The sequence below is a fragment of the Lasioglossum baleicum genome, chromosome 18 (assembly GCF_051020765.1).
Source record: "Lasioglossum baleicum chromosome 18, iyLasBale1, whole genome shotgun sequence".
NCBI classification, from domain to species: domain Eukaryota; kingdom Metazoa; phylum Arthropoda; class Insecta; order Hymenoptera; family Halictidae; genus Lasioglossum; species Lasioglossum baleicum.
Window position 1 is genome coordinate 2,022,033 of NC_134946.1, and position 72,089 is coordinate 2,094,121.

The following is a 72,089-nucleotide window of genomic DNA, read 5'->3' on the forward strand; positions in this document are numbered from 1 at the left end:
AGTCTACTGCAAATGGTGTACAGCATGTCAAAAAAATTTTTTCCGCGCGTGGTATTGGATAAACCACACCTTTCTTGAAATTGTGCAAGTTTAACGAATTTTCTCAACATTAAAAAACGTTCGTACCGCAATCTCTCTATTTTTCCCATATTCTACAAAGTTTCAGCTTTAATTTCACAAAAATTTCATGGCTCTATCTCATTTCTATCGGAAGTTCTTTGATTTCGTCTCCGATTTCGACCAAATTGCCCGCTCGGAGTGTTTGCGTGACAGAACCGCAAGCTATTTAATATTATATAAACATACTTATTCTAAGTTTAGGGAAAGGGGTAACACCTACAAAAAAATTAACAGTGTGTCAAAGGAACGTACGTATAATTTTATTGTAAACCGATCTGTAACAATTTTACACAACAAAAAAAAATTTTAATTAACTGACATTAAATTATATGAAATTAAAAACTATAGTGTGTGTATGTACCAATAAAAATATACTATGTGTGTATGTGTGCGTGTTAACTTTATAGTATAATAAAAAAATAACAAAAAAATTCATGTGGCTGTATCCAGATGCTCGTCCGATGAGGGGCTGGAGTCGCCTCGTAACTGGCGACACTGCACATCTGACAAAAGCGAAAAAATTTCTTTCTTCACGATCGTCATAGTGACGGGATTTAATTTTCTTAATTTCGCACCAATACATCGGCAGAATAACTCCACTTCGTCGGTTTCCTTGTCTTTTTCATCGGAGAGGAGGTAGTCCATAACCGTCGCGGCAACGGACTTCGGCTCCTCCACCCTCCTCTTCTTCGTTGCTACGGGCAGACGTTGTGGCGAAGCGGGACGCGGCGAAGCGGGTTCGTAGGGTTCGTAGTGCGAGGAGTTTGACGTCCCCTGTGATGCTACATCCGCGCCAAGTTCGCTGCTGTCCCGTTCTAAAATGCCATCGGTAGAACCGGTAGCCCCTCCGCCAATTTTGAGGGATGATAGCGTATGCCGATCATCGTAATATCGACTGAGGAAGGCCATCTCTTCTTCGTACTTCCATCTACGTATGTTAACCGCTGCCTGGCCGCTTGTGCTCTTCCTCCTCTTTAAAGCTCGCCTATATCCGTCACGTAGGCTGGTCCACGTCTTTTTGCAAGTGGCCGCTAATAAACAATAAGAATGATTAATCAAATGTTTTGTGTCATCTCATGGAGTAGTTGACTGGAAAAATAATATAAGGGTGAACCACCTAACGTTGCCACCACAAATATCTTTGTTGTTTTTAAAGATACGTCAAATGTCTGAAGGACAAAGTTGAATGGTAAAATAGAGCTCATACGGTATAAAAAAATTTTTGTTTTTACGTCATTTTTTTTAGATATGAAGGTCAACTTCATTTTTTAAAATGGAGTGTCCCTTTTTTTATACCATAGATCGACAGAGTATCAAATTCTGAGTATAAAAGTGTTGACCTTCATATGTCCTAAACCTAATAGTTAACGAGATAATATCCAAAGAAGAAAGAAAATTGTGTGGATAATATCTCAAGCTATTAGATTTAGGACATATGGAGGTCAGTACATTTTTACACAGAATTCGATAGTCTATCGATTTATGATACAGTAAGTAGGGGTTGCTATTAAAAAAAATCATGACAACCTTGAAATCTCCTGTATATCTCCACCCATGCAGAAAATGTTTATGTCACAATATGCCCCCCTGTATACCGTGCAAATTTTGTTGATAACATTTTTCCATATTGTTACAAATAACGGAGATATTCAAGGTGTACCCTGTTTACAAAACTTACACGGAAAAGAGGGGGGCATATTGTGACATAAACATTTTCTGCATGGGTGGAGACATACAGGAGATTTCAAGGTTGTCATGATTTTTTTTAATAGCAACCCCTACTTTCTGTATCATAAATCGATAGACTATCGAATTCTGAGTAAAAATGTACTGACCTCCATATGTCCTAAATCTAATAGCTCGAGATATTATCCAAACAATTTTCTTTCTTCTTTGGATATTATCTCGTTAACTATTAGGTTTAGGACATATGATGGTCAACACTTTTATACTCAGAATTTGATACTCTATCGATCTATGGTATAAAAAGGGACATTCCATTTTAAAAAATGAAGTTGACCTTCATATCTAAAAAAAATGACGTAAAAACAAACATTTTTTTGTACCGTATGAGCTCTATTTTACCATTCAACTTTGTCCTTCAGACATTTGACGTATCTTTAAAAACAACAAAGATATTTGTGGTGGCAACGTTAGGTGGTTCACCCTGTATATTTCAAATCTCTTCCAATTGAAATATATCATAGTTGTTCATAGTTACCTGACATCTCCAACCTTTCAGTTTTCCTCAAATTCAGACTTCTATGCACCCAGAATCTACGTCTGCTTCTTCTTTTCTCCGCTTCCTCCTCGTCCAACAGCAACGCGATGGCAATGATCCGAGATTTGCTCAATTTCGGCATGACTGAGCGACGTTAATATTTCCAACTCCGAAAGATATTCGGCACGAGGACTACGAGCACTGAGCAGATTAACTTTCTGCTCCTCTTATATATTCCAGAGCAATTGAATAGAAAAGCGAGGAGAGAGGGAAAGCAGAAATTTGTGTGAAAAGAGCTGCATCTGTCTTTGCAAGGTATACTAAAATACTTAAATAGCCTAATAAATGCTGGTTGTAGAAAAATATTCGAGCCCGAAAAGTAGCCTTTAAAAACGAACGGGTCCGGAGCGCTTAGACCGAATATCAGGGACCTAACGGTAAAATTTAACTACCGGACTTCCCCGATTTTCGCAGTGCAAAGAAGGCCCCAGATAAAGAGGAGCCAAGGGACACAAGTCGCCTAAATTAGTTTAGTGCACCCTAGGGTGGACCTTATTTTTCGACCATGAAATTTATTTGGCCCCGTATCCCGTATGCGCAGCAAATTCGAAAATTTTGAATTTTTAAATCTTGACATCGATACAAGATCGATCTCGGTCATTATCTGCCTCAGAAGTCCTATTTTTACGTTCACGAGGCGTAATATGCATTATTGCATTATGAAAATATCTACATGCGCAGTCGTATGCTTCCGAATCATGCAAATTACGCCCCTTAATATCTCTGTCAGTTATGTACAATATGAAAAAACTGGATTCGGTCCGCGACCGTTGACGGTGTCGGACGTGTTTGTTTTGCTCCGTGCCTATGTAAACAGTTCTGTCTACGAGTGCCGAGCCGTACAAGAAATCTATTTTGTGATACGTGGTGCAGTGTGGTTTAGTGAAGTATTGAAAAATACTAGTTGCACTTGGTGCAACGAGCAAACAGAATGACCTCTGACTACAGGAGTCATTCACAACGTGTCGTAACTCAAGAAACAAATAATTCAAGTACCCACAGAGCTAGTTATGCCGCAACTACCCAAAACAATTTGTTCCCCACAAAGGAACAAGCCATTATTATGGAAGCCCGGGAGGGCATAGTACTAAAAGAATACGTTCATGCTATCGGAAACCTAACCAATCCAGCAAACGTACGATTTGCCTCTAGGATATCAAATGGCAGAATTTGCATATTTTTGGCCACCAAAGAAATTGCTAATGACTTAACTGACAAGTACACTGCTGTTACTGTTGCAAACTCCATGGTACAAATTCGCCCCTTGCTGGTGAAACATAAACGTATTATCTTTTCAAATGTTTACCCAACGATTCCGCATACACGACTGGAAGAAATAATTGATAAATTGGAAATTCGAAGGGAATCATCAGTTTCGTTCTTAAGGGCCGGTTTTCAGGATCAAGGATATGCGCATGTACTCAGTTTTAGGAGACAGGTGTATATTCATCCTGACGACGTACACAAAATCCCTGAAACCATTCAAATAAATCACGATGATACCAATTACTGGATTTATTCCTCGTCTGACAGCTTAAAATGTTTTATCTGTAAAAAAGTTGGACACGTGGCCAAAAATTGCACAATGGACGTCGACAAGAAAACTTCAAGTTCTGGTACTGTTGATTATTCGGCTGTAGAGCAAGAAGACAATGAAGTGGAAAGTGTGGAAAAAATCTGTACGTCGTCGGCAGTGAATCAAGAAATACACCAAATGAGTTTACCCATAACCTCTCATCAGCAAGATATCACCAACATAGGCATTAAACGACCTAGATCCGAAACCAGCACAGTGAAGTCACAGACACCGACTGATGATAACCTTGAAATTTTAAACAAAAGAGCTAATGTTAAAGAGGTAATCAAACAAGTCAAAAAACAAAAGAAAAACAGTAGCATTGCAGCCGAAGAGAAAACCACAAGTGAAATGCTGGCTCCTCTTTGCAATGCACTCAACGAACCAAATTCCCACCTAAATTTTTTACAATTTACAAGATTCTTGACAAAGACATATGGATCGGCTGATGCAAGAGAAATGGCGCAGGAATTCACAACGAATATCCCCGAATTAATAGCTCAAATGGAAAAACTGTATCCTTTCCTAACTGACAGACGTATGAAAAGTAGATTCACGAGAATTATGAAGAGGTTAAAGAAACCGGAATCAACTGTTCTCTCATCCCCATACCCGACATCATCCGAAGAAGATGAAAACTATTTGTCACGGCATTAAATAATGAACAATACAAATCACTGCAAGAATATATCCTCGCTCAAGATCATTTACTGGAACTCAAGAAGTATTATCCAGCATAGAGAAGAACTCCAACAAATTCTACAAAGTGTGGACATTTTTATTTGCGTAGAATCTTGGCTTAAACCGGACATACGATTAGCTTTCAAAGGCTTTAATATTATCCGTAGAGACAGAATTAATAAGAAGGGTGGTGGTGTCGCTATTTTCATTAAAAGGGATATCAATTACTACGTCTTACCAGACATTCGGTCTTATAATGGCCGGATTGAGTCGTGTGTGATTAAATTAACTAACACTACACCTGCAATAAATATAGTAGCAATCTATAAACCGCAAGGTCCCTCCTTGAGTCAGAATAATTGGGATGCAATTTTGAATAAAATCTCGAATCTTTCCCCATGTCTCTTGGTGGGTGATTTTAACGCCCATAACAGGGCATGGAATTGCTTAAATAACGATACGAACGGTGAAAGACTTTTCAATAGTATACTAAATCATGATATCTTTTTACATAACTCCGACACCATCACACACTTTGATTTTTACAGAAACGGTAAATCTAATATCGATTTAGTTCTCACGACCCCGAATTTAGTCGACCAGACATCGGTTCATGTCCTAGATGATACTAGGGGATCTGATCACTGTCTAATTAATATCGACATTGCCATTCAAAAATCTAAATATGTTTTTAATAAAATCACGAATAAGTTATCTACACTAGGAACTGACTGGGATAAGTACCAAGAAATGTTGTCTCAAAAGTTTCCTCTTTTTTTATCATTTGATTTTAACAGCTTGAATTGTGTAGAGCAGTATGAATTTTTTGTTCGCCAAATTAAGGAATGTATTGTTAATTGTACACCCCAAAAAAGAACTGTCAGTACTAACAAATGGCGCAATCCAGTTCCATGGTGGGATGAAGAATGTAACAAGGTTAAGAGGCTGAGAAAAGCCGCTTATAAAAAGTGGAGACATACTTACGATTTAGTTGACATGATAAACTTCAAAAAGTGTGTAGCTATCGCTAAGAAAACTTTAAAATTAAAAAAAAAGGAATATTTTCTCAAGTTTGTTACGGAACTCGATCCTAACAGAGACAGCACCCATTTCTGGAATGTTTGTAAGAAACTAAAAAATAAATGGACCAACACACATAGTAAATCTTTTAGTAATGAAGAAAGACAACAAAAAATACAAGAGTGTCTGGGTAAAATCGCGCCTCCCTGGGTGGCTTCTGATCCTATATGGCTTCCAAGTTGTGCATCTAACCGATTTTTCGATGATCCATTTGATTTTGTAGAGTTTAACTTTGCTCTAGATAAGAAAAAGGACAAATCTGCACCAGGGAAAGATGGAATAGACTACCTTGCACTCAAACTCCTTCCAGTTAATATTAAACTTATTCTTGTTGAAATATGATTTTGTAAACGGTACTTTAGTTGTCATCTTGACCAAGGATGTATGTAGGGTTAGGGAAGGCAACTTGACTAGTGCATTGCGTAATCGTTTGAGAGAGTTTCCGATATATATCCACGTTATTGTATAAGAGAAATAAAGTTTATTATTTGTGAACATATATAAAATATAAAAGCGTTTTTCCTGATTATTCTATCATGGTAGCAGAGCGTGGTTTGTATTTTAAATAAATAAAACGTTAAATAAAACGAAAAGAAAAGGAAAACGCTATCTACGAACGCAATCTAACCTAAAATTGAACACGATGCAAGACAAGAGAGAAGATTGCATATTACAAACTTTCGATGGCACACATTACGATAAATGGAGATTCAAGTTAAAATTGTTACTCGAAATGAAAGACTGTGTAGAGGCGATCCAATACAACGGCAGACCTCAAGATATCACCGAAGCCATATGGAACAAAAAGGAGGTAAAAGCAAAGAACTATATAGTACATAGTGTCACAAATACACAATTGGAATTGATTATATCAGAAGTAACTGCTAAAAAAATGATTGAAAAATTTGATGAAATTTACTTAGTCAAGAGTAGTGCAATAAAACTTCTATGCAAGAGAAGACTGTTAGAATTAAGAATGAAGGAAAATGAAAATCCAATTGAATTCTTTAATGAATTTGAGAAACATGTGAACGAACTGAAAAACGCTGGAGAAGCAGTAAGTAAAAGCGACAAATTAAACTACTGCCTTCTAACACTTCCCGAAAGCATGGCGCACATAGTAGATATCATAGATGCCCTACCAGAAAAGGAAAAAACAGTCGAATTTGTAAAATCAAAACTACTGGTAGACTATCAAAAACGACAAAGCACAAACACCAGTATTAAAGATATGATGCAAACGTTCAATTCACATACACAAAGATATAACAGAGGTCACTTCCAAAACAAAACATTTCAAAGAAGATTTCCAAATACAGGTAACAGTCATACAAATACATACGAAAATCACGAAAAGTATTTCAGATCTCAAAATCCAGTCAAAAGATGCCTCAAATGTAATAAAATTGGACACGTAGAACGATACTGTCGAAGCAATACATATCAAACAAATAGATACCCAGGAGGCTACAACAGAAATTATTCCACAAGGATGGCAGGAAGCTCAACAATAGAAGACAATATAAATAGAAATACATTCAACGTTGAGGTAATGTCTTCAAACACTGTAACGTCAAGCGAAAGATTTAAGGGAGAAAACATTAAGTGGCTGCTAGACAGTGGATGCTCAGACCACATAGTAAACACCGACAAATACTTCACCGAAACCGTAAGTTTGAAAAATCCAATAAACATTAAAGTTGGTGATGGTTTCTCACTGGAGTCAGATAAAATTAAAAATGTTTACTATGTTCCAAGCATGAAACAAAACTTAATCAGTGTATCGAGCATTGCAAAGCACAATAACTATGTCATATTCGACAATGATACAGCAAAAATATACAACTGTAATGACAATCTAATCGCAATGGCAATTAAAGTTAATAAACTGTACAAATTAGAAGGAAGAACAACACCCTATGGAAACAAAGAAGCTAGTTCATACATAGGATCCGTGGAAATGACAAACAAGGAAAGATGGCATCGAATACTAGGTCACACAAACTTCCAAGATCTAAAATATTTATGCGAAATGCAACTGCTTGAAGGACTACCTAAAAGGATTGGAGACGAGTATATGAAATGTGAAATATGCCTTAAAAATAAAATGACAAATCTAAAGTTTAGAAACAATCGAAGCAAAGCAAAGGACATTTTGGAGATTGTCCATACGGATGTAAATGGCCCAATAAATCAAATCGGATACAAAGGTGAAAGATACTTTGTAACATTCATTGACGACTATAGTAAACTTGCTGTCGTATACTGCATAAAAAGGAAAAGCGAGGTATACGATCGATTTGTCCAGTACATAAAGTTAATGCAGAACCATACAGGAAAGAAAATCAAACAGATTTATTGCGACAATGGACGAGAATACATAAACAGTAACTTCATCGAACTAGCCAAACAAGAAGGCATATACTTAAGGCCAGGCCCTCCACATACTCATGAACTAAATGGTGTAGCGGAAAGGTACAACCGTACCATCATGGATCGTGCCAGATGTTTATTGTCGGAAGCAAAGGTCGACAAAAATTATTGGCCAGAATGTGTATATACAGCCGCATACATAGGTAACCGATTATTAGCTAACACAATAATAAAGAAAACGCCGTATGAAATATTCTTTGGAAAAAGACCAAACATATCAAACCTACATCTATACGGAAGCATATCATATGTAAGGATTCCAGAAGGGTATAGAATCTCAAAACTAGACTCAAAAGCGGAGAAAGGTATCCTAATTGGTTATACAGACACAGGGTATAAAATATTAATTAACAGAAAGGTAATCATAAGTCGCCACGTTCAATTTATTGAAAATAATACAAAGTACATCAGACTCGAAGACTCAAGATACTCAGAAGACGAAGAAGAAAATGAAATTACAAACAAAGATGAAAAAAATGAAGAAGATAAGACCGAGGAGGTAATAAATCTAGAAAATCCAGAAGAAAATAGAAGAGAAAATCCAGAAGAGGATAGAAGAGAAAATCCAGAACAAGATACGAGAGGAAATCAAGAACAAGAAAGAAGAGAAAATCCCAAACGAGATAGAAAAATGCCAAGGAAATATGACGAGCATGTTGTCTATGTAAATTATTGCAATCCTAATGTACCAGATAACTACGAAGAAGCACTAAGATGTCCAGACAATAAACAATGGAAAAATGCCATGAAAGAAGAGATGGAAAGTCTGGAAAACAATGATACTTGGACTGTAGTCGACACACCAAGAAATAAAGATATTATAGAAGTTAAATGGCTTTATCGAATTAAATCCGACGGAAAATACAAAGCTCGGGTTGTAGCTAAAGGATTTCAACAGATATATCAAGAGAACGAAGAGATTTATTCCCCAGTAGCAAGGATGAACACTTTAAAAACATTGCTGTCAGTCGCATGCGTAAAGAAACTAAAAATTGAACAAATGGATGTACAAACCGCCTTTCTTAATGGAAAAATCAAGTCGGAAGTATACATTTATCCCCCAGAAGGATATAAGACGGAAAGAAATAAAGTATGCTTATTGAAAAAGTCACTATACGGATTAAGAGAAAGTCCGAGAGACTGGTACGAATGTTTTCACGAATTTATGAGTTCTATTAGTTTTCAAAGATCAAACTACGACAACTGTTTGTACACTGGAAATATAAACGGAAAACGATTATACATAATCTTATATGTAGACGATCTATTAATCTGCAGTTGTAATCCAAACTGTATACAAAAACTCAAGACAACACTAAGCAAAAGATTTCGAATGAATGATTTGGGACCAATTAAACAATACTTGGGAATTGAAATAGAACATAATCAAACAAAAGGAAGAATGTTCTTGAGCCAACAAAAATACATAGAGAGTCTCGCAACAAAATATGAAGTCAAAGATTCAAAAAACTTTAATACACCCATGGAAATGAATCTGAAGTTGGAACCTGCTGAGATAACACAAGAAGATGTAAAATACAGAAATCTAATAGGAGAGTTATTATACATTGCAAACGGAACCAGACCAGATGTATCCTTTCCAGTAAATTATTTGAGTCGCTATCAAACATGCTATAGTAATACTCACTTTAAATATGCATTACGAGTTCTAAAATATCTGTACAACACCCGTTTTATCAAATTGATTTACAGCTCAGAATATACTAATATCCTGGATGCGTTTGTTGATGCTGATTGGGCATCAGATACAGTGGACAGGAAATCCACATCCGGAATACTAATACGTGTTTTTGGAAACGTAATTTTATGGAAGTCGCAAAAACAGAAGATTGTATCCAGAGCTTCTACTCACGCAGAATACTATGCACTTGCTGACTGCGTAAGCGAAATTATACCTATCAAAGGAGTATTAAAAGACTTGGATATAATTATAGCAGATGCAGTAAAGGTCTACGAGGACAACACAGGTGCAATTGCTTTATCCAAGAATGGGAAATTTTCGAAGAATTCCAAGCATATCGACATAAGCTATCATTTTGTTCACGACTATGAGAAAAAGGGATTAATTAATACTCAGAAAGTAGCTAGTGAGGAACAAATTGCAGACATACTCACTAAATCGTTAGGAAAGACTAAATTCGAAAAATTTCGCACATTATTAGGGCTAGAAACATTGTCATTGTAACCCTAGAGAATTCAAAATGTTCAGAATGTTCTAAATGTACAAAATCAAGGAGGTATGTTGAAATATGATTTTGTAAACGGTACTTTAGTTGTCATCTTGACCAAGGATGTATGTAGGGTTAGGGAAGGCAACTTGACTAGTGCATTGCGTAATCGTTTGAGAGAGTTTCCGATATATATCCACGTTATTGTATAAGAGAAATAAAGTTTATTATTTGTGAACATATATAAAATATAAAAGCGTTTTTCCTGATTATTCTATCAATTCTATTAGATATTTTCAATGAAATGTATTCTAAAGGTCAATACCCTGAAGGATGGTACAATGTGCAAATGTTTTTTATGGATAAACCTAACAGATCAGGAGTTAGACCTATTTCCTTGTCATTCTGCATCTGTAAACTTTTTGAAACCTTGATTAAAAATAGACTAGAATGGTGGCTGGAAGAACACAATGCCTTACCAATATCTCAATCGGGTTTTCGTAAAGGGAGATCATGCTCGGATAACCTTGTCACATTACTGGGTAATATAGAAGTGGCAGCGAATCTAGGTATGGACACTCTGAGCGCATTTTTGGATGTACAGGCCGCGTTTGATAATGTTGATTGCAAGCTGCTACTTCAGAAATTAGCAGATGCAGGATGTTCCCTTAACGTTATAAAGTTTATTAAACACCTGTCTTACCAAAGAGTTATCACTGCAATCACGGGTTCCTTGGAAAGTGTTGTGGGGTCAACATGGAAGGGTTTACCGCAGGGTGGGGTACTTAGTCCATTACTGTATGATTTGTATGTAGCTAGTATTATAGAAAATATTCCAGAAAATGTGCAAGTCTCGCAATTTGCCGATGATACTGCCATCTATTGTGGTTCTCACTCTGTTGCTGAGAGTAAAAGATTGCTGGAAGAGTCGATTATAATTATTCAGAATAATCTTAAAAGTATTGGTCTCGAATTAGCCCCCCATAAAACAGTATTTGTTCGTTTTAACAACAGACACATTCTACCAGGAAAAACTGAAATTGTGATTGATAGCCTAACTATCAAGTCCAGCAGCTCTGTCAAATTTTTAGGGATTAACTTCGATTTCGACATGAGTTTTAAGACTCACGTTGATGCTATAAGAAAAAAATGTTTTAAACTATTAAACATTATGAAATTTCTTTCTGGCGTTTCTTGGGGGGCATCACCGGAAACCCTAATGACGATCTTTGGTAGTCTTATCAAGCCGGTCATGGAGTATAACTGTTTTGTATATTTTCCGAGAAACAAAAATTTGCAACTCAAATTAGATCGTATTCAATTTTCTGCGATTAGAATCGCATTAGGTTATAGAATAAGTACGCCCACCAATATTTTATTAGGTGAGGCTAAGACCACCAATTTTCTGGACAGAAGTAGTTTTCTTGCAAAAAAATACCTTCTTAAGTGCTTTTCCCTTAAAGATCTAGTATCAAATAAAATTCTTTTTGGTAGCAATACTAATCTCATAATGTTATTTTCTGATAGTAGAGTAAAGCACTCGCTTTTATTCGAAAGTCTCATTAATATCTCTGAACTTCTCGAAGGTATCTCGACAAATGAAAGGCATCCTATATACTCCAGCAATTACAGATCTTTAGTTGACATCCCACTCTGTGACCTTGAATTGGGTAAATCTATAAAGAACTCAGTCTACCCTAATGCTGTCTTAAAGGACTTTATTGAGTCGGCCCCTCCGCAAACGATTGAGATTTACAGGGATGGCAGTAAAACAGAAAATGCACAGTCAGTGGGGGCAGCTTATTACTCCCCACAATTAAATATGAGCCAAAAAATTAGCCTACATAGACAAGCGTCGATATTTACAGCAGAATGTTTCGCAATTAATCGAGCTTTAGATGTGGTTAGCTCCCACACTGATTCAAATTTTCTCATTTTTTCAGATTCTCAAAGTGTAATCAAAGCCTTACAAAAACCTTTGTTGAATTCGCGATGTAACAAACTGCTCTTAGAAATTAAGAACAAATATTGTAATTTTATATCCTGCACTAGTAATACTAAATTTGTAAAATTTATCTGGATCCCTGCGCACATTGGCTTAGTAGGCAATGAAAAGGCTGATTCGTTAACCAAAAAAGCTACAGAATCGGGAACCGTATCGAATGTCAAAATACCGTTTACCGATTTCGTTAGCGATTTTAAATATCAAATGAGAATGTCATCGAATGATAGAATTAAGACTGAAGGCTTACATAAAGGTGTATATTTTTTTCAACATTTTTTTAGCGACTCCAGAATACCTTGGTTTTCTAGTCTGAATTTACCGAGAGATTTTGTTACATTTGTTAACAGGAGCCGCTCAAATCATTATAATTTAAATGCCTCCCTGGCGAGAGTACACTTCATTTCGGATGGTTCTTGCGAATGCGGAGCGGAGGCTCAGGATCTCAATCATATCATCTGGCAATGTCCAGAATATGATTCAGAACGAGAACACCTGTTTGAACTGCTCCTTAATCGTAAACACTATCCTCCCTACACTATTAATTTTTTCCTAAGCGTACTAGATATTACAGCGTTAATGTTTATTTTTAACTTTATTAAAAAATGTAAGATTAGGATTTAGCGCCTAACGTTTATACTATATGTTTAATTCCACTTTATACATACTATGTGTTATATACTTCTCTTTCTTTTTGTATCATGTCATAATAATGTATGCTATATAAACCAAACTAGGTTTACGGCATCAATAAATAAATAAATAATAATAATAATAATATGAAAAAACTCTGCAAACAAAAGTTGTAGTATGTGAGGAGGTGAATATAGAATCGGAGAAAAAAATTTTTCAAGGTCGTTTTATAAAGTTTTTAAGGTCACGGATGTTTTTATCGATCAACAACTGTTTATGCTATATGTAGATTCTACAAGAAAAAAAAAATTCAACGATATGTCAATGTTCAAGAGATTCAAAATTTTCAAATTTGCTGCGCATCCTTTTCCCATGATCCAATCGGCCCTAAATTTTTTCCAGATTATTTCCTCAACATCTGTCACAATTCTGGGATACGGGGCCAAACAAATTTCGCAAAATAATTTTCGTCAAGTATAGCGAAGGTTCGCCCTAGTGCACACAGTACACAAGGACAAACGCGAATCCGAATTCAAGGTAAAGTACACAGCGACGACGCATCTACATGGACGTCAATTAACCAAAAATTGTATTAACATCAATTATTAACAAAACACTGTTTCGTAGAGAATTGCTCCGCATGGAATATATGCGTGTGTATCTTTTCCTTTCTGTTGCATAAAATAGTTCTATCAGACGTAAACTCATGGTGGCGAAGCCGCGAGGCGCCGCGCCGCCGCGCCGCGAGGGCTGGTGAGCGAACCGAACGGGTGGCGTAGGCCCTCAGTATGTATATGTAATTCTTGTTGTGTTTTAGTTTTGCAGGTAGTATCATAAGGTTATAGTATTACATAGTATTTCATTTAAAAGATGAAAAATCAATAACAATCGCGAGAAACTTCAACATCTGTCTCATGAATTTTTTCAGATTTCTTAAAAAACGAAAAGATGGACGGGAAGCCACAATAGGATACAAAAACAAAGAGAATCGTTTTTCATGAGCATTGAAATATGATTATGGCAAAGCAAATTTTGGAATGTTTGTCCATTTATTTTGGTCATGTTCAACAGAAAAGCCAGACAATTGGCGTTCGAATGTGCCAGAATATTTTACTTCCACAACATTCTACTTTTTTGGCGGCTAAAGAATTCAAGGCAGTATATGCCATAAGCAATTTTATCCCAAAGATAGTGGTTGAGCTGTTACGTTGTTTTGATGTTCTGCTACACATATGTATGTAGCATATTTTCATTAACCCTAACATAAATAAATTTTGTTGTTTGCATGACAGTGTTGTATTTCATTAATGTTTTTATTATTGGAAAATTTTATATAGTTTTTGGTAACAACTGCCTGAACAAATGAAAAAATATTGAAAAACGATTGCAAGATCTTAATTTCAGGGTTAGAATTTTTAAATATTATAAATTTAACAATAACATTTACTCGTTGAAGATGAAAATATCTCTACTATTTCTACGGCATTTTCATATGCTTCTCCAAAATCGGAACTTGCATGTAGCCCCGGTCTCCTCTTGTTGCTTTATGACGGGGTGACCTTGCGGACCTTTTCGCAGTTTTATAGCGCTGGTGGGTGCATTGTAAAGATACGCCACAATGAAGTGGTTATTGCGAGTTATTTGCGGATTTGGGCGTGATTAGTTTCAGGCTGCGAGCATTGGTTTCGCCTACAATCGCCTGTTAGTTTACCGTAACGACTATGACTTTATTACAGGGGCTTTATTACAAGTCAATTTTCAATGGTTGCGAGTCGTTTCGAGAGGCGAGCTCTACAATCGCTTATTATTTCATTGTGAAGACTATGACTTTATTGGGGGGACGGCAAAAGAATTTTCGAAGCTCGCGAGTCATTTTTTATAATTATACAGGGTGTTTCATTTATCCAATTTTAGTTTACAAAAATTGTTCAGTATGGAGGGAACAATCATATTGTGTAAGTATTTTTCAAGACTCGAATGGTGGGGGGAGGAATTTCACGAAACAAATTAATTTTCTTAAATGGATCCTTTTTTTTGTCATAACAAGATAGCATTTTCCAAGACGAATTCAGCGACATATCACATTCTGTTATATTTACTGTCGCGAAACAAAATCTGTTTTCTGTCGATAAAAAAATCATTTATAAAAAGTTCATATTTTATCACAAGGAATGCAGTAATCGTTAGATTTCACAAAAGTTATTCGGGAAATCTAGTTAATTGAAAATATTAAATTTGCATATCTTCTATTTACAAACAATCATTATCGATGATAGACATTATCATTGACTGATAAATATCCATTATAACGGACAACAATTCATTTTGGTCATATGGAACCGCTATCGATGATGGAAATAATTTTTGTCTATTACCAGAGATGGGCAGTATTTAAATACAAAATTATTCAAATATTTTTTGAATAAAAGATAAATAACTATTATTCTTTATTCAAAGGCTCGAATACAAAAGTATCTTTTATTCAAAAATTATTTGAATAATTTTGTATTCGCCGAGAATTTTTATTCGAGCTTTGAATAAAATTTTTATTCTTTATTTTTATTCTATTTTCTCGAAAATGAATAAATCCATGAATACTTTCGGCCAGCTCGAGGCTACAATGAACACGACCGACGCCTGAGGGTCGAGCCCTGAGGCCTGAGCCCAGAACACAATAGTAGTGCAATAAACACGGCCGGCCAGCCAGGTAGCTCGGCATGAAACCGCCAAGGAGCGAATGCTGAACTTATTAATTTTCCGTGCTGCCCTTACGAAAGTCACACGAGCCAATTCGTGGCGTTCTGCCGATTAAGAAAAGCCGAAACTCGACGGAATTAGGACCGTTTCTAGTGGTTTTATTCATTAAAGTATGCTCGAAATTGTTATTCAAATAATTTTCTGCCCAAAAAAAAGGATCCATTTAAGAAAATTAATTTGTTTCGTGAAATTCCTCCCCCCACCATTCGAATCCTGAAAAAAACTTACACCTTATTATTGTTCCCTCCATACTGAACAATTTTTGTAAACTAATTTTTTCGTAACTTTAGCGTGTCGCGAGATATTTCCGGCGTTGGATAAACAAAATACCCTATATATAATTTCTTATAACATACATACATACATTCTATATATGGATATAGAATATAGCCATAAATATATGATTTTGACTTGGACCTAACTTGACTCTCGCATGATCAGTAGCCCAAATAAATTTCTGTCCTCGACAATGATTCCTAATAGTAATAGACAAAAATTATTTCCATCATCGATAGCGGTTCCATATGACCAAAAAGAATTGTTGTCCGTTATAATGGATATTTATCAGTCAATGATAATGTCTATCATCGATAAATGCAAATTTAATATTTTCAATTAACTAGATTTCCCGAATAACTTTTGTGAAATACAACGATTACTGCATTCCTTGTGATAAAATATGAACTTTTTATAAATGATTTTTTTATCAAATTAAAAAGAGACTATTGTTTATGGCGTCTAGATAACAATCATCGCAAAATTGGCAGTATTTTTATGTTATGCGAGTAAAATTTCTTTTATAAATATTTAAAACTTTAAATAACTAACTACAGTATAACTAAAATTGTCATGAATTGACAAATATACGAAATCAACGAACCAATCCTATTGTTTGCGATCTTCATTTTATTCGCTTAGTCGTTTTCCGTTCGAACACCACATCGAGCGGCCGGCAAAACATTCTCGCCGAGAATGTCCCTTTTGCCAAGACGTTGCGCGTCGTGTCGATGCTGAACGGTGCCAGTCTAGTGCGCGCACCTCCATGGAAACTATACATATAGAAGAAAGTGAAATGTCGTCGCTGGCCGATATCGTGTGCGCACTTTTTCCCGTCCCGATACGTTGCCGCTCTATCCCGTCTACCTGCTGCGCCGATACGGCCTATTGTCCGCATCCCCATTGAACTACAGAGGAGAGATCCAAAACGGCCTAGCGGTCCGTTGCCGTTACCTGCCGTGACGGTATAGTCTGCAAAGACCTTAAAGGTGAGCGCATACTAGAGGGCTCGGAAAGGCCGCGGATCGTCTCGGGAAGGCCAAAGCCACCGATGGACGACCATGCGGCAAGAAATCTCTAGCGGGGCGACGACGGCTCCACAGCAGGGAGCAGGGCTCCCTGAAAGAAAGGTCCCTTTCCCTAAAAGAGGTGGGGAGCCCACGGAGACCTTTTTTTCTGCCACGCACAGCAGGTAGCCCTGCTCCCTTGCCGCATGGTCGTCCATCGGTGGCTTTGGCCTTCCCGAGACGAACCGCGGCCTCCCCGAGACCCTCTAGTATGCGCTCACCTTTATTGCACCACTTGGCCTAGGCGCCCGAGGCCCCGATGATGGGCAAAAATATTTAATTGGATACTTATTCCAAGATATCTTCACGAATAAAAGCAGTAAGTACTGGCCGAATTCTATCGAGTTTAGACTTTTCTTAATCGGAAGAACGCCACGAACTGTCTCGTGGCACTTTCGTGAGGGCATCACGGAAAAATAAACAAGTTCAGGATTTACTTGTCACGGGATTTCATGCCGAGCTACCTGGCTTCACGAGTCGTGAAGATATCTTGGAAAAAGTATCTAATTCAATATTTTTGCCCATCATCGGTGCCTCGGTCGCCTAGGCCGCGTAGTGCAATAAATACGGCCGGGCGATCCCCCGGCCAGCCAGGTAGCTCGGCATGAAACCCCTGACAAGTGAATCCTGAACTTGTTTATTTTTCCGTGATGCCCTCGCGAAAGTGCCACGAGCCAGTTCGTAGCGTTCTTCCGATTAAGAAAAGTCTAAACTCGATAGAATTCGGTCACTGCTTACTGCTTTCACTCGTGAAGATATCCTGGAAAAAGTATCTCATTCAATATTTTTGCCCATCATATCGGTGCCTCGGGCGCGGGCGCCTTGGCCGAGTGGTGCAATAAACACTGCCGGGCAATCCCCCGGCCGTATTTATTGTACTGCTATTGTGTTCTGGGCTCAGGTCTAGGGGGCCCGACCTTCGGGCCTCGGAACGTGTTCATTCAAGCCTCGAGCTGGTCAAAAGGATCTTGAAGGATCCGAAAGGATCTTTGAATTAGATACAGACCATCGTCGCCAATTTTTCCACGCTTCTCCGAGCTCGTGTTTCGGTGGACCGAGTAGCTGAAACACGAGTCGGGAGAAACTGAGTCAACGATGGAAATGATCAAGATCCGCTAATGTAAGTTTAATTAATCATTTACAATTCAATCAAATATGTTTTTTATTTAAATGTATTAGATAATCAAATATTTCATAAATTCAATTTTTCTAACTATACAATCTATTTAAGCAAGTACAGTTTTTAAATATGTTTTTTGCAACAATCGTTTTGAAACAAATCAAGTTTGAAACAAATATTTTTTTATTAGTTAACATCTTTTTTTAACAGAATCTTGCAAGGAAAATTGTCTAAACAAAGTATATTTTTGCACAGATAAAAGTTTTCGTATAAACATCCTTTTATAAACAGAATTTTCTAGGTAAATTAAATTGTTTCAACAACTATAATCTTTCGTGTGAACATGTAAATAATCTGTATTATTTTTAAAATAGGTTTAAGTAGATTATAATACATATTTAAATAGAGTAAAAAAAAAACTTCAGATTTGAATAATAAAATGCATTTTCCTATTTGCAGAATCATCGCTGTCATCGCTGCCTGCCAAACTCCATCGGCTTTCACCTAGTTAATTCTTATTGCATCCCTATTAATAGTTGTTATGTGTATTATAATAATTATTTATTTGTTTTATATTATTTGGATTATTATATTTGTCTATGTATTATAATATTTGTTTTTTGAGTGTGTGTGTGTGTGTAATAAATGATATTAATTTGTGATAAAAAATGATTTTTTGATTGTTTTGTTTCGCCTTTCTTTTATTTTCCAGTCCATAGTGAAATTCCGACTTTCAAACTAAATATAATTTCTAAAAGTCCTAAGTAAATAGTACCTTGTACATACATTTTCTAGTTTGTTGGAAGTAGAGCTTAAATGTTGTTCAATCTTTTTTGTTTAAATAAAAAATAAAATTAGTTATTCCGTACAACGTGTCTACTTCTGCAATCCTGTCTTTTATTTGACCTTATTAAATAATTATATTTTGCAGTTATTTTAATACAGGATATTTCCCTCATTTCGTGAAAGAAATGAATCTTAGTTACATATTTTATATAAAACAATATAAACTGTTTATTGTCCGGACTGAGTGTGGAGACAGGTTCTTGTCCGGACTGAGTGTGGAGACGGGTTCATGTCCGGACTGAGTGTGGAGACGGGTTCTTGTCCGGACTGAGTGTGGAGACGGGTTCTTGTCCGGACTAAAAGAGATGATGGCAGCCAAAAGCGGCACGGCCAAAACCCGAGCGTGAGCACTCTCATATACTCTCTGCTAGTAGCATGACAATCTGGTTCCGAAATTTGACGGCTGGACGTTACAAATGTTCCAATAGAATATGGCTGATAATGCAGGTCGTACGTTATACCGTTATACCGTTATTAGAATAATTTATAATATTCGGCAGATATTGCCTGTCCAACACCACTGGTATTGGCCTATCACGAGGTAACCGAAGTAAGCAAGACGTCAGAAGTAGGGCTGCAGGCGAGCCGAGCTAAGCTCGAGCTCGACTGGTCGAGTCGAGCCGAGACTCGATTGGTCGAGCCGAGTCGAGTACTCGCACGATGCGAGTAGCATGCTACCCGCATCGAAGCGAGCTACTCGCGTCGACGTCATCGGCTCGCATCGGTGCGAGTTACTTGCATCGGAGCGAGTTACTTGCATCGATGCGAGTCCAGTCGAGCTTACCGCGGCTCGCAGCGAGCGTGTGATTCGTACGAAATGAACGGCTTGCATGAAGGAATCGACTCGAAATAAATTCAAACGTAATACGACATTGAAGTTCTCGCAGTGCCACGTTTAAATTATTATGTTGGATGTGTCTTATCATGATTATTAATGTATATTTTTCCAGATTTTACAGACTTTGCGAACAGGTTTTAAAAAATTGGAAATTACCAAAAATTCGGAAAAATGCATATTTCCTATTGAAGTTTGGGAAATATCAGGTATATAAAAATTCAATAATGAGATATTGTTAAAACAACCGTTTTTAATTTTTTCCAGAATTTTTTATGTAGTGCATCGTACTTAAAAAAAATAAAAATAATCTTTTCCGATATTTCTTTACCTTTTGTAGGTGTATTATGTAATAGTGAACATTCTTGTATTCAGAAAAATAAAGTACAAACTTTAAAAAATGCAATGCTCTTAAAAAAATAATTTTAAAAATATTTTATTTGCCTATATTTCAATTAATATGAACAATACTTCCAGCAGATACAATTAGTGCAGACGGCAAGGTCTCCCGCTGCGAATCGAATCCCGCTTTTTTTCTTTTTTGTTAACCATATAATTGTTGTAGAGATATATTAAATATATTTTTCAAAGCACCGATCTCACCGATGCGAGAAGATAGCTTACTCGCACCGAAGCGAACGCTTACACGAAACGAACAATGTATAATGTATACAATGTATCTGATGTGTAGCCGTGAAATGAGTTTTATTTTAAAGTTTCCAGAGTACATAACTCGTTTATTTATATTAATATGTTAGTTGTGTCCCATCGTGATTATTAATGCATATGCTTTTCAGATTTTCGAATTATGCGAACGTCTTTAAAAAATTGCATATTTTAAAACATTCGAAAAAAATGCATATTTCCTATTGAAGTATGGGAGATAACAGTTTTATAAAAATTCAGTAATGGGATATTGTCGAAATCATTTTTCTTAATGTTTTTCAGAATTTTATATATACCATATATATATAGTGCAATGTACTTAAAAAAAATAAAAATCAACTTTTTCGATATTTCTTTACCTTTTGTATGTGTATTATGTAATATTGAACATTTTTAACAAACGTAAAAATGCAATATAAATATTGCTTTGACAATATATTTGAGAAATATCACTACAACAATTATATGGTTAAGAAAGAAGAAAAAAAAGTGTTTAACGAAAAAGAAAATCATTCGGTGTGGGATTCTAATCGTATCTGCTGGAAGTATTGTTCATATATTGAAATATAGACAAATAAAATATTTTTAAAATTATTTTTTTAAGAGTATTGCGTTTTTTAAAGTTTGTACAATATAATAATTTAAACGTGGCACGGCGAGAACTTCAATGTCGTATTACGCTTGAATTTATTTCGGATCAATTCCTTCATGCATGCCGTTCGTTTCGTACGAATCGCACGCTCGCCACAGTGCGCCGAGCCATTGACAAAAATCGAAAAAGTCACTGCTTCATATCGATTTAAAACAATGTTCATACTATGTCAAAATAAATCAGTTTTTGAGAAAAAGATTTTAAAAATTCAGTAGGAAATTAGTTACAAGCGAATCTGTACGCGAATTTTAGCAAGATCAAATAGTAGACGTTTGTTGTTCAATTAACACAGATCTACAAAGCGTATTTGTTAAGTTTTCAATATAGGTCCACATGAAGAAGTTGTATAATGCAACTTTTAGTATTTCATCCACAATTCCGATCAGTTGCTATTTATGAAAAAAATTTAATTTAAAACGAAGTTTCAGTTTCGGAAGAACTGAACTGCGAATTCATATATCTACTGAAAACCGCCAATAAAACAAAATTTTGTTTATAAATATCGTTTTTTAATGTTTAAATAAATACTATATTTATAATAATATCATATTGTGATTGCTCTCAATATAAATAAAAAACCACTTTGTTTCATGTCTCTATCATAAACAGAACAAAAGTTATTGAATTTTGTCCAAGAAACAGGCATTCCGGCGCACTGTGGATCGGTGCGAGCTGAGCTAAGCTCGACTGGATTGATCGAGCCGGTCGAGTACTCGCATCGATGCAAGTAACTCGCACCGATGCGAGCCGATGACATCGGCGCGAGTAGCTCGCTTCGATGCGGGTAGCTTGCATCGATGCGAGCTACTCGCATCGTGCGAGCCGCTCGCTTCGTGCGAGTACTGAGTACTCGACTCGACTCGACCAATCGAGTCGAGCTTAGCTCGGCTCGCATTTTGCGAGTACTCGAACTGACTCGAACAGCCCTAGTCAGAAGATAGCCGCTTCGCGTACCAGTGTTTTTGTTCAATAAATTTAGTGTTTGCATAGACGATGGACACTGTATTATCTATGGACAATATAATATCGACCTGCATTATCAACCGTATTCTATTGGAACATTTGTAACGTCCAGCCGTCAAATTTCGGAACCAGATTGTCATGCTACTAGTGCAAAATTTCGGAACCTCGAGGTGCTGTATTGTCGTTTGTGACAGGCCGAATTGTTATTTGTGTCTCCGGGGAATATTACAAATTATTCCTCTATAACGTAAAAATATGCATTTTGGGCACCGTACCGACCTGTATCTGACTTTTAGGAATCATAATTGACCAATTCTGAACTACTCCTTGCAATGCTGAAGCGTAATTTCGAAAAGTCGTAAACCTTGTAATTGCATATACGTATATGCGAATTTAGCGATGTGTGCGTGTGCCCACAAACTCTTGCACGGCCGCGCCGGCCCCCTTAAGGGTGTGGGTCCGGCTTGAGCGAGAGTGTGGTGGCACCCTCACACACCGCTAGACACTATATACGTACACGAGGATTGCAAGGGGTCCGGTTCTAGTAAAAGTATGTCTCGCTAATGCACATTTGGAGCCCCTACGTAGTCACAATCGCTAGATAAAAGATTAATCTATTGCGCTTGCTGTCTAAGATGGCCTACTTTTGCGTTCTCGAAGCGTAATTTTAATTATTCGGCAGCATGTAGCGGAATTCGACTAATATTGGACGGCGCGACAGTGCTGCCACAGTCAAGACACATACACATTTTCTTAAATATCGAGATATTTAGGGATTTGCATGTGCATTTATAGTTCGAACATTTGTTAGAAAAAAGATATAATTTAAGTCCTGAGACAAAAAATAATTATCACGCATAATAATATTGATATTTTAAAATAAATTGGCAATCAAACTTAACGTAAATAATAATTATTAATCCAAATATTAGATGTCCAAGATTAGGATTGTTTTCAAATATGTATAAGTACTCCATACTGGGACGCGATGACAGTAGCTGTCCCACTCTAAGCTTATACGCAATGTGCTTACGCCTGAAGCCGGAAAAACGGTTGTGAATAAAATCAACGCATTGTTTGCAAATTATTTAACTAAATGTACATATAAGTAGTCTTCTATTAGCTTGTATAATGAATGTAGAAAATGTGTTCCGGCTGTGACGTTAATAATACTTAATTTTTATGTCATAAATCTATCAGTATTAATACCTAACCTCTAAAATTAATTATTCATGTCGATATAGTTCTTAAAAAATGTTTTTTTCAGATTGTGAACTTGCTTTAAAAATTAAATTTGATAATGGCCATCACTAGAAACAAAACTTTTGATTCCAGTCGAAAAAAGTAATTAATAAATATCACAAAAAAACAGATCAAAGTAAGAGAAAGCCAAAAGTGTACATAAAACCTACGGATATTATTAAAAATGACAGATTGAAGGAAAATGGAAGATTGAATAAAAATAAAAAATTGAAGAGAAATCAAGAATCTCATTCTGTTGAATCCATCGTACAAGTACAAGCTCTCAATACAGTAGGCCAGTTTAAGATTCCAAAAAGCACGCATTTTCTAGAATGAAAATTTTAAGTTCGGTGGATGCTAACAAAGGACCACCAACTGTACTGTCGAAGACAGAAGAAAGATCTTGAAAAAAGGAGCAAGAAAAAAAATGATAGAAGAAGGACATTTTTCAAAAAAGCAGGAATAACCGATTTCAAGTCTCTAGCTCATCAGGAAGTTAGTTTAAAATCAATTGCAAAATTTTCCACACTGAGAAAAAAAAGTAGTTACTTCAATAACACGCGTGTTATTGTAATTTTTTTACTTCGATGAATATCAATATATTCTTTCCAATAGTATGAAATTCAGAAGCAAATCGTGATGTATTTGAATTGTCTATCATGAAATGATTGAAAATATTATTTGATTCAATACCGTATATTATTATTCGTAATATTTCTTTGTTTCCTTCAATCAGATATGTTGTTAAAAAATTTGAGAAATGTATTGATTTTTTGTAATTGATAGAAATAGTTAAGTTGTTGGGTGAATAACAGGGACGGTTCAAAAGAAGCAGACAATGCTCAATTCTAAATTTTCTTGACTCAATGATACGAAAATTTCAAAATAATTTTAAACAAATATTGAAGCAAGCATTAATGTGTTTCTATAGAAAGTATCTGACGGTATCTTTTCAATAGAATACATCACTTATCTCAATAATTTTGCTGCATTTAAATCGATCATATATTATTTATAAAATAAGGAAAACTGCATTGGTTTTTTAGTATTGGCAGAAACATTTTCATTGTTAGTCGAAACCCGACTATGTCAAAACAAATTGAGAACGCGAAATGTAACGTGTCTGCACAAAAACAGACGCGGATATCTACAATATAAATATTATGTAGGTAGTTAGATCGTTTCGGCGTGTCAAAGACGCTGTGCCGCGCACCGTCTCTTTTTGTTGATACCCGCTCTCCTTCTCGGAGAGCAGTTATACACCGTGTATTATGTAGATGTGTTACGACTAAGCACCTCTGTAAGGTTGACGTTTTGTGATAGATAGAGGTTAGTTCATCGTTAGATATTTCGTTGTTGTTATATATTTTATAGATACATCAGAAGTGGTCGCCCAAAGTGTCGAGTGGTTGCAAAAAAATAATGAACCGTGGAATCTTGTTAAAACGCATTGGGAAGTTACGAATCGCCTAAGGAAAAAAGAATTCATCGCAGGCACGACTGAAAAATTAACAAACATCTTCAATAAATGGCGTGTACTGCATCACCCAGAAGCTTGGAATTTGATGAAATACGATTTTTTAAATAAATACGATTTTTATTCCATCAGTTGCTTTGTTAATTTATTATGTAGCGGCAACTTCCTACATGCGCCACAAGAGGGACAGTAGTCGAAAGACCTTTCCCGCAAGTTCTCGGTTCCTCAATGATTTGTATATATACAGTCCTCAACCGCCTTCCGACATCCCAACCGTCTAAGGCAGGGCAGTCAGTGATGCCGAAATCGTGGTACTGTGGTACTAAGCCGTGGTACGAGACCCCCCCACTATGACCTACCGTTGCCCCTACTGGCCTTCTCCAACTCGCTCGCGCGCTACACTCACCAACGGATACTCCTATCGGATAGGAGAGGTACGTTGGTGAGTGTAGCGCGCGAGCGAGTTGGAGAAGGCCAGTAGGGGCAACGGTAGGTCATAGTGGGGGGGTCTCGTACCACGGCTTAGTACCACAGTACCACGATTTCGGCATCACTGAGGCAGGGCCCGCTAGATAGCCTTACTGATGAGTCGAGCGGACGACTACAACCAGGAGCCCAACAACAACATCAAGGAGGATAGAGATTCTACTGCAAACCGGCCGAGATACGTAATCCCTCTCCTAGTGTGGCGATCCGTCGATCTGTCGCAGACGACCGACGTCAGCAGATCACGACGGACTCACGGAGGATCAGCGACCGAATCCACGTCCTCTTCGAGCGGCCATGCTAGGACAGCAGCATCTACGGCTCGATAAGCACGAGCGCGACCACTAGCTCGCCATGATGTGTGTTTACAGTTCGAGCTAAAAACGCGCGCTTCTCAAAAACTCGACACGCATCAATCGAGTGGGCAACGATCTGCAAGCACTCCCATATTTTTTTTTTTTACTGAATAGCTTTTCCGATTTATTCAATAGCATGTTTAGTTCAGACTATAACATAGGTTATTGACTCTTGCTGAATCGATAAAACGTTTACTTGGACCAAATAAATGTATATGTCATTCAAAAATTTCTTTTTATATTTTAATACATACATCGATTTACGTAATCGTTTGAGTATTTGCATAGAACAAACAGCAAAGTTATCTTTATTACAGATTATGTTCATTTAACTTCGTAAAATGATGGATTAATAATAGAAAGTTAGAAAGAAATGCAAAATATTATTCACCAGTAAATACTGGAATTGGTTTGAGGCCATATCTTATCTTTTTGAAAACATTGATGGTCAAACTATTGGCTTATATGATTGGCGGAAGTGAGTTTTGCTATTAAATTCAATAGTATTAAATATTAAAATAAGTTCATTTGATATTGGCACTATTCAATAGTACATCTTATTGAATCAACATATATTTTTTTTGTTTCGACAGGATTTTTTTCTCAGTGCACCGAACAGACAAACAGACAAACAAACAAGAAAGCGAGCTAATAAAAACGTGGTAAAAAGAGAGATACAAAGTTAAAAAAGAACAAGAACAAGAAATCAATAATAATTTACACGAAAGAGAAAAGATAATTACATAACAAATTAAGGGCAGAATGTAATATACAAGAATAATATATTCATATGTGCATCATATTAAAGATTTAATAAAGTTCGATGTTATAGATCAGGCATGGGCAGATTTTTGCTCGATCGAGGCATTCTCAAGGAATACCCCCACTCCTCCCGATCGCGCGTCTCGCTCCCCGTAGCGGCCGTAGAGCTTGGAGCACTATAGTGTCTGTTGCAGATTACAGTAAATTCTCTATAAACGCGAAAATCTTTCAACGATAAACGCGAAAAAAATATCCCCTCCAAACTAAAATACACTGATTCGGCTCGGTATATCGGTGTGAACCACTACTAACGCGACGCGGAGAGTCGCAGTCGTCGGCACAGTTCAAACGCCCGAGAGTCATCATAACGTTACACCAACAGTCAAACTTCTTCATTTTCCATGATTCTGTTATGGTCTCACTACCTTATTTCTGGCATTTTTCTGATTAAAATGATACCAAACACGATATAATTTGAAGAGAATTTAGTGGTTTATTTGACGGTATGTACATATGAAGTAGAGATCACGAGTCTGAACGTGTATTGAAAATTCACGTGTACACGTGTATCGAATATACAGGGTGTCCCAAAACCCCTTCGACTCCGGGAAATGGGAGGTTCCTTAGGTCATTTGAAGCAACATTTTCCTTTGCACCAATGTCAGCCGGGGCTTTGTTTAGGAGTTATTAACGAAAAACACGGACCAATCAGAGCGCGACCTAGACGCGCGATGGCACGTTCAGCCAGGCGCTCCGGGAGACGAGCGTGGTGTAACGCCGCGATGCCGTAACGAACAAGAGTTTCTCGAGATTATGTGAATCCTCCCCGATTTGGATGAGCTTTGGATATGTTGTCAAGACCATGATTCTGAACAACATTTCCCTTTACAGTTTTTGTCAGCCGGCTTTAGTTTACGCGATAAATGTAAAAACTTGTAATTGTAAATCGATCGATTGTACTATCTTCTACCCGATTTGGATGAACTTTGAATATGTTGTCAAGACCATGATTCTGAACAACATTTCCTTTAGACTTTTTGACGGTCGCGGAAGAACTTTACTTGTCAATTCATATGGGTGGATCTTTTTACCCGACTTACGGCAACGTTACCCGAACGAGAGAAGGAGCAGAAACTGATTGTATTGAAAACTCACTTATTCAGCCGTAAATCCATTTGCTGCTTCGAAATGTTTGTCACTGGGTCACTCGGTGACGAACTGTACAGATGTCTTCAGGTATACGACAGTACCGAAAGCTAAGGGACGTACGGTCAGGTCGACGAACTGCACAGCCGGTGGTAGAAGGCCTAAGGGATGCGCGGTCAAGTCGACGATCCAGAATTTCACTTTCACTTTCGATTCGATAAATAATTCGTATGTTTATTTCACACAGATGCCTTGAAATTTTTCCACACTCACAATAACTGTTCACATTTGTCAACACATAGTTATGCACTAATAATAATTGCCATATCCCTTGTCCTGCTGCACAAATTACAACAATCAGGTAATGCAATCACTAGACTGCGGATTTCATGCATTTGTAGCAAACATGAGTAGGTGCATTTTAAGACACTAGAGAGATTAAAATAATTTCAAAACACCAATGTATTATTTTCAACTTCTTAAAATGATCACAATCATAAAGATCCGCAGTCTAGTGATTAGATTAAATAATCGTTTAATTAGTTTAAGCAATTATTATTAGTACATAACTATGTGTTGACAAATGTGAACAGTGATTGTGAGTGTGGAAAAATTTCAAGGCATCTGTGTGAAATAAACATACGAATTATTTATCGATTCGAAAATGAAAGTGAAATTCTGGATCGTCGACTTGACCGCGCATCCTTTAGGCCTTCTACCACCGGCTGTGCACTTCGTCGACCTGGCCGTACGTCCCTTAGCTTTCGGTACTGTCGTATACCTGAAGACATCTGTGCAGTTCGTCACCGAGTGACCCAGCGACACACATTTCGAAGCAGCAAATGGATTTACGGCTGAATAAGTGAGTTTTTAATACAATCAGTTTCTGCTTCTTCCCTCGTTCGGGTAACGTTGCCGTAAGTCGGGTTTGAGATCCACCCATATGAATTGACAAGTAAAGTTCTTCCGACCGACAAAAACTGTAAAGGGTAATGTTGTTCAGAATCATGGTCTTGACAACATATCCAAAGCTCATCCAAATCGGGTAAAAGATAGTACATCGATCGATTTACAATTACAAGTTTTTACAATTATGTATGTCGTAAACTAAAGCCGGCCGACAAAAACTGTAAAGGGAAATGTTGTTCAGAATCATGGTCTTGACAACATATCCAAAGCTCATCCAAATCGGGGAGGATTCACATAATCTCGAGAAACTCTTGTTCGTTACGGCATCGCGGCGTTACACCACGCTCGTCTCCCGGCGCGCCGGACTGAACGTGCCATCGCGCGTCTAGATCGCGCTCTGATTGGTCCGTGTTTTTCGTTAATAACTCCTAAACAAAGCCCCGGCTGACATTGGTGCAAAGGAAAATGTTGCTTCAAATGACCTAAGGAACCTCCCATTTCCCGGAGTCGAAGGGGTTTTGGGACACCCTGTATACACGTGTTTGAGTTCGTGTATAGTTTACTACACGTGTACTGTTGTGAGCTGACGAGAAGATCCCCGGGGGGCACAGAGGCAAGAGGGGTCTCCAGCTAGCGCCGCCTACCCCCACCTCTGACGGTCCCGTACTCGCCGCGTGACCACGCCCTTTCAACTGCTACGTCACACGACGAATAGTAGTAGGATTCCCGTATTTACAGAGGGCTACGATGTTTCACGACTTACAGCCAATATTCAATGCCGTGAATACGAGGATCCTATTGCAGTCATGAAAAGTGACAATTTACACAAGGAGAATGCAAAGCCTTCGCGTCACAGATTTAGTTGAGACTTTACAGAGTTACAGATCTCGTGCCCCTGATTACGAATATACCCCATTATAGAGGCAACTATTATAACAATATCAATAAAAAACAACAACAACAATAAAAATAACAAGACTGAGAGATATATGAAAAACGCAAGGGAGATGTAGACTGCACGTTGATCGATCGAAACTGAAGAAACCAATTTTCATAAGAAGAAAGTTCGGAGGAAAACCTGACGATTGTATATTCATTACATTGTATATTCCTTAAATATACAATGAACGAAACCAATCCATAGGTTTCAACGAGTAGACTAAACAAACCGTTAGGGTGCGCCTACAGTGCATTCTACGACCGACAGACATGGTGACGTCAGAGCCGTCTGGCAGACATTTCAAATGTGTGGGTAGGCCCAGGTAGGCCTGTCTGTGAGGCCCTTCTAGTTTCGTCCTACATCAACCGACAGGACGGCCCTCGCGCCATATATTTCGGTGCAGCGTTCACTTCAAATAATTTTCATGTCGCCAATTTTGAAGTATCCGTATTTTTAAAAACGGGTCCGTAAAGAGGACACTTGGGGCTATATTATCATTATTTTTATTTTTTTTATTTTCTGGTGCTTTCATAGCAATGCACCTCTTTAAAACAATTGCAAAATAAACTATGAAAACAAATATTTTCTGAACTGAAATAATTTTTATTAAATACTCTGATGGTTTCACTATGAGTACCCAAAACTAAGTTTCATCAATTTGCTAGTTTAGCCGTTATAATTTAATTAAAAACTTGTGACACACACCTCATATTACACGTTCGTAAAACCAACAGTTTTCAAGATTTCAAAGAATTCTTTGAGATACGTCTATATTTTGCTAAAGACTGCAACATATTCAAATTTGAACAAAATTCGAAACAGTAGTCCTATCTCGCATGGAAAGATTCATGTGCACTAATTGTATACATATAGATTAACTCTCATGGAAGTATGGATACTCGAAAATAATTAAAAATTAAAACAATTAGAAGAAACTGCGATTTACATAGATCAATCGTAAGCAAAAAAATTCAAATTGCAATTTTTGAGAGAAAACCTCTCTTAAATCCATTTAGTTCGTTATTACTTTATTGTCGGAGCCACGAAGAAAGACTCAGACATCTCCCTATACCTCAATAGCAATTATGTGCTATAAACCTTGCAGACCTCCACGGTCAGTTTTGGGCTGCAGCTAATCATCTTGGGGTTTCCCGTCAAACCCGCACACCATGTGCAGTGACTCTTTTATCTATCTTCCACCTGGAAGACACTTTTGGCCAAGTTGAGATGGGACACCTTTCATGTAGTGAAAAAACATTTTCAATTTGTTTATGTCCAACAAGTAGTCCAATACAATGCCCGTACTAAGCGATAGCGGAACAGCAGTGGGTTCAAAGTTGTGCAGAATTACAATTTAATTACTCGAGGAATCGAAATTATTAGGCCGAAAAGAAAATTCTTGCGGTTTTAATTAAAATCAAAATAACAAAAACCGTAAGGACTTTCTCTCCGACCTAATACAAACTAATTGATTACATTGTAATTCAGTCATATTGTAATTTATAATACATATCTTCATTCAATTAAAGTACAATGTAATTCGTAATTGCAATTGGAGTACAACTATAAAATAGCGGTACGTATTCTGAAGGAGGACGAGGAATAGAAACTACACCGCATGGCCAGCAAACAAGAGCATATGAAAGAAAAACATAAAAATATATCCGCACTTCTTCAAAGTTCTGGACTATAATTTGGAGAGCTGTATTTTAATGTAATATGTAATTCAGTGATGACGTAGATGAATTACTATACATATAATTGAAATACAATGTAATTCAATTGTGTAATTGAATTAGCAAAACTCTGAGTGGGTTAAGATATTACACCGTTACCGCCCACTACTACGCGATTGTCGGGGGTGGCAAGGTGCCACCTCGTATGGGTCCGAACTGGTGACATTGTATTGATGCGAGCGTGAGAAGAAGGTTACCAGGCAGGACTACGGTGACGTGTCTCTAGGAACGAATGAGCGGCCGATTGGATCTTGAGCGGAGGAGGCAGACCTCGTTTCACACGCATTTTCGGCTGTCGACGAAATATTGGCTACAGCGGCCACATATACCATGTAGCGTGCAACCTCGAAGTCAAAGCATTGGGACTACGGGTGCGGCTGTGGTGGGGATAGGCAAACCTAGCGATCATAGGCTCGATTTGTTTATGTGCCGTTTCTGGGGCTGTTCTCTATGGAGAGGTTTATGACAGGTCATTACTATTGAGCTGGAAGTCGACACTTTCTCGGACAACACGTGTTGACTTGTGTTAACTTAAAAATTACTTTACAGTAAAACATTATGAATAGGACGCGCTAAAAACAGCTTTCTGAAAAATAGCTTCGCTGTCGATCGCCCAATAATGACCCGACCATTTGCATGCCCAATGTTTTATAGCCGCTACGCTATCGTACGTCGCACAGTGGTGCAAAATCCCCAAGACATGGCAATAACACTGTCCAACAAATTTCAACTTTTTAAAAGTATTTCGATTCCCACTATGCGATTCTTGTAGAGTTTTCGGCGCTGATTCCGAATCTGGTTTTAATTTTTTTCCTATACGTCCAGTTTTTGAGAAAATGGAGTTTAAAAAAAAGACATATTTTTCAACTTTAAACAAATATTGCGATGTTATTATAAAAGATATTGAATTGTTCTTTACAGCAAAAGATTCTGTAGACTTTCCCGAATACAGTGATATCCAATATTAATACATTATGATTGTTTAAACATGTTTAAACAATGATTAAAGACGGAGATGCACCACTTTTGCACCAATTTTTGCGGATATTTTCGAATTTATCTCAAAAAATAAGGGTCCAGCGAAAAATTGAACTATACCACGCGAAAAAGCAGACTTTTATCTTGAGAAACCCCCCTGTGAAGTTTGCATGTTCAGCGTTTTTTTCGAACCAGAAAGCAAAATATCTTCGCGCGACATGAGTTTCCGCCAGTGGCGCTCGGGACGGGATACGGCGCAGCGACGGCATACGGAGCGCCGAACGTCCGTTCTGGTGGTGAGCGCCACTGGTGACAACTCATGTCGGGGGCGAAGATATTTTGCTATCTGGTTCGAAGAAAACGTCGACCATGCAAACTTCACACTGGGGTTTCTCAAGATAAAAGTCTGCTCTTTCGCGTGGTATAGTTCAATTTTTCGCTGGACCCTTATTTTTTGAGATAAATTCGAAAATATCCGCAAAAATTGGTGCAAAAGTGGTGCATCTCCGTCTTTAATCATTGTTTAAACATGTTTAAACAATCATAATGTATTAATATTGGATATCACTGTATTCGGGAAAGTCTACAGAATCTTTTGCTGTAAAGAACAATTCAATATCTTTTATAATAACATCGCAATATTTGTTTAAAGTTGAAAAATATGTCTTTTTTTTAAACTCCATTTTCTCAAAAACTGGACGTATAGGAAAAAAATTAAAACCAGATTCGGAATCAGCGCCGAAAACTCTACAAGAATCGCATAGTGGGAATCGAAATACTTTTTGGCTGTTGGACAGTGTAATTCGTTTATAATGTCATTTTTAAAAATCTATGTGTATTGAAATACATTACAGTATTAATGCATCGATCATAGATTGTAATAGAACCTAACCCAAACACTGACATTGGAAAGAACTGTGACATACATTTCAAGGAAAAAATTTTGTCTCATTTTTTTGTTGTTTTTGTGTATATGCACTCCTTGATTTTCGAACGTTTCATAGTGTAGATATTATTCAGTGCGGTGAGTACATTACTTTAAATTATAAAAAATATAAAGCTAATTATTAATTTTTTTGTATGTTATTGAGTCTCCGAGTCCCACCGATTTTTATTTGGTTATAATCCAAAAGTTCGCGACTTTTTGTGACTTTCCGACAAAATAAAGTCACGATGGTTTTGGAAAGAGCGAGGTAAACGATTATTTCGAATCCACATTTATTAAGATTAAGATTTTTAAAACTAAAATATGAAAACACTATCCGAATACCCAAAGTCACAAGTTTTTCATTAAATTATATCATAGTGTAACCATAAGAGTATTTAATAAAAATGATTTCAGTTGAAAAAATATTTGTTTTCATAGTTTATTTTGCAATTGTTTTAAACAGGTCCATAGCTATCATAGCACCAGAAAATTGAAAAAAAAAATTATTATAATATAGCCCCAAGTGTCCTCTTTATGGCCCCGCTTTTAAAAATACGGATACTTCAAAATTGGCGACATGAAAATTATTGGAAGTGAACGCTGTTCCGGCGTAGGACGGAATCAAAATTATTTGATTTTCCTCCTACGTCGTCAGACGTCGAGGCCCCATGGGGTTTGTCCATTGTTACCCTTCTCGAAGTACCTGAAAAAGGTTCGGCTCCCCGTGATTTTGACCATTTCGTCAGACGACGGGCCCACTGTAAGCACATTTTCCGGCAAAGTCGGCCGTACTGGCACCAACACATGCCTCTCGAGTTGCTCGAAACTCTCGTCTGTGTGGTCGGTTGTAGGACGAAGGACGAAAACGGCTCCACTGTAGGCGCACCCTTACGCGTCATCAAAGTGGCCCATGAAACCATTTGGGTTGGCCAGGCCTGCTCTAGGTCATCAGGAAGTGGTTTAAAATTCGATTACAAGATTTGGCGCATATAACGACAACTCGGCCAGCTAATATAAACGTGTTAACTTGGTAATTAGATTGTTGATGAGACCAGAATGCACGTATTGCATTGTACACTATATCCAACGATAGAACAGTACCGTTGCGCGCAACTTGGAAGATGGTGGGGGCGCAGCGAGCCTATCATCTCTCACTCCACTATCCCCTCCCCACTTTCTTGAACCAATTAGGGCGAAGATGCGCAGCGACAAACGAAAACTGGTCTTCACGCGGTACTGCTTTCTCGTTGGATAGAGTATATATGCACTATCGCAGGTGTGCGTTTGCTTCCAACTACTGTTTCCGATGAGTACCATTCGCAGTTGAAATTCATTCGTCGTCGAGTACGCATCGAATCATTTTCGCGTTTGGAGTTAGTTTAGAGTTCAGACCAGGTGAGTGATAGAAAAGTCAACATTTCTCTTTCCTGGTTTCTGAAATTCTTATTAAATATTATATAGAACTTCGTCTTGTGGTTTAGAGTGTGTGACATTCTGTATTATACATAGAATTCAAAAACGTAGAATTGACAAGTTCTTATATTAAACTTTGAGTATTTATGCAAGTGTAACAGGTATACCGAGGAGATGACTTCCAACAGGAGTGACACGTTAACGAAGAATCAATCTAATTCACAAGTTTCGGAGAGCAATGGGGAAAGCGAAATCGCCGAATTTTATGATGGGACGAAGGTTTTGGTAACAGGTGGGACAGGTTTCCTGGGGAAATTACTCATCGAAAAATTACTGAGGTATTCCTTCTCAAAAACAGACATATTCAATTTTTCATATTAATCTTTCATACTTCGATATAACATGAACAAGTATAATTGCAATTTGAACATTCACGATGAATTGGCTACTAGCTTTTTATGCGAGACATGTTCAGAGAAATGTCTTCAGCAGAAAACATGCACCCACAAGGTGGCATAATCTTTTCAAACATTCAGGCCGAACTTACGTTTACAAAAGTCACTCATTTTAAAACGATTACTAAAGCAACGTATTCAATATTCATACATATTCAATCATGCGTCAATAATAATTTGGTAGTTCAAAAGGTACATCCGATCTTTTCAGAACCAAAGCCACAGCGTTACTAATACAATTGGGATTAATTAATATTTTACTGAATGATGAGAAAGAAGGTGCAATTCCCGAACGTTTCCAGAGGCTATTCTTTTCACTACGTTTACAAAAAATTATGATATCAATATCATGTTAAGAAATCCTTTCAAGTCATTGCTCGTACATAATACATTTCCGTCCATAAGTCACCGGACGCTTATTCAAATTTGGATGCAAACGACTTATTGTTATTAAAGGACCTATATTATAAAATAAACATGGGACATTCTGATGTTTTGTAATGTAGAGAACATGTAAAACAAAACTAATCAAAACATCCTATGTTTTCTAAATATTTATTATTGTTCTTATATTTTCCAATTTTTGAAATTTTGCATTTTAACATTCATTTAAATGGTATAGGTATACACGTGTTTAATTTTGCATTGAAATATTATCGTATAAAAGCAACATCTAATCAAAATAAAACGATCAATTCAAGCTGAATACTTGTATCCTTTAATTATCAATTTGGTGAAGATAAGTAAGTGTCCGGTGCTTTATAGGCAGGAATACTAGATTCGTTTGCCTAAAAGCTGGGATTACAAACCGCGACGTTGCTGAATCGTTAAAATTGTTTTCAGATAAATAAAATAATCTATCTATCTATTTTAAAAATTTAACAAAGTAACGTGCTATCCAAATGCAAACTGTGACAATGTCATTTCATGCATCAATATTAATGTAGTAGATCAAAAGGTACATCCGGTCTTTTCAGAACCAATCCCACAGTGTTTCTAATACAATTGCGATTAATTAATATTTTACTGAACAATGAGAAAGCAGTGCAATTCCCACACGTTTCCGAAGGCTATTCTTTTCACTTCCTTTTACAAAAAATTATAATACAAATATTATAATATTTTTAGAAAACCTTTCAAGTCAATGCTCATACATAATCCATTCCCGTCCATAAATCTCCGGACGCTTATTCAAATTTGGATGCAGACGATCTTTTGTTATTAAAGGACCTATACAATGAAATAAAAATGGGATTTACTGATTTTTTCTAATGTAGAGAACATGTAAATCAAAACTGACCAAAACATCGTATATTTTCTAAATATTTATTATTGTTCTTATATTTTCTAATTTTTGAAAATTAAGTAGGGTAACTATTTTTCAATTTGGCTTCTAGCATTTTAACATTTATTCCAATGGCATATGTATATATTTAATTTTGCATTGCAATATTATCGTATAATAGCTATATCTAATCAAAATAAAACGCTCAATTCAAGCTGAAAGCTTGTATTCTTTAACTATAATGTTGTTGAAGATAAGTGAGTATCCGGTGCTTTATGGACAGGAGATATGGAAATTGTTAGACACGATCAACGGTATTTCGGTATACTCGGTGTCGCGAATACCCCCTTGACGTCTCGCCGCTGACGCGATAATAATTAGACACCTCGAAGCGAGCTCCCGTGTATGTTTATGGTGGGGGCATTTATCGATGTCTGTAAATAGACCCCCCCCTGCGAGCACACACGCGAATTATACAAGTTTTAGCGCACATTACAAAACCGACCGGTAGCGTCTCTCCTGTGAGAAAAAGCGTCTCCCCTGTGAGACCCCGCGGTTTATACCAATCTCTCCTCTGCGAGAGTAAAAAAGTCTCCCCTGCGAGATAACTTATCAAATAAAGACAAGTGGTAAAATAATCACATATAACGTTACAAGACTCAGTTCGGTGATTTGTAGTGTTTTACACCTGATTCCCGAGCGTTCCCTCGATCTATTTTCCGCACGCGATTCCAGCAACTTTTTAGTTCTCGGACCCTCTGACTACGAGAGGGTCGGTGCAACAGAAATACTAGATTCGTTTGCTTAAAAGCTGGGATTACAAACCGCGACGTTGCTGAGTTATTAAAATTGTTTTCATATAAATAAAATAATCTATATTTTTATGAAGTCGTCTATGTTACATAATTGCAGGTCCTGCCCAGGTATTAAAACCATTTACATGTTAATAAGACCGAAAAAGGGGAAATCCGTGGAAGAACGATTCAAAGAGAACTTCGAGGAAGTTGTATGTAATGTACTAGAACAAATATACAATGTGTAAAAAATGATAAAGTGGTAATCAATATCTTTTATGGATCTAGATCTACGAAATATTGAAGAAGGAGCAGCCAAATTTTCTAACCAAAGTCGTGATGATAGAGGGTGACGCGGCCAAAGATGACTTTGGTATGACACCGGAAGTTAAAGCTACGTTGATGGATACGAATATTATTTTTCACGCTGCTGCAACTGTTCGGTTCAATGAAAAACTCCGTGTAGGTGTCAACACGAATGTGAGGACTACAAAGAGCTTGTTGTTGTGGGCGAAACAGCTGTCAAACTTGAAGGTACAATAACAATTTTGGTAATTATGCATGAAATGTCCCATCCTACCGATTTTGATAAAATTTAAATATGTTGTAAAACTCAACATTCTGAACAACTTTTTCCCATACATGTCACCTCCACTCAGCTTTAGTTTTGTGAGATATTTGCGAAAAACTGCAGCTACTACTACAGTAAATCCTCTGTAGTCGCAAAAAGGCGGTACACGATAAACGCAAAAAAAAATATCCCCTCCACTGTAGTAATCTGATCCTGGCTCGGGTATATCGATGTGAACCACTGCTGATGCGACGCGGAGAGTCGCAGTCGCGGGCACAGTTCAAAGGCCTGCGCGTTCTCACAATGTAATATCAATATACAAATTTTTTTATTATTAGTTATTTTTTTATGAAAGTTTCGCCAATATATTTGTGGAATTTTCCGGTTAAAAATAAGACCAAACACGATATAATTTCGACTGTGTTTAGTGGTTTAATTGACGATGAAATTTTCGGGCGCAAGGAAGGACAGCGTATGGGAAAGAAAGTGTCGCGCGCGGTCTCTCTTTACACGCGCTGTGCTTCTCTACGTTCGGCTCGGTCTTCAAAGCTAAAAAGAATAGTGTCCGTCTACGAACTACGCAAGCGGACCTCCCCGAGACTTTTGCGACTATAGAGGATTTACCGTAAACGTGTGGAAAATTATTTGGAAAGAAAAGGTCTGGCTAGGAATTTGTGCGCGAAACAAAAATCCTATTGGCAATTATCGTTTTAGTCAAAAAGTGACCTATCCTAAAATTTCATCCAATTCTGAGCATGGACGTCTTCGGAAGTTTAGCCCAGATTAACAACAACTTCAGTTATCTTGTAACAACCTGGTTTCCGTCGTCACGTCGGAAATTTCCTGCTTCGTCAATATAGCTCGCCGCTCCAGAGTTCGATGTTCGACGAGAGGAAAAATGTCGATGGGGAACGGGACGTGGTACACGGGTTCAAAATAACGACACTGATGTTTTCACTGACATGCTCGCTGCCGACGAGGACGCGCACGCGGGTTCTTCGGAATCGCGTTTCCGCGGCGGTTCACGCGATAACCGCGACGTTCGGGTACGGATACGCGTTATTCTCTCGGGCGCGTACGTCGCGGTTTTCCAGTACGGGACGCGTTACTTCCTCGGGTACGGCGCGCGTGTATTTCGGGACCGGTAATTGGGAAGTCAGGATGGTATGGGAATTCCTTGCCCGAGTCTGGTCATTCGGATAGGTGACGTGGCGGTGCGCCGTGCGCCATAATCCTCTCGGGCGGTTCAGGGACGACGAGCGACGGTTCGTCGTGCTCGCCGTTCGTTTCCGTCGGCGGTACACCTTAACGGACTCGCCGGTGGTGCACCTTGGCAGGAGAAAGAGTGACGGTACGTCGTGCTCTGGCTATGCTACAGGAAACAGGGCATTGTAGGAAGGAGGAGGGGTCCCGGCCTGAGTCTGGTCGGTTGGATTTCAACGTGGCGGGGCGCCGTGCGTTTACGTCCTCTCAGGCGGTTCTACGGCGACGAGCGATGGTTCATCGTGCTCGTCGTTCGTTCTCGCCGACGGTACGTCGTGACGAGGTAGCCGGTGGTGCACCTTGACTCTTTTCGAGAAGCGGTACGCCTTACTCTATCTTGGTGGAACGTAGTTCGTCACCGGCGGGATGCCTCCCTGGGACAGGGACGTTGGTTCACAAGATGGCGGTACGCCGTACTCTGTCTACATAGTTCGGAACTGCAAGGAATACTTACTGGAGAGAACCGATTCAACTCGAGTCTCGATTGCGAAACAAACTCCCACGGTCGCGTCGCGGATTTTCTGACTATTCGTTCGATGAAGTCGGGTGACGGTGCGGCGCTAAACTTCGCGAATCTTCTACTGCCCTCGACCGCGTACTAGACAACCGTTTCTCGTCCTTTTCCGTCGGTACTGGTTCGTCGCGCGGTCGTCGTGTCGTGCGTGACGCGTATCGGTGGTGCGCGCCGGTTCGGATCGGTTTCTTTCGGCTCGGTTCGGTTCGCCTCGGTGCGCCTTGATACCTGGTTCTACTAGTAACAGGCCTGCCCGTTACAGGTCTGTTACACCCCCCTCCTCCTTTACAATAGTCGAGCGTGCGGCAGCGAGACTTCTTTATTAAGACAACAAAATACTGAACTGGTGATCACATACTCCACAAACCATCTTCTCTACGCATAATGCACAGGTGCCCGTTCGTACAGCAACATTATCCGCTACCTTATAGTCTACGTACAAAAATACTTTTCGGTCCCCGGTTTACGGCATCCCTAGCTGACCCGCGCTGTGTTAGTCCTAACCTAGGTACTATCCTCTTGCTGAGGATTGAGGAAGAAAAAAAAGAGAGAACACCAAAAAAAAATTTGTCCTGCCGGTAAACGGCATAAGAAAAGAGAAAAAAAAAGACGCGTACACAACGTGTGTGGCGAGGATCAGGATGCCTGGGCGGTGTCCCCGCACTGCAAGAAAAATGAACAGTACCTTCCACTCTGCCTTAGACGCGTTTTCGATACCGCGGGGTCACAGCGCGCGTCCCTCCTACGGGCCTACTTGCTATTATTACAACTGCTTATAACTAACGGGAACTTTCCGTGTCAGTGAAAAAAAAAAACTTTAACTAAACACTTAACTTAAACTATCGTATCACGGTGCAGGTTGGTGGGGCCGCGGTACGCGTTGCCTCCCCCTGGCCTGGCACATCCCGGTACGGGTTTTCCCGAGGTCGCGGTACGCGTTACCTCTTACCACTTGCTCTGTCTGGCTGGTGCTGGCGCTCGTCGCTGGCATCTCCGTAGACGTCCGGTCCTGTCAAAGTGTAGCTTCCATCTTTCTTCTCCGAATTCCGCCCGGAATTGCTTGGTGGCTATGAGTGCCACTGGCACTTCCACCCGTCGGCCGTTTGGCAGTTGGAACCATTGCATATCCCCACTTCTATGTCGGCCGTGGTAGCGTATGGGCAGCAGGGCCCTTGGCGCCCTTTGCCAAGGGGTTACCGGATGGCCGTCGTTTCCTGGTCTCTCGTCCATTTGGACCTCCGGGAAGGTGGTTCTGGTCGGCGGTTGGCGTTGCCGGGTCCTCCGCGTGCCCCTGCTAACGTTGCTGCGGGCGGCGACAGCCCCTAGTGGTGTTGGCGGTGGTCGTGCTGCTTTTCGTCGCCACTCCGAGACCGGCCATTTTTCCGGGTTCGGTTTGTAATTCTGTCGTGGGTAGCGTAGTGGCGGAGTCCTGGGCGAGATGGACAAACACTCCAGTTCGCGCCAGATCGGAACCGGGAGATCCACCGGCCCTGGTGGCAGTTTCCTCGGGTCTGGTCGCGCGCGGATCGTCGCGGGCCTGTTGCAGCATGCTCCAAACAGTGGGGCCTCTCTAGTTGGCGGCGGTGCTTCGGTCGGGAGGGTCGGTGGCGGTGACTGCGGCGGTCTGGTGTTGGTCGCTCTGTCCGGTTTGTCTTCCGACCAGTGGGTCAGCGGTGGCGGTGCGACGGTGCGGCGGTTCTTTGCCGGCCTCGAGTTAGGCTTAGCCCTCCTCGTCGTCTCCACCGGTGGCCACCATGACGACGTTGTTGCTGGCGCGGGCAGGTTCACGAATGGCTCGTGTCCGGCTAGCACCCGGTGTTCCTCGATCCTCATCGTCCTGCTCGACTCGGTGGATGCGTCACTCGCGTCGGAGCTCGTTCGGGGCCGGATTTTCCCTCGTTTCTCCGCCGGTGTCCAGGTGACCGGCCGTGTCCCCCTGGTGCCGGCCTCTCCTTTGTCCTGGTCGCCGCCCGGCGTGCCTGCGAAACTAACCGTCGCCGTGGTCGTACCTGTCGATTGTCGCCCTGGGGTCACTACCGGTCGGGGTCGTGTGGCGGTCCGGGCGATCCCCATCTCTAGTGACAGCGCTTCGGTGCCGGTGGTCGGTGTGTCCGGTGTCGCTGCCGTTGTGGTGTTCGCGGTCGGCGGTGCCCGGGGTACATCCGGTGTTGTCGGTGTCGTCTGGGCCTCGCCTGTGGCCTGTGGCGTCTGGGTAGCGTCGAACGGCTCTCCGGTGGTGTCCGGCAACGTCAGTTGCGGGGCCAGGTGCTCCGGTGTGGCCGGTGTCCTCGGACGACTGTCGCCGTCCTCTATGACGGCGTACAGTGCGTTCAGCTCCGCGTGGAAATCGTCCTCCATGTTGCCCAGCTGCTTGGGCCCCTCGTCTGTTGGCCTGTGACAAAAATCAACACTCCCTATTATCTTTCTCGGTCGACCGCGTCGACGTGGGGGCGGGGTGGCCCTGGTGATATCCGTCGGCACCCTGTTCTGCTCCGCGGAGACAGTTGACCGTGGGTTATCATCGGCTTCCTCATCGTGCCCCTCTGGGCCCCCACTGGGCTCGGTTTCGGGCTTGAGGTCCTGCACATGTATGTGCCGGACCCAGCGTCGACTCGTGTCTCGTAGGTCGACGATCACCGGCGACACGATTCGGCCGACCGTGTAAGGGCCGCTGAATTTCGGCGCTAGCTTGGCTGCAATACCCGCTCCTTTATCGGACAAGGTGTGTTCCTTCTTCCACACCGTGTCTCCGACTGCCGGTCTCCAATCTCGTCGGCGTAGATTATAGTAGTGCTCCTGCCGGCCGAATGCTTGTGCCAGGTGTAGCCTTGCTAATTCTTGTGCATCTCGGAGGTTCTTCCAGCGTTGCTGCGGTGTTGTCGACGTTTCATCGGGTGCTGGTTGTCCGGGGATTCGCAGCTCTCGTCCCTGATTCAGGTATGCCGGACTGTAGCCGGTGGCCTCGTGTTGGGCGGTGTTGATCGCGAACCTGACCTCGTCTAGCTTCTCGTCCCACCGGTTGTGGTGGTTACCGGTGTACTGTGCCAGTATTGTTTTGACCACTTTGTTTGCCCTCTCGACGGGGTTGCAGTGGGGGGCGTACGGCGGTGTCCTTCGGTGCTCAGTGCCAGCTGCACGCAGGAGTGCCGTGAACGGCTCGCCTATGAATTGTCGGCCGTTGTCCGAGATGATTTCCCTCGGCGCCCCGTGACGTAATATGACGTCCTTCTGCACGGCGGCGGCGACCGCTGTGCTGGTGGCTTTTCTGAGCGCCGTGAGTTCCACCCACTTCGTGAATCTGTCTAGTGCGACCAATAGCCAAATGTGGCCTTGGCGGGACCTGGGTAGCGGTCCGACTAGGTCGACTGACACCGTGTGCCACGGTTGTGTTCCGGGATTCGCGTGTAGGCGTCCTGGCGGCGGCTTCGGCGGAGTCTTATATCGCTGGCAATTGTTGCAGTTTCGCACGTAGCGTGCGACTTCTCTGAACATTCCCGGCCAATAGAAGTGTTTGGCAACCCTTACTATTGTCTTGGCCAATCCTAAGTGTCCCGCGGTCGGGTCGTCGTGGAACTTCTTAAGGATTTCCCCCCGTTCTCCTGTCGGTACGCACAGTTTCCATGCGTTGCCGGGTTCCGGTTCGTTGTAGTCCAACTGGTGTAGTATTCGGCGGTAGAGCTTCCCCTCTCGGATCTGGAATTCTGGTACGGCGGCGGGGTTCCTCTTCACCTCTTCGACCTTCTTCGTGTACCACGTGTCCCTCCGTGGCTTCGGTCCGAGTAGGCTAACGCCAGGTGTGTGCTCGATTCTGGACAGCGCATCGGCCACGTGGTTCAGCTTCCCCGGGCGGTACTTGACGTCGAAGTCGTATTGCTGCAATTCGAGGGCCCACCTCGCTAGTCGTCCTGTCGGATTATCAATCTGTTGCATCCATCGGAGTGCCTGGTGATCGGTGACGACGGTGAAGTGGTATCCCTCGAGGTACGGCTTCATCTTGCGGATGCCCCAGACTACCGCGAGGCACTCTTTTTCAGTGGCGCTGTAATTTCGTTCTGGCTTGTTCATCGTGTGACTGGCGTACGCGATGACCCGTTCTTCAGTGTCGTCGCCCTGCGTGAGTACGGCGCCCAGGCCGTGGTCGCTGGCGTCCGTTTGCAGTGTGAACGGTCGCGTGAAGTCTGGGCATGCGAGCACTGGTGCTGTGACCAGCTTTCTCTTCATCGCTTGGAACGCTCTTTCCTCCACTTCGGTCCATCTCCATTTCGCGTTCTTCCGGGTGAGCTGTGAAATCGGCTCCATGATTTCAGCGAAATTCGGCACGAACCGCCGGTACCAGGACGCCATTCCGTGAAAGCGTCGTACTTCGCGAATCGTCTTCGGCGCTGGGAATTGTGCGATGGCACTTGTCTTCTCCGGATCGGTACGAATCCCTTGCTGGTCCACGATGTGTCCGAGGTACCTCAGGCTGCTGACGCAAAACCGGCATTTCTCCGGGTTTAGTCTAAGCCCGGCAGCCCGGAGCCGTCGGAACACTTCCCGTAGATGCTCCCGGTGTTCTTCGAGGGTGGCACTGACGATAATGATATCGTCCAGGTAGGCGAATGCGTACGGTTCCAACTCGGGGCCGATGATGCGGTCGAGTAAGCGTTGGAACGTCGCGGGGGCGGAATGCAGGCCGAACGGCATGACCCTGAACTGGAACAGACCCTTTCCGGGCACTGTGAAAGCAGTGAGCGGCCGGCTGGTGGCTTCCAGTGGTACTTGCCAGTAGCCACTCTTCAGGTCTAGTGTCGTCAGGAATTTTGCTCCCCGGAGTTTATCGAGTGTGGCCTGTATGTGCGGTAACGGGTAGGCGTCCTTCTCGGTTCTCTCGTTGAGGCGGCGGAAATCCACACAGAACCGCGGTTTTCCGTCCTTCTTCTTTACCACCACCACCGGTGAACTCCAGGGGCTACTGGAGGGTTCGATGACCCCTTCGGTTAGCATTTTTTCGACCTCTTCGTTAATTACCGCTTGCATCGCCGGGTTCCGGGGCTGGTACCTCTGTTTGAGTGGGGTCTCGTCTAGTAGTTTAATCCGGTGTTCGGTCAGGGTGGTGCGGCCCGGGACGTCGGCGAACAATTCCATTTCGGCGCCCAGGAACCTTTCGAATTCGTTCCTGTCCGCTTCCTTGGGGACCCGCAGACCCATTTCCTGGCATGGTTCCGCTCTGCAATCGGCGGGCCATGAGGCAACGTTTACTGGCGGTTTCAGTTCCAGCTGGAGTGCTGCGATGGCCTGTATGCCCAGTAACACCGGAGGGCCCATGTTCGGCAGCACTGTAAAGTCTTGTAACCACTCGTACCCTTTGGTACAGAACGGCAGTTGAATAACACCGGTGGGTTGCATTTCGGACCCGTCTGCCAAGCTGATGTCGTTGGCCGGTGTCGTGGGTCGACGGCCTTGTTGCATGGCCCAACCTAACACCTCGGCGTTGATGCAAGAAATCTGGGACCCGGTGTCGAGCAGAGCGTCGATCTCCCGACCGCAGATCAGTATTGGTAGTAGTGGGCGCGGCGTGTACTTTATTGCGGGGGCCGGTATTCGCCCATCGGTTGTGGGCCCCGCATTCCGTTTCCCGGCGGGTGACACTCGCGGGTGAGCACGCCGTCGCGTCCGCAGCGCGAGCAGAATTTCCGGTACTTGTTCCGGCACTCGAAGCGTACGTGTCCACGCTGTTTACAGCGCCAGCAGTGCGTGACCGGGCTGTAATCGCCGGGGTTCTCCGAGTTTGTCGGGGTCTGGTGCATCAGGGGCCTTGGGTTCATGGTTGCGGTCGGCCGATTCGTATTCCGTGTGCCTGGGGTCTCTGGTGTTGCTCCGGCTGGCCCGAGTGTCGCGGTGGCTACGGGGTTTGTCCCGGTACGCTCCATCTTAGTTTTTCGTTCGATCGCCATCTCGATCCGCTGTACCTGTCGTAATAAATCGTCCAGGTCGGTGAGACTATCGCTGCTGATCAGCATTGCGTAATCCGGCAGCATATTTTCGTATGCTGTTTCCAGGTGTTCGTCTTTGGGAATCTGGGCTCGCCGCAGTTTCGTTAACAGTGCATTCAGGAACAGATGGAACGGCTCCCCGGGGCGTTGTGTTCGGGCCCGTGCCTCGCGTTCCTTTTGCAGTCGGGTCTGCAGCGGCGTGAAAAAGGCCAGGAACTTTTCACTGAACACTGCCCATGACGCGATCTGGTCCTCGTTGTTCCGGTACCAGTCTTGGGCGTCTCCTCTCAAGAGTTCGGGTATGCCCAGCAGCAAGTCCCGGTCCGATAGGCGAAACGTCCTTCGTAGTTCGCTCACGCGTTCCAGGAACGCGTACGGATCCTTTCCGTCGGTCGTGCATCCAGATTTACGCATCTGTATTGCCCCGAAACTTTCGTCGGTCGTGTCCGTGTTGCGGGGTTTGTCGTTCCCCGACGTGCCCGGCGCGGGATCGCCCTTCGCGGTCGCCATGTCAAACAACTGTTCGGTCTGTGCACGTATGATCTCGTCCCAGCTTCGTTGGAGGCCACTCTGTCTGTCCGGGACCGGTAAATTTCTTCTCTGGAGCTCGGCGGTGATCCGTCGTTTAGTCGGCCGTAACGAAGATTTCCGCATACCCGCCGTATTTGACGGATCGGCACGTCGACATCGCGTAGTGTCTCACTTTCTCAAGAGATGTCGCGCGCGGTACTCTCTGGCGGCCGATCCGCGGTCCGCTCTCGATCCGGTGTCACTAGATGTCGCACTTTTCACTTTTCACTGTTACCGGGCAGCGGCCGGTTAACCTCACTTTGTCCCGTTTGCCACGTGTTCGTTATTCTCACTATGTCCGATTTACACACGCCAGGTCCCTGTTCGGGCGCCATGTAACAACCTGGTTTCCGTCGTCACGTCGGAAATTTCCTGCTTCGTCAATATAGCTCGCCGCTCCAGAGTTCGATGTTCGACGAGAGGAAAAATGTCGATGGGGAACGGGACGTGGTACACGGGTTCAAAATAACGACACTGATGTTTTCACTGACATGCTCGCTGCCGACGAGGACGCGCACGCGGGTTCTTCGGAATCGCGTTTCCGCGGCGGTTCACGCGATAACCGCGACGTTCGGGTACGGATACGCGTTATTCTCTCGGGCGCGTACGTCGCGGTTTTCCAGTACGGGACGCGTTACTTCCTCGGGTACGGCGCGCGTGTATTTCGGGACCGGTAATTGGGAAGTCAGGATGGTATGGGAATTCCTTGCCCGAGTCTGGTCATTCGGATAGGTGACGTGGCGGTGCGCCGTGCGCCATAATCCTCTCGGGCGGTTCAGGGACGACGAGCGACGGTTCGTCGTGCTCGCCGTTCGTTTCCGTCGGCGGTACACCTTAACGGACTCGCCGGTGGTGCACCTTGGCAGGAGAAAGAGTGACGGTACGTCGTGCTCTGGCTATGCTACAGGAAACAGGGCATTGTAGGAAGGAGGAGGGGTCCCGGCCTGAGTCTGGTCGGTTGGATTTCAACGTGGCGGGGCGCCGTGCGTTTACGTCCTCTCAGGCGGTTCTACGGCGACGAGCGATGGTTCATCGTGCTCGTCGTTCGTTCTCGCCGACGGTACGTCGTGACGAGGTAGCCGGTGGTGCACCTTGACTCTTTTCGAGAAGCGGTACGCCTTACTCTATCTTGGTGGAACGTAGTTCGTCACCGGCGGGATGCCTCCCTGGGACAGGGACGTTGGTTCACAAGATGGCGGTACGCCGTACTCTGTCTACATAGTTCGGAACTGCAAGGAATACTTACTGGAGAGAACCGATTCAACTCGAGTCTCGATTGCGAAACAAACTCCCACGGTCGCGTCGCGGATTTTCTGACTATTCGTTCGATGAAGTCGGGTGACGGTGCGGCGCTAAACTTCGCGAATCTTCTACTGCCCTCGACCGCGTACTAGACAACCGTTTCTCGTCCTTTTCCGTCGGTACTGGTTCGTCGCGCGGTCGTCGTGTCGTGCGTGACGCGTATCGGTGGTGCGCGCCGGTTCGGATCGGTTTCTTTCGGCTCGGTTCGGTTCGCCTCGGTGCGCCTTGATACCTGGTTCTACTAGTAACAGGCCTGCCCGTTACAGGTCTGTTACAATCTAGCCAAACCTAACTCACAATCAGACTAATATCATTGTTTCCACTCGATCTTAAAATAAACTTTTCGGGTTATCCACAGTCGTTAGCCGTTTCTTCTCAGAAACACTGCGTGGGTGTGTAAAAAGTTTACGCGGTATATAATCATTCGACGATCGCGCGATATATGCATATGTAGACAGTTGACGAACGGTCGCATCGCGAAAATCGAGGGGAATACAATTTATCCCTTGTTCGATGACCAGAGTAATATGTCACACGTTGCGCGTGCGCGACGTGGAATGTTGGAATGGGATAATGGAAGGGGAAAAGGAGGAGAGATAAAACTGACCAGTTTTGTTCGTTTCTGGCAACACTGATGCTGCAGTTTTTCGCAAATACATATTCGGAAAAAGTTGTTCAGAATCTTCACCCTGACAACATAATATTAAAAACTCATCGAAATCGGCGAGGTGGAACAATTACAATGAAATAATCTGTCTTTAATTAATCCGTTTATAGGCATTCATCTACGTGTCGACTGCATTCTCGAACTGCCTTAACAAAACGATCGACGAAATCCATTATCCGCCTCCCATTGATGCCGATAAATTGATAACATTGATAGATTGCTTGGACGACGATATACTCATAGCAGCAGAACCTTCGTAAGCATTCTCGCAAAAATGACAACGGTGGTTACGATAAATTACAATTGTTGTATCTTGTAGATTGGTCCACAATTGCCCGAACAACTATATCTTTACGAAAGCAGCCGCAGAGAATGTTGTACTAAAATACGCAGATGATTTTCCAGTAGGGATTGTTCGACCTTCTATTGTTACATCAACGGCTGAGGAACCAGTGACATCATGGATAAACAATTTCTATGGTGCTACCGGTGTAGCTCTGGCAGCTTTTCTTGGATTGCTGCATACGCTTCACTGCGTACCCGAGTGTATAGCAGAAATCATACCTGCGGATTATGTTATAGCAAACATTGTTGCTGCTGCTTGGGACATTTCGAATAGGTAAAACGCGTTTAGTCGCATAATCATTTTATATTTCATGCACTTGTGATTTTATGCAGTATGAGAAAAATGGGCAGGTGCAATTTAAAACAATAGGAACATTAGAAGAATTTAAAGCCACTGTTATATTATTTTCAATCTATTGAACATATTAAGAAAGAAAATAAATTTCTATTTCTCTGTAGTTTGTTGCAATTTAGATAGAAAGTTTTGATTAGCTACAAGATGCCGTGTATCTTGTACAGTGTAAATGGCATATTTTAAATTGTCATTACAGGCACAGATAAAAAAGTTAGAAATTGTGATTGTTAAATTTTCATTCCAAATTGTAATTTTTGATTAATCTTATTCATACATTACCTAAATAAACGGTTCGGTCCAATTTTAAAACTGTTATTAGTTGTTAAATGGTGTACACATCATTTTATCGCCGACCGATTTGGTTTCGATTTAAACTATCAAATGGTTTTTCAGATTTCGGCCGGTTTTATCGTCTCAATTTTCTTTATTTTGTGAGACCGATCAGTGTCATTGCATCTTTCCGTTTTCCTAGCATCGCTTACCCGAAATTTACAAAAGAAACTGACTGTAAATGATTTTGTAGAAAAGTTGCAGCGAAATTGGAGCAAAAGCCAAGTATACCGGACGAAGAAAGGATACCTGTTTACAACTCGGTGACTTCACCTCAAAATCCACTGGATTGGCAGACGTTTATGAAATACACTAGCCTATATAGCTTTGAAATCCCCACCGTTCATTCAGTTTGGTACTACATGTTATGGCTGAATAGATACTCCATTGTCCATCAAATATGCGCCTTTCTCTTGCACACAATACCGGCGAATGTTGTGGATACAATTGCACGCCTTGTGGGTCAGAAACCTATGTACGTTCGATATTATAACAGTGACCCTAATTAATATTCGGCCACTCTAAAAAAGACGATAAAAAGATTGTTATCTTGAAAAGATAACTTTTTTAATATCGTACTATACGTTTTGACCTTTTCTGGGAATCTGCAAAAATAGAAATTTTTTCAAAAATTGCAATCGGTCGGAATTGTACTGAAAATACTAAACGTTGCATTTGACAACTTTTTTCTGTGGGCCCATATCGAAAATTTAAAATATACACGTTTTGTAGATCTGTGTCAATTATATGCACTGTGAAATTTTCATCTAAATCGGTTGATGCGGGAAAAAACGACAGGCATTGAATATACAGGATGAGTCCGAAGAAACAGAACACCTAAATATCTCTGTTACTTTTCGTTGTACAAAAAGACTTCTTAGGACAAAGTTACACTGTTTGAAGGGCCACATGTAACGGTGTAAGGGAAAAAATTTCGTGGTCATTTTTTTACAAGATTTCAAGGTTATCGATATTTTTTTAAATGGAATGAGGTATTTTTTAATAACTAACCTATGTATGTCGAAAAGTTAGTAGTTCACGAGATATTTCGATTTAAATAACTCTAAAACACCATTACTGTCGTACTAAGACGTTAGCGTTTACTTACTTGTGTAACGTTTTAATTGCTCTAGCTTCCCAAAAAAGTTCAAATCGTATAGTACAATATTAAAAAAGTGATCGTCTTTTTTAGAGGATCCGAATATTAATTCGATAACAATACACGAAATGAACGAATCGTTATTTTCATTAAAAGAAAATATTATATTTTTCAGGTTAGTAGACACGTACGGGAAAATAGATAAATTTAGTTCCGTAATACATTTTTTCTCAACGCTGGAGTGGGACTTCCGGAACGAAAATGTTCGAAAAATGTGGTCGAAATTAAACGCTGTCGATCGGAAACTTTTTAACTTCAACGTAGAGAAGTTAGATTGGCAACTCTATTTATACAACAACATTAGAGGCCTTCGTGTACACTTGCTCAATGATCCAATAGAGGAACAATCCCTGGAGAAAGGACGTGCTAAATGTGCCAAGTAATATTTAACGTTATAGTACAACAATTTCTACGACTAATAATGCATTCGATTTAATTATATACATATAATCTTTTTACATTTTAGGCTACGTATCGCGCATTACACGGCATTGACATTATATGCGATGTTACTTCTATGGATTGCCGTATCTTCTGTATCATTTCTTTGGTCCATCTGTTCCTTGTCGCTAGTGTTTAAGGCTGTCGTTTTTGTAATTATTTATTCCAGCTCAATTGGTGCCAAAGCACGAGACACCATTGCAAAATACATGACATTGAAGATATTTAATACTCCTCCTTAATCTCTGTTTTGTTATGTAGGACGATCTTGTGTTAGAAATTGTTTTGTTTGACACTCTCTTAACTGTTTTCCATATTCATTAAAATAAAATACTAAACAAATCTATACTTGTATTTTAATATTTTCGTAATATACATATACGAATCCACACACACACAGAAGAACATCAATTTCTCCCCACCAAATAGAAATTGAAATGGAACGCTTTATCAGTTGAATGATCTAAGCGATCTGCTAAACTTAGCTAAAAGTTTCCAATCTATCCGAATAATCAATTTTATGTTTTATAATCTTGAAACATTTTCATACTTTATAACAATATGAAGTTATTAATATTCTTGAAGTGATCAAGTATAAAATAAATTATATTTTACAGGTAAACAAATGATAGTGATGTTTACTTATCGATGTACTGCTATTTAGAAGGCAACGAAAACGAACTCCCACGTTTTTTCAGCCAAAGCTATCAAGCTTCATCAGTAGACTGCGGATGTTTATGTAAATACATATATCGATATGGAAATATTATTTTGCATTTGCATATATGTTTTCTACCATGTGTATATGCACACGTATATATTACATATTATATGTATACATATAACAAAATATCTCCGCCCCGTGAAAATAAAGGATACTTTTATGTTTGGGATGAAACATTAGCATCCAGAGAATCGAAAGAAATACAATGGCATCAAGTTTAATTAAACATATTATAGGGTTAAAGTACGAATGATGTGTGTGTATTATATGTATGTACATGTGTGTATTAACAAATAACCCTATATATAGTTAAATTTATAAAATAGAGAATCGGAACAGAAGAATTCTAAAATTGTAATTGCCAACGAATTGTAAAAAGAAGATCAGATCAAAACGAGCTTTCGCGAGAAACACGTCTGTCAACGAATGGTTATCCATGTGTCATATTTTTACAAATAAATACGGCTTATTCCTTACAATATTAAATCTGTTGCTGGTAACAAAGATAAGATAATTATTTATAGTGATAGTTGAAGATTATTTCTTTATTCTCGTTATACCTTTATATCTTTATGACAGGATTCTTTCGATTCATTACGTTACAACAGTTTATTGTGAATAATTTATTTGTGCCACATTGTAGATCAGTTGGATTAATAAAATGACTCCGTGCGAGCGATCCGTTTGGCGCGGCACGGCGCGGCATCCCCGCACCGTCTCACTGTTCCCCGCGAGCTACTGGGGTGGATCGAGCAGCTCGAGCCTCGCGGGTGCGGCAGGGGGAGCGGACGCGGTGGATCAACGCGCTCAGCTGATCGATCAGTACATTATTCGACTTGATAAAGGACCCTTTAAGGACCAGTTAGTTTGCCACAGCATCCGGCCGCCACCAATGCTTAAGGATAGGGCGACGGACATCGGCAGCACCGGTCCGATTTCTCTCCGAAATTTTTCCTCGCGCCGCACAGTGTGTCGTCCAATGGAAAAAAGTCCGAAAATCAAAGTGTAAGATCGGCAAATTTATGTATCCTAAAATGTTCGTAACATTTTCTATGTTCTAAAACTGTCTTAAATTTTAACTGAATAAATCAATTTGTTATTAAAATTGAGGCTGAAACTTTACTGTCAAATTCCGTGCATTTTTTTAAACATGCGTCCCTCGCAAGCTATTTGGTTTTTTAATTTGGTTTTTACAGGGTGTGTTTAACATTATAAGACCTTCAATCTCCCAAAAATTTTTTTTTAAATAATCGCAATTTGTCCTAATTTTTTATGTTTAACATTTATCATCTTTGATTAGAGTTTTAAAAAAAGTACATCAAAGTACACCCGTGAATTTTTTTACAGTAATTGGTGGCATATTAAACTTTAATTTCGCGTTGGTTTAAATCTGCTCACATTTGCTCAAGCGAAGAAAATAATAAAAAACCATATTAAGACGCTCGCGCTCGGCGGCTTTCTGCGTAGTCTTTCGAAGAAATTTGTTGCAATTATTTTTAAACGCATGCCATTTGATAAGTACTTACATATGTGTGTGTTCAATTTTATTCTTATAAATTATATATTTAGTTTTAAAATTGTTTAAATATTTACAATCTTTCAATTGAGTATTAAAGAAAGTACCAATACGTTCCTTTGAGATTTTGTATTATATTAAGTTAAAGCACATTCGACTTGATATGACGGTCGACCTTAAGTGCATAAATATACACAAATGTTAAAAATAGTAGAAAATGTTGACGTTGAGACGCGTGCGTTCGCCGTCCACGCCTTTAACGTAGTCTATCGAGTTCCTACTGCTCCTACTGTTCCTACTTGAGTCCGCGCGAAACGATAAGACAATATGTTTACTCATTATGTTATTCTAAATATACAGTCCATTATTTTCAATTGTTTATACGATAGCCGTCGTGGTCAAAAGTATCGGACGTGAAACTGAAGCCGAACATAGTCAATCGCAAACGCGTCCAAGTTATTAATAATCTGTAAATTCATTTCTACAGTATTTATTTTTATTCTACATATTATATTTATAATATTCTGTAATAGTATTTTTGTTATTGTGTGTTGTATTGTATGTATATCATTTAGTTTATGCGTATTATTTATATAATATGTTCCGTCGTGGAACAATGACGACTTCAACAAGTCCATCGAAAATAACTCAATAAAAAAAACATAAAAAACAAACTTGTCGCATTTGAAAAAAAAAAATTTTTTTTTAAATAATTAGAAAAAATTTTTTTTATATACCAATCGATTCGTCTTTGCATGTTATTTCAAAAAGTATTAAGGTACCTTACTCGAAAATTGCATAGTTTAAGAGTTATGACTTTTTTCCCGAATTCCCATATACTCGACACACTGTGCGCCGGGCCGCAGCCGTCAGGTCATAAACTCTCGACGGGGGTCGCGGCTGCCTGCTGTGCGTAGCACAAAAAAAAGGTTTTTATGTGCTCTACAACTCCTTAGGTAAACTATCGGTAGGTCTCCTTTGGTAAACTATCGGTAGGTCTCCTTTATAACATCATGGAAGACGGAAGCGTTCCTACCGCTTGGTGAATTCTTCTTAAATAATGATTTAAAATAATTGCTAAAAAATATATTAGAGACATATCTTTGTTCTGCAAATTTTCCACCGGATCTAGTGTGAAAAAATGTTTAAATATATGGTCGTATTCTACGATTCTTGCTCTTTGAAATACCGTTCTTTTTTCATTGTTCGTAACAACTTGTTGCCATCATTCAGGTTACCTGTCAATTCCCGTATCTCAATGACTAATTAGCAACATGTGTTTTCGATATACAAGTAAAATTACTTGCTTATTTAAAATGCGCCATAACTCTTTCCTTCCAACCTAATACACATATGATATCAAAAATTATTTCGGATACACCGGAAAATAATAAAATGTTCATTTTATGGAAACCAATAGTGTCATTTCGCCCACTACGATACTTTGCAACTGTCCGCATCATGTAAAAATTTCATACGACACACATGTGATGTGAAATACTCCAGTAACTACAAACAGCTGTTAGGTTTGAATTGTTTGTTGTTTCGGGTGAATAAAATTGCTGAATATTCTTTAGACATTACACCTTCCACGTAGTGAAAAACATTTTCAATTTGTTTATGTCCAACAAGTAGTCTAATACACTGCCCCGTAAGTACGAGCGATGGGGGGGAACAGCGCAGTGGGTTCAGATATAATAAACCGCTACCGCCCACTACTACGCGATTGTAGGGACTGGCAAGGCGCCATCTTGTATGGGTCCGAACTGTTGACATTGTATTGATGCGAGCCTGAGAAGAAGGTTCCCAGCCAGGACGTATCTAGGTACGAACGCGCGGCCGATTGGATCAGAGTGGAGGAGGCAGACCTCGTTTCACACGCACTTTCGGCTGTCGTCGAAATATTGGCTACAGCGGCCACACATACTACGTAGCGTCCAACGTCAAAGTCAAAACATTGGGGCTATAGGCGCGGGGCTGTGGTGGGGATGATAGCAAGACTTAGCGATAGGCTCGCTTTGTTTATGTGCCGTTCCCGGGGCTGTTCTCTATGGAGAGGTGTATCACAGTTCATTACTATTGAGTTGGAAGTCGGCACTTTCTCGGGCAACATGTGTTGACTGTAAAATAATTTGTAGGCGCCCCGACTTCTCCGGAGGAAAATAAATGTAAAAATGCTACATACAGCGACTCCCACTAATATTCGGACGCTTAAAAAAAGACGATGACTTTTTAAATATTCTACTATACGATTTCAACTTTTTTGTGAAGCTATAGAGCAATTAGTTTACTACAGGATGGGAAAAGAAATTTTTTAAAAAATTGCAATTGATCGGAATTGTAGAAAAAATACTAAACGTTGCATTTTACAATTTTTTTATGTGGGCCTATATTGAAAATTTAAAAAGTACGTTTTGTAGGTCTGTGTCAATTGTGAAAGTTTCATCGAAATCGGTTAAAATTCGTGAAAAATTGAAATTTTCAACATCTTTGAACGTTTGCAGCTTATTGCAACATCGACTGATTTTGAAGGAATTTTCAGAATTGACACAGATCTACAAAACCTATGTTTTAAATTTTCAATATAGGCCCACGTAAAAAAGAAAAAATTTCCTTTCGCGTCCTGTAGTAAACTAATTGATCTGACTTTCTAAAAAAGCTCAAATCATATAGTCCAATATTTGAAAAGTTATCGTCTTTTTTGGAGTGTCCAAATATTAGTGGGAGTCATTGTATGTAGTCTTCGAGAATACACGTAGAGGGGAGTATGCACAGGAAAGTAGTAAGTAAATTGTTCATTTTACACTGCGACACTTTGCAACTTGATTGACCTTGTACACACCGTTTAAAAATTTCATACGGTACACATGGAATGTGAAACACTCCAATAACTACAAACAGCTGCACATAGAAGGTGTTCTCCTGTTCGTCCGTTACCTTAAGTCCATCAATTTTATTACAGGTAAAGACAGGTATAAATGAGGGTAGCGTAAAAATAAGTTTCGTTGACGAGCATAAATTACTTTATGACCACCGTCCGACAAAAGCACGAAGGAAAACACGTGGCCAACACGTGTTGGAAGGGACTTCCACATTCTAAATTATAATGTACCAGCTCAAAAATCACACCAATAGATTGCAACGTTGCCCGAAAAGGCGTGTTGTGTTGCTCGCGGATTTGTTTATGTTCTGACTAGTTCAAAACACTGCCCCGTACGAATGATAGCGGGACAGCTGTGGGCTAAGATATGAAAACCGCTACCCGCGAGTTTAATTTTTTTGAAAAGTTAGTACAATTAATTGACAACATGACGTGAAAAAGATTTGTAGAAAATTGCAATTGGTCGGAATTGCAGAGGAAATACTAACAGTTGTATTTCGCAATTTTTTTGAGGTGGCCCTTTATTGAAAATTTGAAGAGCACGTTGTGTGGATCTACAGGGTGTTTCACACTATTCCTGGCCAGCGTTTTTCTTGCAAATTATTAGAAAAACATGAAAGAGGAAAAAGTAGTATATACTGTTTTTTATACGCACAACGCAACGACATATGTAATTTTTTTGTGTTTATGATATTTTGTTAGATATGAAAGTGACCTTCAATTTTTTAAAATAGAATGCTTTATTATTTCTTATGTCACATGAGAGCGCGTGTCTAGTCGAATTCATTCGTATACTGTGCAGTGACCCTCAAGGTCATGCAAGGTCAGAAACGAAAGAAGCATTTTGAAATACTTGCAAACACATTGGTATTAAATATTCAAAATGCTTCTTTCGTTTCCGAGCTTGCATGACCTTGAGGGTCGCTGTACAATATACGGATTTGCATCTAACAAAATATCATAAACACAAAAAAATGACATATGTCGTTGCATTGCGTATAAAAAACAGTATGTACTACTTTTTCCTCTTTCATGTTTTTCTAATAATTTGCAAGAGAAACGCTGGCCAGGAATAGATCCACGCAACGTGCTCTTCAAATTTTCAATAAAGAGCCACCCCAAAAAAATTGCGAAATACAACTGTTAGTATTTCCTCTGCAATTCCGACCAATTGCATTTTCCACAAATCTTTTTCCACGTCGTGTAATCAATTAATAATTGTACTAACTTTTCAAAAAAATCAAACTCTTTGTTATAACGTTTAAATTCCTTAACAACGTATTCGCCACCTATTGACACGACAAACTCTGACAAGTTCTAGTCAATAGCTTTTTAAATAAATACAGCATGTTATATTCTGCCTATGCCACGCCGGAGCGGCGCCGGAAAGATTTCGGAGAGCTTGGAATTTCTCCGGCGACGGATCGGCGACGGACCAGCTCTAGGATAGGCATCTCCTGAGGTGTAGAGGGGAGTAAAAGATTCAGGGAACCCCTGGGGTTTGTCCGCGAACCCCTGGGGTAAGACACGATCCCCAGCGCTTGGCCTTTGTGCGAGCCTCACGAATTACGACCAGCCCACCGGACACCAAACTAAATGGTCCAACATGTCCGCGCGCCGGAGACGATGCAAACTAAAGGGTCCTTTAGTTTGCCACAGCCTCCGGCCGGCCCCAATGCTTAAGGATAGGGCGACGGACATCGGCGGCACCGGTCCGATTTCTCTCCGAAATTTTTCCTCGCGCCGGCCCGCAGCCGTCAGGTCATAAACTCTCGACGAGGGTCGCTGCTGCCTGCTGTGCGTGGCACAAAAAAAAGGTTTTTATGTGCTCTACAACTCCTTAGGTAAACTATCGGTAGGTCTTCTTTATAACATCATGGAAGACGGAAACGTTCCTACCGCTTGGTGAATTCTTCTTAAATAATGATTTAAAATAATTGCTAGAAAATATATTAGAGACATATCTTCGTTCTGCAAATTTTCCACCGGATCTAGTGTGAAAAAATGTTTAAATATATGTATGGTCGTATTCTACGATTCTTGCTCTTTGAAATACCGTTCTTTTTTCATTGTTCGTAACAACTTGTTGCCATCATTCAGGTAACCTGTCAATTCCCGTACATCAATGACTAATTAGCAACATGTGTTTTCGATATACAAGTAAAATTACTTGCTTATTTAAAATGCGCCATAACTCTTTCCTTCCAACCTAATACACATATGATATCAAAAATTATTTCGGATACACCGGAAAATAATAAAACGTTCATTTTAGGGAAACCAATAGTGTTATTTCGCCCACTACGACACTTTGCAACTGTACGCATCATGTAAAAATTTCATACGACACACATGAGATGTGAAATATTCCAGTAACTACAAACAGCTGTTAGGTTTGAATTGTTTGTTGTTTCGGGTGAATAAAATTGCTGAATATTCTTTAGACATTACACCTTCCACGTAGTGAAAAACATTTTCAATTTGTTTATGTCCAACAAGTAGTCCAATACACTGCCCCGTAAGTACGAGCGATGGGGGGAGAACAGCGCAGTGGGTTCAGATATAATAAACCGCTACCGCCCACTATGTACTACGCGATTGTAGGGACTGGCAAGTAGGGCTGTTCGAGTACTCGCAAAATGCGAGCCGAGCTAAGCTCGACTCGATTGGTCGAGCCGAGTCGAGTACTCGCATCGATGCAAGCTACTCGCATCGAAGCGAGCTACTCGCGTCGACGTCATCGGCTCGCATCGGTGCGAGTACTCGACTCGGCTCGATCAATCCAGTCGAGCTTACCGCGCGGCTCGCACCAGCTCGCACTGATCCACAGTGCGCCGGAATGCCTGTTTCTTGGACAAAATTCAATAACTTTTGTTCTGTTTATGATAGAGACATGAAACAAAGTGGGTTTTTTTTATTTATATTGAGAGCAATCACAATACGATATTATTATAAATATAGTATTTATTTAAATCTTAAAAAACGATATTTATAAACAAAATTTTGTTTTATTGGTGGTTTTCAGTAGATATATGAATTCGCAGTTTAGTTCTTCCGAAACTGAAACTTCGTTTTAAATTAAATTTTTTTCATAAATAGCAACTGATCGGAATTGTGGAAGAAATACTAAAAGTTGCATTATACAACTTCTTTATGTGGACCTATATTGAAAATTTAACAAATACGCTCTGTAGATCTGTGTTAATTGAACAACAAACGTCTACTATTTGATCTTCCTAAAATTCGCGTACAGATTCGCTTGTAACTAATTTCCTACTGAATTTTTAAAATCTTTTTCTCAAAAACTGATTTATTTTGACATAGTATGAACATTGTTTTAAATCGATATGAAGCAGTGACTTTTTCGATTTTTGTCAATGGCTCGGCGCACTGTGGCGAGCGTGCGATTCGTACGAAACGAACGGCATGCATGAAGGAATTGATCCGAAATAAATTCAAGCGTAATACGACATTGAAGTTCTCGCCGTGCCACGTTTAAATTATTATGTTGGATGTGTCTTATCGTGATTATTAATGTATGTTTTTTCAGATTTTACAGAGTGTGGGAACAGGTTTTAAAAATTGGAAATTACCAAAAATTCGAAAAAATGCATATTTCCTACTGAAGTTTGGGAGATACCAGGTATATAAAAATTCAGTAATGAGATATTGTTGAAACAACCGTTTTCAATTTTTTTCAGAATTTTTTATATAGTGCATCGTACTACATATAGTGTATTGATTCGATAAACTTCTTTATCCAAACACATATTGTAATAAAAATTGTACGAAATGTAAATAAATAGAGTTTTTAGTGCTCGGTAGGTTTGGTGTTAAAAAAAACAAAAATCAATTTTTTGATATTTCGTTACCTTTTGGAGGTGTATTATGTAATAGTGAACATTCTTGTATTCAGAAAAATATTGTACAAACTTTAAAAAACGCAATACTCTTAAAAAAATAATTTTAAAAATATTTTATTTGCCTATATTTCAATATATGAACAATACTTCCAGCAGATACGATTAGTGCAGACGGCAAGGTCTCCCACTGCGAATATCGAATCTCCGGCCCTGGATCGAATCCCGCACCGAATGATTTTCTTTTTCGTTAAACACTTCTTCTTCCTCTTTCTTAACCATATAATTGTTGTAGTGATATTTCAAATATGTATATTGTCAAAGCAATATTTATATTGCATTTTTATGTTTGTTAAAAATGTTCAATATTACATAATACACATACAAAAGGTAAAGAAATATCGAAAAAGTTGATTTTTATTTTTTTTAAGTACATTGCACTATATATATATTGTATATATAAAATTCTGAAAAAAATTAAGAAAAATGATTTCGACAATATCCCATTACTGAATTTTTATAAAACTGGTATCTCGCATACTTCAATAGGAAATATGCATTTTTTTCGAATGTTTTAGAATATACAATTTTTTAAAGACGTTCGCATAATTCGAAAATCTGAAAAGCATATGCATTAATAATCACGATGGGACACAACTAACATATTAATATAAACGAGTTATGTACTCTGGAAACTTTAATATAAAACTCATTTCACGGCTACACACTACACATCAGATACATTGTATACATTGTTCGTTTCGTGCAAGCCGTTCGCTTCGGAGCGAGTAAGCTATCTTCTCGCATCGGTGAGATCGGTGCTTTGAAAAATATATTTAATATATCTCTACAACAATTATTTGGTTAAAAAAAAAGAAAAGAAGTGGTTAACGAAAAAGAAAATCATTCGGTGCGGGATTCGATCCAAGGCCGGAGATTCGATATTCGCAGTGGGAGACCTTGCCGTCTGCACTAATCGTATCTGCTGGAAGTATTGTTCATATGTATATTGAAATATAGGCAAATAAAATATTTTTAAAATTATTTTTTTAAGAGCATTGCATTTTTTAAAGTTTGTAATTTATTTTTCTGAATACAAGAATGTTCACTATTACATAAAACACCTACAAAAGGTAAAGAAATATCGGAAAAGGTTATTTTTATTTTTTTTAAGTACGATGCACTATACAAAAAATTCTGAAAAAAATTAAAAACGGTTGTTTTAACAATATCTCATTATTGAATTTTTATATACCTGATATTTCCCAAACTTCAATAGGAAATATGCATTTTTCCGAATTTTTGGTAATTTCCAATTTTTTAGAACCTGTTCGCAAAGTCTGTAAAATCTGAAAAAATATACATTAATAATCATGATAAGACACATCCAACATAATAATTTAAACGTGGCACTGCGAGAACTTCAATGTCGTATTACGCTTGAATTTATTTCGAGTCGATTCCTTCATGTAGGCCGTTCATTTCGTACGAATCACACGCTCGGTGCGAGCCGAGGTAAGCTCGACTGGATTGATCGAGCCGAGTCGAGTACTCGCATCGATGCAAGTAACTCGCACCGATGCGAGCCGATGACGTCGACGCGAGTAGCTTGCATCGATGGGAGCTACTCGTATCGTGCGAGCCGCTCGCTTCGAGCGAGTACTCGACTCGGTTCGACCAATCGAGTCTCGACTCGACTCGACCAGTCGAGTTCGAGCTTAGCTCGGCTCGCCTGCAGCCCTACTGGCAAGGCGCCATCTCGTATGGGTCCGAACTGTTAACATTGTATTGATGCGAGCCTAAGAAGAAGGTTCCCAGGCAGGACGTATCTAGGTACGAACGCGCGGCCGATTGGATCAGAGTGGAGGAGGCAGACCTCGTTTCACACGCACTTTCGGCTGTCGTCGAAATATTGGCTACAGCGGCCACACATACTGTCCAACGTCAAAGTCAAAACATTGGGGCTACAGGCGCGGGGCTGTGGTGGGGATGATAGCAGGACTTAGCGATAGGCTCGCTTTGTTTATGTGCCGTTCCCGGGGCAGTGTTGGGCAAAATTTATTTCGACTAACGAATAAAGAATAACGAATAAATCCCAGGATTTATTCGAGAATAACGAATAACGATTTTATTCGCTGGAAATTATTCGTAGCTAACGAATAACGCTTTATTCGTTATTCGTTAGTGTTCCGGCCACCCGTCACAGAGCCGATCCGCCGAACCGGCGTCTCGACAAGCGTCGGTTACCGTCGTCTCAGCGTCCCCACCACGCGCAATGAACAGGTGATTTCGGGCATGAGACGACGGTAACGGTCGGACGACATCGATGTATACAGTCGGTTTTGGTACCACGGCATACGTGTACACAACAATAACGCGCTATACAATCTCACAGTTACGCAACTGAACCGTCGATCTTGAACTCGGGATTTCCACAGTGCTACTCGTCATCCACCGTTTCTTGTCGATTCAGTTATCCGCCACAGATATTTATACCGTGTCATACATTTACGTTAATATATGCTTCATCGTGAGTTTACTACAGTGTTCATTTCTTCCACCCACTAGCGATCCTAGTTCATCGGTCCGATCTCAGACAGTTAGTCACGAATGAATCCCGGGACTTTTATTCGTTATTCGTTATTCTAAATGACGGCAGCGAATAAGAATAAAGGCCGGAGAATATGCGCAGCGCGCAGCCGACGCGGCGCGGCGCCGGCGACAATCGATAATCGACAATCGACACCCGACACCTCGAGGCTGAGGCCGAGACGAGCTATGGATTGATGTTGACGATTGATATAACTAAATAACAGTGATTCTTTTTCACACAAGCACACAGTGTGTCGAGTATATGGTAATTCGGGAAAAAAGTCATAACTCTTAAACTATGCAATTTTCGAGTAAAGTACCTTAATACTTTTTGAAATAAAATGCAAAGACGAATCGATTGGTATATAAAAAAAAATTATTTCTAATTATTAAAAAATTTTTTTTTTCTAATTATTAAAAAAGATTTTTTTTTCAATTGCGATAACTTTGTTTTTTATGTTTTTTTTATTGAGTTATTTTCGATTTACTGCGACATATTGTAATTAATTTTAACTAAGCAACTGCCTAGATTTGCCTAATGGCAACCGTCCCAAGATTTTGAGCATATTTTATTTCGAATAACAAATAAAAAATAATAAATAAAATATGAGGATTTATTCGTGAATATAATAATGATTTCATTCGGTAAACAATTATTCAGTAGTAAATTATTCCAAATAACGCTTGACGCCTAAATAGTAGTGGTTAGTGGTTAGGTTAGTAGTGGTGACCGATCCTAGGTCCGGGACTGGGACCTTCGTTATCTTTACACATACTTTGTTGCCACGATACACATACACGTCGCTGGTGCCGACTGCCGAGCCGAGTGCCGCGTGCCGCGTGCGATGTCGGTGACGCGATGTCATTCGACACCATTATTCGCTGAGCTATGCTATTCGAATAAATTTTTATTCGCTGGCTTATTTGAATAAATCTTTATTCGCTGGGTTGTTCGAATAAATTTTTATTCGTTGGGTTTTTACGAATAAATTTTTATTCGCTGGGTTATTCGACTAAAAATTCATTCGAATAAAAATTTAGTCGAATAAAAATTTATTCGAATAAAAATTTAGTCGAATAACCCAGCGAATAAAAATTTATTCGTAATTTTTATTCGCTGGTTATTCGAATGAAATTTCAATCGAATAACGCCCAACTCTGTCCCGGGGCTGTTCTCTACCCAACCAGCACAGATACAGCTCAAAGATAGCAGAAAGATGTCTGCCGCTAGACATTCAAATGTCTGAAAGATGTCTGCGAATGTCTCCGGAAAGTCTCTACAAGGGCTCCGGAAGGTCGTTTGTTACAAAGTTGCCTGTCTTAAAGTGGTCTTGAGAATGACTGTTAGTCGTGTTTCAGGCATTGTAGAGACATGTTCCACGACTCTGTCGGGCATCTTTTAGGCGACTTTCAGAAGTCTCTTGAGCTTGTTAGAGAGACGTATTTATGCGAAAAGGGAGTGGGAGGGAAAAATCAATTTACGATAATAGTTTAAAGTAAACGAACAAATAGTTTATTATAATAATATATGTACTATTTATAAAATAAAAATATATATAAAATAATATATATAAAACATTAAAATTAATATATTAAATTCTAATATATATTAGAAATAAAGTATTAAAATTAAAATACAATATCACGCACTTAAAACATTAAAATTAATATACTTAAATTAAAATATAAAAATTGAAATGAAATATACAGTTGAAACATCAGAATCAGTATACAGGGTGGTCCACACAACTTGCACACCAATAAATAACTTCCAAAGTATGCGTAAAATAAAATACTACATTCAGAATAAAATATCACGCACTTAAAACATTAGAATTAATATATTAGAAATAAAGTATTAAAATTAAAATACAATATCACACACTTAAAACATTAAAATTAATACACTTAAATTAAAATATAAAAATTGAAATAAAATATACAGTTGAAACATCAGAATCAGTATACAGGGTGGTCCACGCAACTTGCACACCAATAAATAACTTCCAAAGTATGCGTAAAATAAAATACTACATTCAGAATAAAATATCACGCACTTAAAACATTAGAATTAATATATTAGAAATAAAGTATTAAAATTAAAATACAATATCACGCACTTAAAACATTAAAATTAATACACTTAAATTAAAATATAAAAATTGAATAAAATATACAGTTGAAACATCAGAATCAGTATACAGGGTGGTCCACGCAACTTGCACACCTATAATAACTTCCAAAGTATGCGTTGCACGAAAAAGTTTTGTATACAGAAGTTGCATGGTCTGAAGGGGTACATTATGTAGTGTATTATTTTTTTACAGGTGGACGCGTAAAGGACATGTGAAGGTCAACTTAATTTTTTTAAATGGAATGAGGTATTTTTTAATACATCAATGATGCAGCTGGACCTATGTATGTCGAAAAGTTAATAGTTCAGGAGATATTTCAATTTAAATAACTCTAAAATACCATTACTGTCGTACTACGACGTTACATAAGTAAGTAAACATTAACGTCTTAGTACGACAGTAATGGTATTTTAGAGTTATTTAAATTGAAATATCCCCTGAACTACTAATTTTTCGACATACATAGGTTAGTACTTTTTTATAATGAATGTCCAGCTGCATAATTGATGTATTAAAAAATACCTCATTCCATTTAAAAAAATTAAGTTGACCTTCACATGTCCTTTACGCGTCCATCTACAAAAAAGCTACTAACATCTGATTAATGCTTATTCAGGGGGCCTGTTTCTGGCGCCTCACCCTGTATACTAAAATTAAAAAATATAAAAATTAAAATAAAATATAAAAGTGAAAATAAAATATTACTGATAATGTCTGTGGTTGTAAGGAAAAACGCCGCATGTCACAATTTCAAAAATTCGAGTTTATGCATTCATTGAGCTTTAGACTTTAGAGTATAGGATTTACAGTAGCGGACAAAAGTTTAAGACCGCTCTAAAGAAGACGATAACTTTTTTAATATTGTACTATACGATTTGAACTTTTTTTGGGAAGCTAGAGCAATTAGTTTACTAAAGGATGTGAAAAGAAATTTTTTCAAAAATTGCAATTGATCGGAATCGTTGAAAAAATACTAAAAGTTTATTTTTTAATTATTTTATGTGGGCCTATATTGAAAATTTAAAAAACACGTTTTGTGTAGATCTGTGTCAATCAAACATATCCTGAAAATTTCGTAAAAATCGGTCGACGTTGCAATGAGCTACAAACGTTTAAAGATGGTAGAAATTGCAGATTTTCACGATTTATTGCCGAAAATCTGCAATTTTTACCATCTTTAAACGTTTGTAGCTCATTGCAACGTCGACCGATTTTGACGAAATTTTCAGGATATGTTTAAATAAACAATCAACTTTTAGTATTTTTTCAACAATTCCGATCAATTGCAATTTTTGAAAAAATTTCTTTTCGCGTCCTTTAGTAAACTAATTGCTCTAGTTTCCCAAAAAAGTTCAAATCGTATAGTAAAATATTAAAAAAGTTATCGTCTTCTTTAGAGCGGTCTTACACTTTTGTCCGCTACTGTACATATTTACCAGAAAAAAAGTCATGGAAACACGTTTGGAAGGCTCAGACAACAATGCAATTTAACCAACCTCCTATGTCAAAGTATTAGCGATCGAAAGTGAAAGTATATGTGACATGCGGCGTTCTTCCTGATAACCACAGATATATTGAAATTAAAATCACTTGGTCACACTCGCTTTGTTCATGTTTCTTGCGGCTGCCGTCCACTTTGGCTTTCTCCGCTGCACCTTGAATAAGAATATCTTTGTTTATTAATTTGCACATGAATAATCATTATAATAATAATATTAAAATAAGGGTGATAATTACATATAACAAGGCTGGCCGTTCGATAATTTGCAAACGGTTTTTTGCCCTTCCGGCCCAATCAGCTATAGCAGACCGCCATGCCAGCACGTCAGTCATAATGATACCTAGACTTTCCTGGCAAAGTTGTAGCTGTTGTGCCCCCCGTATTGTGCACTTCTGCTGCCTAAAATAAAAAATTGTTATGTAGCATATCACATTCTGTTAATTTAATGAAAATGAAAGATAAACGTCAGCTATTTTAAGTGTATTTATTAAACAAGTCATTGGTCTCTTCGGCCTCCTTTGCTTTTCTTCTAGCCTTCGTGTAGCCATCTAGAAGCATTATATAATTATTATTTTAATTATACATGTATGGTGTGTAACTACTTTAACTTACCAAAGGTACTGTTTTTGAAGATCTTTACAGAAAAGTGCTCCCACGAAGGTTGAGGCAGTTCACATTGTTGGATTGCGTTGCTCAATTTTGATTTGTGTACCGGTGGCCAATAACATTTGTCGCCTTCCAGCCAACTATTTGGCACCGCTTCTACCGTTCCGTCCGCCAAAAATTGGACAACGGTCCATGTATTTGTAGGCATCTCCATTTGTGTGTATATATTCTAAGAATTGAAAAGTATGGTAAAATTTAGAGACTAATTTAAACATATATGTAATTACGACGTAAATATATTTAATTAAAGAATATATTTAGAAAAATAGCAAATAGAATGAAGGAATGGAAATATGACCAATTTTTGTTCATTTTTTGACTTCACACTTATTTACACATTAGGGCAGTAGACTCGTTTCCAGGATTGCAATCAATTGCAATCCCGCACCCTTGCAATCCTGGAAAAAGCAGTCTACCCCCTTACAATACCGAAAGTACTTTCTTTGACTTTCTTGCCAACCCCATAGTAAACTTCGAATATAGCGGAAGGGCATCAGCAAAAAACACTAACGGTAACAAATAACAGCAATGGAAGTACTTACTTTTGTAAATATACACTCGTCGGATAAATTATCACTATTACAATACACTAATACAATTAGACACTTCTCTAAACCTGGTGTCGACCGGTGTCGACCATGTGCGCCGGACCAAAAATAGTAACTTCAACAGCGCCACTCGGGGTGAACTACGAAGACAGAGAAGCAGATATGTTTCTCGCAGGAAAGACACTGACAGAGAATATATGAAACAGCTTGATTTTTTCGATCACGCGGGTAAGCCGCATTTCGCGAAGAAGCAATATTTTTTTATGCTCTTTGTGTTGAAATATTCTCTGCATTATTGCGGGGTCCCGTACAGAGCCCTTTTTTGGATTTGGCTCTTGGAACTTTGTAAACAACAAAAGTGTACATTTTTATGGAAGAACTTTTTTTCTGTACACTTTTTCCAAATGCTCTTTGCGTTGAAATACTCTCTGTATTATTGCGGATTAGCATGCAGAGCTCTTTTTTCGAAAAAGTGCACAGAAAAAAGTTCTTCCTTAGAAGCTGTATCCCCCTACTCCACCCCACTCTTTACCGGCGGCGTAGGAAAAACAACGTCTCCGGAAAATGTCTCTCAGTCGCCAAAAAGATACCCTTTATGGAGACGTTGCATTTACGACTGAAATGAGACAGCTGAAAGACGTTCACCCTCTGCTGTGAAAACAACGTCTCCATAAAGATATCTTTTTGGCGACTAAAAGACGTATCTTTGGGACATAGACGTTCAGACGGGACGACGACATGAAACAGACATCTATGAGACGATGTGTGCTGGTTGGGTATGGAGAGGTGTATCACAGTTCATTTCTATTGAGTTGGAAGTCGGCACTTTCTCGGGCAACATGTGTTGACTGTAAAATAATTTGTAGGCGCCCCGACTTCTCCGGAGGAAAATAAATGTAAAAATGCTACATACAGCGACTCCCACTAATATTTGGACGCTCAAAAAAAGACGATGACTTTTTAAATATTCTACCATACGATTTTAACTTTTTTGTGAAGCTAGAGCAATTAGTTTACTACAGGATGGGAAAAGAAATTTTTTAAAAAATTGCAATTGATCGGAATTATAGAAAAAATACTAAAAGTTGCATTTTACAATTTTTTTATGTGGGCCTATATTGAAAATTTAAAAAGTACGTTTTGTAGGTCTGTGTCAATTGTGAAAGTTTCATCGAAATCGGTTAAAATTCGTGAAAAATTAAAATTTTCAACATCTTTGAACGTTTGCAGCTTATTGCAACATTGACTGATTTTGAAGGAATTTTCAGAATTGACACAGATCTACAAAACGTATGTTTTAAATTTTCAATATAGGCCCACGTAAAAAAGAAAAAATTTCCTTTCGCGTCCTGTAGTAAACTAATTGATCTGGCTTTCTAAAAAAGCTCAAATCATATAGTCCAATATTTGAAAAGTTATCGTCTTTTTTGGAGTGTCCAAATATTAGTGGGAGTCATTGTATGTAGTCTTCGAGAATACACGTAGAGGGGAGTATGCACAGGAAAGTAGTAAGTAAATTGTTCATTTTACACTGCGACACTTTGCAACTTGATTGACCTTGTACACACCGTTTAAAAATTTCATACGGTACACATGGAATGTGAAACACCCCAATAACTACAAACAGCTGCACATAGAAGGTGTTCTCCTGTTCGTCCGTTACCTTAAGTCCATCAATTTTATTACAGGTAAAGACAGGTATAAATGAGGGTAGCGTACAAATAAGTTTCGTTGACGAGCATAAATTACTTTATGACCACCGTCCGACAAAAGCACGAAGGAAAACACGTGGCCAACACGTGTTGGAAGGGACTTCCACATTCTAAATTATAATGTACCAGCTCAAAAATCACACCAATAGATTGCAACGTTGCCCAAAAAGGCGTGTTGTGTTGCTCGCGGATTTGTTTATGTTCTGACTAGTTCAAAACACTGCCCCGTACGAATGATAGCGGGACAGCTGTGGGCTAAGATATGAAAACCGCTACCCACGAGTTTAATTCTTTTGAAAAGTTAGTACAATTAATTGACAACATGACGTGAAAAAGATTTGTAGAAAATTGCAATTGGTCGGAATTGCAGAGGAAATACTAACAGTTGTATTTCGCAATTTTTTTGAGGTGGCCCTTTATTGAAAATTTGAAGAGCACGTTGTGTGGATCTACAGGGTGTTTCACACTATTCCTGGCCAGCGTTTTTCTTGCAAATTATTAGAAAAACATGAAAGAGGAAAAAGTAGTATATACTGTTTTTTATACGCACAACGCAACGACATATGTAATTTTTTTGTGTTTATGATATTTTGTTAGATATGAAAGTGACCTTCAATTTTTTAAAATAGAATGCTTTATTATTTCTTATGTCACATGAGAGCGCGTGTCTAGTCGAATTCATTCGTATACTGTGCAGTGACCCTCAAGGTCATGCAAGGTCAGAAACGAAAGAAGCATTTTGAAATACTTGCAAACACATTGGTATTAAATATTCAAAATGCTTCTTTCGTTTCCGAGCTTGCATGACCTTGAGGGTCGCTGTACAATATACGGATTTGCATCTAACAAAATATCATAAACACAAAAAAATGACATATGTCGTTGCATTGCGTATAAAAAACAGTATGTACTACTTTTTCCTCTTTCATGTTTTTCTAATAATTTGCAAGAGAAACGCTGGCCAGGAATAGATCCACGCAACGTGCTCTTCAAATTTTCAATAAAGAGCCACCCCAAAAAAATTGCGAAATACAACTGTTAGTACTTCCTCTGCAATTCCGACCAATTGCATTTTCCACAAATCTTTTTCCACGTCATATAATCAATTAATAATTGTACTAACTTTTCAAAAAAATCAAACTCTTTGTTATAACGTTTAAATTCCTTAACAACGTATTCGCCACCTATTGACACGACAAACTCTGACAAGTTCTAGTCAATAGCTTTTTAAATAAATACAGCATGTTATATTCTGCCTGTGCCACGCTGGAGCGGCGCACAGTGGTCCCAAAGCCCGAAAACGTGGCCAAAACCTAAAAAATTAACTTTCAGCTAGGTAAGTTGTAACCGTATATTTCCTTTGTAATTGTATATTCGATTACTTATCTATTATTAAATCGAGCTAGCCAGATGGGCTGAAGAGATATGCAAATTGAAGTATTGAATTGAGAATGTGTGGAGTCGAGCCTCCATGCAATGGATAGCGGATTAGTTTGGATGGAAGGTTAAACATTCGTAAGCGAAATCTGGTAAAAGGAGGGTATATTGAACTAGGTCTCAATACAACGATTAATTATGATTTCGTAACAATGTTAAATGTAATACGGTAGCCACGCCTTACGCTATCAGTCTTACAGAGTGCGACTGCACTTACGATCTGCACGAAATTACTTCTACTGGACAATGATCTAACCCCGTCGGCGGATAATCGCTGAGAATCCACGTCTGGTCGCTACGCAGTAAATGTTATTCAATTATACAGAGCATAACCCTCGGAATGTGTCGATATGACTAGAGTGGCGGTCAACAGTGTAACACATAAGGTAAAGTAGAGAATATAGCTCACACAGCGTGTAAGTTAATTATATAACGAAAATCCCGGAGGATGCGTTTCACTACCCGTGCGGTCTGCTGATGACTCAGATGATACGCACGAATGGGAAATGATCCTATTAACGACAGAATCGTGATTGCTAAGCACGAGCATTTATCCAGTCCGGCCGAGTATGGATAGACATGGTCAACGAGTACCAGCGATCACGCTTCTTTATAACTAAGATGTTTAAACACCAACGAGACTTGGACTCGTTTACTACTCGTACGATCTGCTGACTGCTCAGATGATACGCACTTATAGAAACGATCACGATACCTCGGAAATTCCGGAACACTTACAAGTTGCCCTTCAGCACAGTCGTGACCTCGGAACAACTCTCAGTGTCAGTAGAGTCCCCTTGGCAGTGACGATCCAAAGATTATACCGAAAACCGAATAATTCGAGAACCTGCCTCTCAAAGACGATCGACACAATAATGAAACCCAGTAGTGCAGAGGTCTGATCTACATGGAATTTCAGATGCTTGATCTGGTGATATGACACGTTCCCGAATCTAGCCGCGAACCACACACTGTTGAAGCCACTAAATATATCGGAGTGTCCGCACGACGACTTTCGTGAAGCTAATAGTTGAGACTCGCAGTCCAATACGATGAGAAAAGAAACTTCAATAAATTCTTAAATTTCCGCTTGCTTGTAGCAAATTACACATTTCGGAGCTACGTTATTTTACATCAATAATCTGACGCAAATGACTACTACGCTGTTACGTTCAAATTACGCGTGCTGTGATACGTTAGACTGTGCCACGAAGCGGTTTGCAATCGCGACTCCTCGGTTTGAGGCGCGTACGTAACGAGGTTGGCTAGACGGTTTGTCTAGTACAACAGGACGGTTTGGCCTCCCGAATACGCACCGGTTATCGTCGAACGGACACTTCGCGAACGCGTGCTCACTAGATCGCTTCCAGACGTAGAGTGAGTTCTCCATGGCCCTCATCGATCTCCTTCGATGATTATCGAGAGGGGATCGATGCGCACGCAACTATGATTAGTGGGGCGATCTTGCGATCCTTTTCTACGACGAGGATCGCATATGACGTCATAGATCGTCGTGGTAAATACAATTCCTATCTTCTACGTTCGCGAAGTGTCGATATGTGACCGACACGGTTACATATACTTCCCCCTTCCCTTTGAGATTACAGGTGCAGGAGCGCATTCGGAATGCACCTCGTAATCTGTAGACTACATTCCCGAAGTCAAAATGGCACAACTACCCGGAGATGTTGACGATCGCGCACGAAATATATCACAGAATTTCTCGCTACACGTATGTCTCGCAACGTCTATGAGAACGTTTATATGACTGGTCATACCTTGAAGAGTTTACAGTCCACTCGTCTCGTGTCTCGTACGCGGACAAGTAATCAAATCAATGTCAAGAATAATAAACTAAATAAACCACGTTTCGCCTGTTATTCTCACAGCGGTGTGTGTGTGCGAGACACGAAATAAGTTCCATACATACGACAGAGAATG

General features: G+C 39.7%; 4 protein-coding genes and 1 long non-coding RNA gene across 6 annotated transcripts; 2 read left to right on the top strand and 3 right to left on the bottom strand.

The window, feature by feature from the left end:
• Window positions 1–395: 395 nt before the first annotated feature.
• Window positions 396–3,658, bottom strand: LOC143217914 (uncharacterized). The gene is made up of 2 exons (XM_076442647.1): window positions 2,342–3,658; window positions 396–1,151 (listed from the first exon to the last, which is right to left on the bottom strand). The coding sequence occupies exons 1-2, from the start codon at window positions 2,481–2,483 to the stop codon at window positions 553–555; spliced, it is 741 nt and encodes a 246-aa protein (XP_076298762.1). The 5' UTR covers window positions 2,484–3,658; the 3' UTR covers window positions 396–552.
• Window positions 3,659–4,576: 918 nt separating this feature from the next.
• LOC143217913 (uncharacterized) lies at window positions 4,577–6,132 on the top strand. Its single transcript, XM_076442646.1, has one exon. It carries the CDS (start codon window positions 4,638–4,640, stop codon window positions 6,078–6,080), a length of 1,443 nt encoding a protein of 480 aa, XP_076298761.1. The 5' UTR covers window positions 4,577–4,637; the 3' UTR covers window positions 6,081–6,132.
• Window positions 6,133–34,400: 28,268 nt separating this feature from the next.
• On the top strand, window positions 34,401–50,941 carry LOC143217808 (fatty acyl-CoA reductase wat-like). 2 transcript variants are annotated; one of them, XM_076442441.1, is made up of 9 exons: window positions 34,401–34,532; window positions 34,704–34,888; window positions 37,203–37,296; window positions 37,373–37,618; window positions 48,057–48,202; window positions 48,266–48,565; window positions 49,170–49,451; window positions 50,251–50,514; window positions 50,602–50,941. In XM_076442441.1, the coding sequence occupies exons 2-9, from the start codon at window positions 34,725–34,727 to the stop codon at window positions 50,816–50,818; spliced, it is 1,713 nt and encodes a 570-aa protein (XP_076298556.1). In that variant the 5' UTR covers window positions 34,401–34,532; window positions 34,704–34,724; the 3' UTR covers window positions 50,819–50,941. The 2 variants fall into 2 exon arrangements, with proteins under 2 accessions (XP_076298556.1, XP_076298557.1); XM_076442442.1 differs by having other exon boundaries at window positions 34,466–34,532; window positions 34,712–34,888.
• LOC143217809 (uncharacterized) lies at window positions 44,997–47,548 on the bottom strand. Its single transcript, XM_076442443.1, has 2 exons — window positions 47,224–47,548; window positions 44,997–47,143 (listed from the first exon to the last, which is right to left on the bottom strand). The coding sequence occupies exon 2, from the start codon at window positions 46,059–46,061 to the stop codon at window positions 44,997–44,999; it is 1,065 nt and encodes a 354-aa protein (XP_076298558.1). The 5' UTR covers window positions 46,062–47,143; window positions 47,224–47,548.
• A 12,698-nt stretch (window positions 50,942–63,639) lies between the features above and the next one.
• LOC143217813 (uncharacterized) lies at window positions 63,640–67,460 on the bottom strand. The gene is made up of 4 exons (XR_013010911.1): window positions 66,994–67,460; window positions 66,398–66,620; window positions 66,022–66,333; window positions 63,640–65,939 (listed from the first exon to the last, which is right to left on the bottom strand). It is a non-coding gene; the product is annotated as an uncharacterized LOC143217813 (long non-coding RNA).
• Window positions 67,461–72,089: the final 4,629 nt, after the last annotated feature.

What these genes read in the sequence shown, in the direction of transcription:
- LOC143217914 (XM_076442647.1), bottom strand. Translation starts at nt 2,483, where the DNA reads ATGCCGAAATTGAGCAAATCTCGGATCATTGCCATCGCGTTGCTGTTG. An exon ending in TGAAAGGTTGGAGATGTCAG is followed by an intron (nt 1,152 to 2,341) that starts GTAACTATGAAC and finishes ATTGTTTATTAG; the next exon opens with CGGCCACTTGCAAAAAGACG.
- LOC143217913 (XM_076442646.1), top strand. Translation starts at nt 4,638, where the DNA reads ATGAACAATACAAATCACTGCAAGAATATATCCTCGCTCAAGATCATT.
- LOC143217808 (XM_076442441.1), top strand. Translation starts at nt 34,725, where the DNA reads ATGACTTCCAACAGGAGTGACACGTTAACGAAGAATCAATCTAATTCA. An exon ending in CTCATCGAAAAATTACTGAG is followed by an intron (nt 34,889 to 37,202) that starts GTATTCCTTCTC and finishes ACATAATTGCAG; the next exon opens with GTCCTGCCCAGGTATTAAAA. An exon ending in AACAGCTGTCAAACTTGAAG is followed by an intron (nt 37,619 to 48,056) that starts GTACAATAACAA and finishes ATCCGTTTATAG; the next exon opens with GCATTCATCTACGTGTCGAC.
- LOC143217809 (XM_076442443.1), bottom strand. Translation starts at nt 46,061, where the DNA reads ATGCGGAAATCTTCGTTACGGCCGACTAAACGACGGATCACCGCCGAG.